The 68,303-nt window shown below is 52.9% G+C and overlaps 4 protein-coding genes across 4 annotated transcripts in view; all 4 read right to left on the bottom strand.

The window, feature by feature from the left end:
* Positions 1-11,247: 11,247 nt before the first annotated feature.
* Positions 11,248-15,664, bottom strand: LOC132004409 (keratin, type I cytoskeletal 13). The gene is made up of 8 exons (XM_059380820.1): positions 15,117-15,664; positions 13,766-13,848; positions 13,415-13,571; positions 13,073-13,234; positions 12,859-12,984; positions 12,549-12,769; positions 11,874-11,899; positions 11,248-11,519 (listed from the first exon to the last, which is right to left on the bottom strand). Exons 1-8 carry the CDS (start codon positions 15,621-15,623, stop codon positions 11,443-11,445), a joined length of 1,359 nt encoding a protein of 452 aa, XP_059236803.1. The 5' UTR covers positions 15,624-15,664; the 3' UTR covers positions 11,248-11,442.
* A 7,226-nt stretch (positions 15,665-22,890) lies between these two features.
* On the bottom strand, positions 22,891-27,218 carry KRT15 (keratin 15). Its single transcript, XM_059378880.1, is given in 9 exon segments — positions 22,891-23,250; positions 23,777-23,802; positions 24,095-24,315; positions 24,526-24,651; positions 24,738-24,899; positions 25,381-25,537; positions 25,660-25,742; positions 26,631-27,080; positions 27,082-27,218. Coding segments are annotated over 9 exon segments (1,374 nt in total). The 5' UTR covers positions 27,136-27,218; the 3' UTR covers positions 22,891-23,155.
* A 4,693-nt stretch (positions 27,219-31,911) lies between these two features.
* On the bottom strand, positions 31,912-36,229 carry KRT19 (keratin 19). The gene is made up of 6 exons (XM_059378881.1): positions 35,707-36,229; positions 33,512-33,594; positions 33,126-33,282; positions 32,660-32,821; positions 32,420-32,545; positions 31,912-32,288 (listed from the first exon to the last, which is right to left on the bottom strand). The coding sequence occupies exons 1-6, from the start codon at positions 36,136-36,138 to the stop codon at positions 32,034-32,036; spliced, it is 1,215 nt and encodes a 404-aa protein (XP_059234864.1). The 5' UTR covers positions 36,139-36,229; the 3' UTR covers positions 31,912-32,033.
* Positions 36,230-64,526: 28,297 nt separating this feature from the next.
* Positions 64,527-68,303, bottom strand: part of KRT9 (keratin 9) — a 6,876-nt gene continuing 3,099 nt past the window's right edge. Inside the window, exons 5-9 of the mRNA XM_059380223.1 lie at positions 68,131-68,292; positions 67,315-67,440; positions 66,967-67,190; positions 65,866-66,599; positions 64,527-64,546 (exon numbers count right to left, since the gene is read on the bottom strand). Of these exons, the coding sequence (XP_059236206.1) occupies positions 64,527-64,546; positions 65,866-66,599; positions 66,967-67,190; positions 67,315-67,440; positions 68,131-68,292 (1,266 nt within the window). The remainder of the gene's footprint in view (positions 64,547-65,865; positions 66,600-66,966; positions 67,191-67,314; positions 67,441-68,130; positions 68,293-68,303) is intronic.

Here is a 68,303-nt window from a genome sequence, read left to right as displayed (position 1 = left end):
GCCTACCCTGCCTGCCTTACACGGATACGAGGAACATCAACAGAACAGAAGTAAAAGTGTTTTTGAAAGCCACTGTGCCCTATAGAAATACTGCTTACACGGGACAGTCCTTGGTGATGGTTTATGGCTGTGGCCGGCCAAGGACCACAAGTGTGAGCCCTCTGAAGGGTTGCTTTGGAAGGCACTTTCCTTTGTGACCCACAGTTCTTTGAACCTAGAAGAGTAGAGACCTCGATCCTGGGGCAGTCTGCCCTGACCCCCTAGTCCCCAAGTCATGGGTCCGTACAGACTCTTTGGACAGGGGAGGAATAATAAGGACAAACAAAGAGCTGCCAAGGCGACCAGCGAGACGGGAGGGGCACTCGAGAAGTCACGGCCCCGGGGAAGTTCCTTCTTCCGCCTCACCAAGTGGGACTTCCCAAGGCTCCGGCAACCGGCTTGCTCTTCTCCCACACGGACTTGGTCTGCAAGGTTGGCGTTTATGGAAGCGTTTATGTGCTTCTGAAGCTGTAATTTAGCAACCTCTTAAAACGCTTTATAAGCTTCTCTCTGGAATTACTCAGGAGGGTTGGCTGTGGGGCACACGCCTCGCCCAGCACAGTGGGCACCTTGACGGGAGGCCTGAGAGCAGCCCCTCCTGGGAGTGAGAGCGAGGACCTTGGGCTCCTACAGCAGCTCCAGTGTCCCTGCTGTCCCAGCACGGCCTCAGGGTTTCTGAGCCTCGGCCCTGTTGACATCGTAGACTGCTGAATTCTTCGCGGTGGGCGCTTAGTTGTGATTCCACCACCTGATGCCAATAGCCACGTCCTCCCCCAGCTGTGACAACCCAGACTGTCTCCAGACATTGCCGGGTATCCCCTGGAGGCAAAACCACCCTTGTTTGAGAACCACTGGACCATCAGGACAGGAACGGGGGCTCTGACCAGACCTCCTACAGACACTGCCTTTTACTCCTAGGAAAACCGGTGCCGAGTCTGGCTGTCCCTGCGGGGCCCAGGCGGGCAAGTCCTTAAGGCTTCGATATATTTCATGGGCGACATGGCACTCACTCTCAGGGCAGCCCTCACCGAGCCCCGAAGCGGCTCTTCTCTGGGGTGTCTGACTGTCAGGCATCTAAAAGGGATGTTTTCATTTTCTGAGGTTTTTAAGCCCCTCTGCTGTGCCATCTGTATCTGAAGGTGACGCCAGGTTTCCTTCGGGGCAGCTGCTGCTCTGGCTTTTCCCATCACTCTCAGCTGCTGTGCCAGGAGGACCCCCGAGGGCCAGAGTCCAGGCAGGTGTCTTACAAGCTGTGAGGAAAGGCACATTCCCCTTCTGCAGAGAGGACCAGAGAAGGGCTTTTGGCCCCCCTAGGTCCCTTGCCTTTTTTCCATGTTGTAGGCCACAAGGCCACCTCTCGGAGGAAAGTGTGGAGGAGGCCTCCTGGGAGGAATTCCTCTGCTCTCTTCCACCCAGGAGCCAGGACCATCACATGGAACAGATGTTCTACCTGTGTCAGGGAAGAGAAGCCGGGACTCACAGAGCTGCTTATCTCCCAGCACAGGCCCGGAGATCTGCCCATTCCACTCCCCAACCTTGGAGAAAATCCACCTGTTTGGTGTGAAGTAAACCAGGAGTCCCACTCATCAGGTTTTATTTCAAAAGGAAGTCCCTATTCTGAGGCCATTCTTTCTAACGTTAATCTAAAATACACTGGGCTAAGAGTCAGGGCCTGGACTCCAGGCCAAGCTCAGCCCCAAACTCCTTGAGTGAGCCCCGTCCACTCTGGACCCCAGAGTCCCAGTCTGAACAGGAAGGGCCTAGACAAGGTAAGCTTGAGGCCCTTCCATCTCAGACATTATAGGCCTTTCCTGTGCAGGGGCCCAAACGTCACCAGATATGTTGGTGACTCTCACCACCCCTCACAACCACCATCCTTTTCTTTGCCGCTGACCTACAGCATAAAATAATAAAGAATAAAAGAATACAGCAAAAAGAGTAAAAGAATAAAGTTATGGATCATCAAGCTCATGACATAGAGTTTCATCTCTTATTGTTGTTCTGTTTCTGCACCCTCCCTTGGACCCCAGGTCACCCTTTGCCTCCAGCCTACACAGCACAAGACTATGGCACGAGCTTCCCCCTGTCCTTCCCTCATAGGCAGAAGCCACACTGAGCCACCTCCCAGGGCTGTTTCCCAGGAGCCCCCATTCGGAGGGACAGCGTCACCGGAATGACGTGTGGGCAGCCCAGCATGTCCAAGATGGAATGACATCTCTGGCCACCTGAGCCAGGACAGACTTGCAAAAAAAGGGGCTCCAATAGTGTCAGGCTGGACAGCAGGGGGGCCCTGGGCCTGAATGCAGCCAGACCTCGGCTTGAGCCACTCAGCCACTCTGAGCCTCGGGTTTCCCCAAGAAGCACCACATTCACGGGATTGTGAGAAGTCAATAGAGGGGCGCCTGGATGGCTCAGTGGGTTAAAGCCTCTGCCTTCATCTCAGGTCATGATCCGGGGTCCTAGGATCGAGCCCTACATTGGGCTCTCTGCTCAGCAGGGAGCCTGCTTCCTCCTCTTTTTCTGCCTGCCTCTCTGCCTACTTATGATCTCTCTCTCTCTCTGTCAAATAAATAAATAAAATCTTTAAAAAAAAAAAAAAAAAAGAAGTCAATAGAAACATGCATGACAAATAGGAACTGGAGTCATGGACTTAAGAGATCAAAACTGTTCTTAGGGGGAGCCTGGGTGGCTCAGTGGGTTAAAGCCTCTGCCTTCAGCTCAGGTCATGATCCCAGGGTCCTGGGATCGAGCCCTGCATCAGGCTCTCTCCTCAGCGGGGAACCTGCTTCCTCTTCTCTATCTCTTCCTGCCTCTCTGCCTACTTGTGATCTCTGTCAAATAAATAAATAAAATCTTTTTTTAAAACTTTATAAATAAATAAATAAATAAAATCTTTTTTTTTTTAAATTATAAAAAAAAAAAACCTGTGTCTAAATGTGGTCCATATACACTATGGAGTATTATGCCTCCATCAGAAAGGATGAATACCCAACTTTTGTAGCAACATGGATGGGACTGGAAGAGATTATGCTGAGTGAAATAAGTCAAGCAGAGAGAGTCAATTATCATATGGTTTCACTTATTTGTGGAGTATAACAAATAGCATGGAGGACAAGGGGAGTTAGAGAGGAAAAGGGAGTTGGGGGAAATTGGAAGGTGAGGTGAACCATGAGACACTATGGACTCTGAAAAACAATCTGAGGGGTTTGAAGTGGCGGGGGTGGGAGGTTGGGAGAACCAGGTGGTGGATATTATAGAGGGCACGGATTGCATGGAGCACTGGGTGTGGTGAAAAAATAATGAATACTGTTATGCTGAAAAGAAATAAATTTAATTTTTTAAAAAAAGGAAAAAATAAAATACTCTAAATCTTGAAAAAAAAAAAAAAAACCTGTTCTTAGAGCCCATCTAGTCTGAGTGTTATATCCATGCTATATCCAAGGGCACAAACCACTCACCCTGGCTTCATGGGATAGTGACCGAGCCCAGCTGTGCAAGGGAAGACTGTGGCTGGGACTGTGTCCAGAGCAGCAGGAACCCCTAGACTAGCCCTCTGACCCTTATTCTAGAAGCTTCCAAAGCCACCTCCACTTCCTGCTGGCACAAAGTGCTGGTTTTAGGGCTATGGAGCTGACAGGATGCTCTCTGCCCAGCGTAGCCCCAGCTTCAGGGTCAAGAGGCAAAAAGGAGATGCTGCTGCGGGAGCATGAAACACCCTAGCTTTTCCCAAGCCCACCTTGGAAGGCCATCAAGTTCAAAATCAACCACTGGATTTGTGGGTCCTCCTTTGGTAAAAAGAAGTTTCCCTTCCCAAATGAGCTTCCGTCTGAAAGCCAAGGTTCTCCGTGGGCAGCAACCCAAGAAATCAAGCCTGAGTCTCCCTCCCAGTGGATCAGTCCCTTCGACGTGGAAGGGACCAGGCACAACCTGTCAGTGTGCCTGAAGAAGAAATCAGCGTTCCTCTTTTCCTGCTTCTCAGGGCTGTGGTTAAAAGGTGCCAGTTGCCATCACCAAAGGCATCAGAGGAAGCAGACAATGGACCATGGGGCAAACAGGTCACCTACAAATGGGCACCCAAAGGAGTAAGATCATTGTAGAAGCACAATGTCTCTCTCTCTCTCTCTCAGAGTGGACTGCTGGCTTATGCTTGAGCTTCCCAGCTTTCTCCTGGTACTTATTTGATCTCTGACACCCATACACACAGGTTCTGCAGAATTTCCCACTCTAAGAAGCATCTAAGAAATACTGATCCCAGGAGCACCTGGCTTGGCTCAGTCAGAAAAGCATGTGACCCTTGACCTTGGGGTCGTGAGTTCAAAGCCCACGTTGGGTATAGAGATTACTTAAAGAAACAAAAACTTCAGAAAATATTTTTTTAATAAAAATAATTTTTAAGGGGTACCTGGGTGGCTCAGTGGGTTAAAGCCTCTGCCTTTGGTTCAGGTCATGGTCCCAGAATCCTGGGATCAAGCCCCGCATCAGGCTCTCTGCTCAGCAGGGAGCCTGCTTCCTCCTCTCTCCTCTCTGCCTGCCTCTCTGCCTACTTGTGATCTCTGTCTGTCAAATAAATAAATAAAATCTTTTTTAAAATCTTAAAAAATAATAATAATAATTTTTTTTAAAGCAGAAATGCTGATCCCAATTCTTCAACACTTTAGACCCTACCCAGCCCCCTCCCACCCAGAGACGGGGAGACCCACACTGATCTTCATTTCTTTCCCCCACACAACTTGCTTCTCCATTTCTCCAAGCAACAAAGTGCCTGGGGTTCCTGGCTCCTCCCTGAAAAGCACAGTTACTATATATTCTGTTTCTAATAACCACATCAAAAGCTCGTGCCAGATCTGCTGCCAGCTGTAGGGTTCTAGTGTAGACATGCAGTAACAGGTACACAAAGTTGAAGGAAGCATCATGGGAGGAAAAAAAAAAAAAAAACCTTCAATTAAGACATTCTGAACCACCAGTTTGATTTGTCCAAAGAATCAGAGAAAGGTCTTGCTTCTTTAGTCTTGATGATAGGAGACTCAGAGCTATTCCCAGACCTGCTAAGGATAGTGTTGCCAGATTCAGCAAATAGAAATGCATACAATATTGGGACATACTTGTACTACAAATTATTCTATTGTCTATCTGCAATTCTGAATTAACTGGGCAGGGCTGCCAACTTTGCCCTCACGGGCAACAGAGAGCTCGACTCAGATGTACCCCGCTGGGTTGTCCTCTCTCTCGTCCTGGCCACCTCAGTGGCATTCCACCCTCGGAGCAGCTGCCTTGAGCAAGGTGACTCAGATCTTCTTAGGCAAGATTTGGCAAGTCCGTCTCTGCTCATTTTCACTCTCCCGGTCTGAGCCCCAGACCTCCACCTACCCCTTGCTGCTGCCAGTCGGGACACATGCTAAGTGGCTGGCGTGATCTGTCCCTACCTCCTCCCTCCCCCTCTAAAGGGCTCAGAGCCCATGCTCAGGGACCTCAGGAGAGCTGAGGAGTAGACCTCGACCCTGAGTAGTGGCCCCTTTGGGGTCTCAAGAGCTCTACAGGGATTCTGGGGATGTGGCTTCCCAGCCTGCTGCTCCTTGCACAGTCCTGAATCAGTCCCCCACTGGGCCTGGACCTCACCCAGATTAGACCTTGAAACGCCCACTTCACCAGCCCTGGAACTCCCCCAGAACTCTCATTTCCCCCCAAAATACAAAGGTGCTTTCTGTCTCCCTGCGGTGTAATGTTGGCGATTGCCCAAGGCTTCAGGATCCAGCTCCAAACTTCTGTGGCCTTGGAGGAGGCCCAGAGAGCCACCCTGACCCCCATCTTCAGCCATACCTCTCCGGTTCTCTCTCGCTGGACTCCACCTGTGGCGTCCCAGGGCCCACGTCCCTCACCGACAGCCAGCTTTTCCTGCACAGCTGTGTCGGCTGACAGTTCCCATCTGGAAGAGCCCAGGGCCTCCTGCTCGGATCCACTCAGCCCCTAACTCCCCCCACCCAGCTTTTATGGAAAATTCCAGAGCTGTCACTGCTCTCCCCAGTGTGCCTAGAGAACCTGTGGTTTGTGGGAGACGCGCAGCCAAGCCCACTGGGAGAAAGAAACAGAACCTCAGTGTCCCGCGTCCCCTTGATTCAGGTACCACTTAACTGAACTACAAAGCCAATTTCCCAAACAGCCTCTTTAATTGGATTCCCCCGTCCACATTTACAGGACCTGGTGTGCCCTTGGTCTTAGAATCTCCTCCTCACAACAGCATGTCTGCAAACCAGGTTGTGGGCACCAGGTTGTAATTAACTACGCTTTATACTGTAGATTCCACTTTCAAACTAGTCTGAGATCCCTGGATGAAAGAAGCCGCAGAGTCGTTATAGCATTTCATAAAAATGGACCAGAAGAGTGAATACCAGCTCTTTGCCAACTGCTCCCTCTCCCCACCCCCCCGTGGGTACCTGTATGGGTCTCAGCACCCACCCACCAACCTGACCCCTCCCAGCCTCTGCAGAGGATGGAGTCTGATGCGTGCTCAGCTCCTGCAGAACCTCCCAGAGGAACGGCTCAAAGGGACACCACCCACATACCCTGCTCCACTCCAGCCACTAACAGCCCCAGGAACACCATCCACTAGGAGGCAGGTCCCCGGGCAGCCCTGAGATGTGCTGACCCAGGCAGAGAGACAAGACGCTCCAGCAGCTGACATGGGAAACATGGAACTGTGCAGAGTCACACGTCCTTCACCACAGCCTTCCTGTGATACCCCTTCCTCTTCTTCCCTCAAGTTTCCCTTGGGAAGGACCTGAGATTCCCCTTCCCAGAAAGCCCAAGGCATGCTTCGTCTCACACTCTGGGTCTTTTGTGGACCCTCGAAGGTTGCCACCCAAAACAGAGAGAAAAGAGGCACCCAAGGCTTCTTGGGGCTACAGTTCTAGCCTCCACCATGCCCTGTTCTCCAGAGCTGCCCAACACGAGGCTAGGGACTGGCCAGGCCCTTGTGTCGAGACCAAGCCCAGATAGGATAGGGTCTGGGGCTCTGTCCCTCCAGCCTGGGTCCCAGCAGGTGGCCCAAGAGGAGCTGATCTGCTTCCTGGGGTGAGCCTGCCCCCTGCAGGGCCCAGGCAGGACCTACAGCCCCATCACTGAGCGTCACAAGTTCACGGCCCGCATCCGTGGGGTGGAGCCTGAGGGACAGGGAGGCACCTTCTGCTGCTGGTGCAGGGCAAGGTGGCTGAAGCAGCCAGGAGCCAGAGGCAACACAGCAACTAGCCACCCTTGGGTGGCACCTACCATGTGGCAGCGCTCGCCTCCAGGGCCTGGCCAGCTCTGAGGCACTGGGAGGCCACAGGAACATTCCGAGGTTGATGCCCTTGTCCCCTGAGCACTGGCCTTAGAAGGGAGCCTCACTTCTTTCCCTAGATTCCCAGGGCTGATCACTTGACTCTGACAGAAGGCCAGCCACGGTCTTGGAAAGCGCCTTGGAACACCGATCCCCGCTCTCACGATAGGCCACTTCACCAGTCTGGTCCTCAGTCTTCAGATATGTGAAATGGGCACAATGGTGCCAGCTCATGGGCCTGTTATAAAGATGAAATAAAGAATGAAAAGGAGTTTTGTAAAGAGTCAAGTGCTAGACACATTGTTCTTCTCCCCTTTATTTTTACCCCCTCTGGGTTGGCATCTCTTGCCTTCATGTGTGCTCCATGGCAATCATGACGGAGTCTAGCCAGTCGCTCATAGCCGTAGCCCTGAGGAGCAGGGGTGTGAGTCCAGGGTGGGCAGGGGGCACCTAGACAACCGGGGAGGGAAATATGGACCCAGCAGCCCTGATGAAGCTGTCCCCTTCCAATGGCCACCACCTGCAGATGATGGGGAGAAAACGGAGTCCCGGTTGGGGACTGAGTCCCCTCAGCAGCACTACTGAGGTAACCTCCTCTTCCCAGTTTGGGAAGCCTCCTGGGTTGACGGGTACAGCCCCTCCTGGGCTTCCCTCCTGGCTTCCCTGGGACTCCCAATAGGGCCTCACTTTGGGGGAAGTCCAGATTCTCAGGGTCCTCCCTGGGGTCTGGGTGAGGAAAGGGTCCCAGACCAGAGCTCCTACCGGGCCCAGAGTCCAGCTCACTTCACTGCTCCACATGGACCACTAACCTCAAACCCCACCAGGCTCCTCAAAACAAGCTCAAAAAAGTGGGGCTGCCCCCGTAAAGAGCCTTGGCCTACGTCTCGGGGAGAGGGGCTGCTCCTGGCCCAGCAAGCCTGGGATATGGACCCCAGGGGCCTTGGATCAGCCATGGGGCTCAGCCCTGAGGAGCTCCTCTGGCCCAGGCCCCTCCCTCAGCCTGGGGGACACCCCTTCCCCGGGTGATCTCAGTGCAGTGCACCTCCTTACCTCTTTCATCCCCGGGGCTCGTCTTTAACCACTCTGTCATGGATCTGCTCTCCCATCCTCCATCCAGCAGGTTTACTGAGCTCCTAGAACATTCTGGGTATGAGGAGGAGGATGATCACAAAGAACTGCCCTGCAAGAACTCACGGTTAGGGAGGAGAGGGGGAAAGCTCTCATTTACTGAGCACCAGCTGTGTGCTGGGGACTAAGCACTTGACTTTGAGCCTCCAAGGGCAATAGCTCTGGGGGCGGGGGTGAGGAAAGTGAGCCCACAAGGTAAGTCTCTTGGCCAGGGTTAGGAACACAGCATGCAGCAGAGCTGGGACACACAGATGTTCTCCAGAACCTGTGATTCCAATAACTGCTGCGATCATCATCAACACAGGGGGGACAGATAGGGACCATGGGGAGGCTGTGGGGACAGATCGGAAATGCTGGGAGTGGTGCGGGGAAACCAGAGAAGATGAAGCATACGCTGAGCTTTGAAGGTTACAATCATTTATTTTGGGGGGTGTCTACTCCCTTTGTCCCGTCAGTCAGTCCATGAGCTCCTTGACGACAGACGCCACCTCTGTTCTTCTCTCCAGGTCCCCACACCGGACCTGTCACACAGCAGGCACTCAACAAACAGCAGCTGACGAAACTGAATCGCAGACAAGGTACAAAGCTGTGAGGAGTGGAGACCAGGTCCTGTTTCTCTTTGACACCCACCTCAGCTCGAGCACAGTTCTAGGCATGGGAGCTAGAACCCGGCCCTGCCTGTTCTGCTGGAGGTGGGATCTGAAACCATCTGACTTAGTCAGCTGGGGTGGGCCGTGTCTGAGGGACCCCTGCAGGACAAAGCCAGCCAGCTGAGCCCACAACAGTCTGGGGATTGGAGGAGGAGAAGAAGGGCAGAGAATGAGGGGAGTAAACTGGGCAGGAGGCCGGAGAGGGAAGAGAGAGAAAATGAGGAGGGGCAGGGAAAGGGGACAGCTGGCAGGGGTGGCAGAGCCCACCCACGTTCTGGCCTAAACCCCACAATGGAAACAGACACTGCCCAGTTCATTGTCTGTGCCTCCTGCTGGTTAGCGGGGCTGAACCCCGGCAGCAGAGCAGCCCTGAGACAGAGAGACAGCCGGGCCCTCCGAGCCCAGGGTCAACACTGTACAAGCGCAGGCTTGCACACACCTGAACACACCCCACGCTCTCCGGGGGCCACAGGGGAGGGGCTGTTCATCTCAGGCAGAATGTTGAATAAAAACCTGGTCATCTCCAATAACACTAAGATGGGGATCCAGAGAGAAAGAGTGCAGGAAGGTCAGACCGAGATCACTCACAGAACAAGGGCCCAAGGTTCCCAGCCACATGGCTGGGTCACCGAGAGCGGTTTGCCCTGACAGGACAGCAGGGAGTGGGGAGGCAATTATAGAATTCAGAGCTGGAGAGAGGCAGGAAGAGGCCCGGGGACCCTCTGCCAGGGAGGAGTTGGTGTTTTCCTCCGTGGCGGGGGTGGGGGGTAGCTACGGAAGCTTTGCTAGGCCAGGAGGAAGACTTTCCATTTCCAGCAATCGTCAGCACTGGAGTGTGGAGCAGAGATGCAGGAGAAGTTCAGACTGGAGACAGGGAGGCCAGGGAGGCTGTGAGGACATTATAGCTAACAGCAACCACAGGATGAACTTGGAAGGGATTGAAGAGGCCAAGGTGACTACTGGGCTCCTGGCTTGGGTTACCAGGTCCTCTGGAATGGGGGACCAGGAAGGCACAGATCTGGGAGGATGAGGGGTGCTCCTTCCGACAAGTAGATCTGAGGAGGCAACGGCCAGTGTAGTGGGCCTGAGAGTCTGGCACGGAGGAAAGGGGCCTCCCTCGCGTGTCATCAGAATGTTTTGACAATTGTGACCAAGAACATGTTCCAGATGGGCCAAGGGAAGAGTGAAAAGGAAAAAGTCTGCCTGTGCCAGAACTCAGAGGATCAGATTCCATGTAAGGAGTGAGCCAAGCAAGAGGAGGTTGCAAGTCTGAGCTGGGCCGAGAGAGGCAGGGGCACTGGGCTGTGGAGGGGAATTGGGGAGGGTCAGCTCAGATGGAGGCTGCTCATTGAGTCATGTGGCTGATGCATTGAGTGCTGGGGTAGGCCAGGAGCTAGGGGCAACTGAAGGTCTGGATGTCCCTCATCTTAAAAGAAAAAGGCTCTGGGGGAGCCTGGGTGGCTCAGTCAGTTGATCGTCTGTCTTCAGCTCAGGTCATGATCCCAGGGTCCATGAGGGTCCTTGCTCAAGCAGGAGTCTGCCTCTCCCACTGCCCCTACCCCCACTCATGTGTGTGCATGCTCTCTCTCTCTCTCTCAAATAAATAAATAATTTTAAAAAAAGAAAGAAAGAAAAGGAGGAAGGGCTCTGCAGAAAGCAAGGAGGCAGAATGCTGGGCCTGGGGTAATTGTCTTGGGTCTCCTGTCTCCTCCTTCAATCAGCCCTGCACTGGCTCCTTGAAGCTTGCCACAGAGCCCTCTGTGCCTCTTTCCCACATCTCCCCATCACCTGACAGAACCCGTTGCTGACGTATGTTCTACAAGGTGTAGAACTGGATCACGTGTTCCCCCATGTCTCCAGTTCACCCCATTTGTCTGTGTTTGCTGAGCACCATCATCGATGAGCCCCGATGGCTGGTCCGGGTGCCTTGTGTCCTTTCCAGCCAGGAGCTCCCTGGGCCAGACTTGTTGGGGGGGGGGGGGGCACCCAGCCAACGGCACCCATTCACCCACCGCCCCAGATCAGGACCTTGGCAGGTGCTACCCTCAGAGACCAGACCGGAATCAAAATACAGTTGCAAAAAAAAGCAGGAAACTTTATTGAATTATCTTTTCTTTTTAGTAGAGAAGCTGAGAAGCCTGAGGAACCAGGTAAGGGAGAAGAGGAAGCCCACGGGGAGAGAAGCAGGGAGCGCCCGCCCTCAGGAAAGTGCGGGGCCAGGGAGCATCCTGCGGTCTCCCCCTTTCTCCAGCGGGGACCCATCAGTTCTCTCCTCTGGATGCTGAAGACAGAGGGAGAAGATGCCGAGTGGATTTAAAGCCTACCGGTGCCTGAAGTGCGGCGACCGGAAGAGTTGCTGCTGGTGGTGGTGACTGTGACGCTGGAGTTCCCTGAGACATGGAGGAGGCAAGACATACTTAAGCTGGAGAAGACCCACCTCGGCAGGTCAGGGTCCCCCAGGAGAGCCCCAAGCCCCCTCATGGGTCAAGTTGAAGGTCAGTTGATAGGGATTCATGTTATTGTCCCCAAAGCTAGTTCCTTCCAAAATATGCCAGTGGGATATATCCCAGTGGGCAGACCTAGCTATTTTGCAAAGAAAAGAGACGAGCAAATGGCCACATCCCGCAGAGCCCTCTCCCTCCCTACACTGGGGAGTCCAGCACAGCCTATCTCCCAGCCCCCCAGGGCAGTGAACAGGAGCCCGACTCATCCCTCCCCACCCTCCCCTGGGGTTCTCTCCTTACCTCCTGAGGAGGTCAGGCCAGCCATCCTGGGAGAGAGAAGAGAGGTCATGTGAGCAGAAGGCACCAGAGGACAGTGGCTCACCTGTCCCCAGGGGAGCAACTCAGATCATCCTTCAGAGCCCCTGAGTTGGGCTTTTTTACCACTCTGCCCTTAGCCAAAGGGGCAGCAGCTGGTACCTGCCAGGCCTGTCCGCTGTCTGTCTCGGGCCCCAAATCCAGCACATTTGTTGGAAGTTTTGTCCTCCTTCTGGTCCATTTGGTACCACTCCCTTCCCACAATCCCTCTCCCTGGGCCTACAAGGTTGGCCTGGTCCGTATAAACAGTCTGAAGGGAATTAAATCACCATATTCATAGCTTTGTTCAGCTGACCTGAACCCAAAGTAATATTCTTCCAATATGAGATGTTCTGTCCGTGGTCCCTATTCCTGCCCATCTAATCCAAAGGCCCAAGCTACAGAGTTTAAAGGGGCAGACCCTGCGGCCTGCTGAGGAAATGCCCCCACAGCCTGATTCTAGAAAACAGGGAGCTCTGGTCCTGGATCTGCATCCAGTCTAAGCTCAGAAGGTCCACTTCTGGGAGGGTCATGAGGACCTGATCCCTAAGGCCCTGCCCGCTCGGCTGTCCAAGGGCCCTGTGGTCACATTCCCAAGAGGGAGACTTGAGAGGCCCCTACCTGGCATCCTGGCCCTCCAGCAGGCTGCGGTAGGTGGCAATCTCCTGCTCCAGCCGCGACTTGATGTCCAGCAGCGTCTTGTACTCCTGGTTCTGGCACTCCATCTCACTGCGGAGTTCGCTCAGCTGGGCCTCCAGGCTGCCAATGAGCCCCTGGATCTGCTGCAGCTGTGTGGCGTAGCGGCACTCCGTATCTGCTACGGTGCCCTCCAGCCCGGCTTTCTGGGGGGGCGACAAAGAAGCAATGAGGGGAGCCCGGCCAGGCTAAGTTTGAGAGGCGGTGGCTGCCGGACGGAGGGCCTCGGGTGTACCATGCTGAGCTGGGACTGCAGCTCGATCTCCAGGCCCTGGAGTGTGCGCCTCAGCTCCGTGATCTCTGTCTTGCTGGTCTGGATCATGGCAGTGCTAGAGGTCACCTCCTTGGTCAGCTCTGCACTCTGAAATTAGAGCAGGAAAAAGGTCATGGAGGAGCCCCGTGGAAGGCCCTGGCAGCCCCCGGCTCCGTGGGGTAAGAGGGCTGGGCACCTTGCTGTGGAACCATTCCTCGGCATCCCGCCGGTTCTTCTCCGCCATGGCCTCATACTGCTCCCTCATCTCGGCCAGCACGCGGGTCAGGTCAATGCCCGGGGTGGCGTCCATCTCCACGTTGACCTGGCCTACCACCTGACTGCTGAACTCCTTCATCTCCTACAGCGACAGAAGAGGAAGACACATGATGCTCCCCGCCTGTCCTCCTCCTCCTCAGCTCTGAGGGCTTCCAACATGTTCCGGGAAGTGCTTCCGGGTCACCCAGCAGAAGGCTAAGTCTGGCTGTTCCCCTTTCTCACTAGAGGTGATTCAGCCATGGCAGCCTCTGCCGACCCTCACCTCCTCGTGGTTCTTCTTCAGGTAGGCCAGCTCCTCGTTCAGGCTCTCAATCTGCATTTCCAGGTCGGCCTTGGACAGGGTCAGCTCATCCAGCACCCGCCGCAGGCCATTGGTGTCGGCCTCCACGCTCTGGCGCAGGGCCAGCTCATTCTCGTACCTAAAGGATTTTTGTTGTTGTTGTTGTTGTTGTTGTTGGAAAAGCTACACAGAAATGATATTAGACCCTCCCCTACTTCTGCACTGGAGTCTCCAAGACCTTCATGCCTGGGATGCTCCGATTTCAGTATTCAGATGAGCCTCTGTCTCAAATAAAAGACAGTTTGGAAAGACCAGTGGGGACGAGGAACTCACTTGAGCCTGAAGTCATCCGCCGCTAGCCGGGCATTGTCAATCTCCAGGATGACCCGGTTGTTGTCGATGGTAGCCGCCAGGATCTGCAAAATACAAAGGGTCATCACGGGAGGGTCCAAGAGCTGGAGGAGGAGAAAGAGAAAACACAGGCGGGGCTGTTGACCTCAGACACCTGGGTGCCTGATAAGGCACCAGGATAAGGCCCTGCTCTCTGAGCTCGGTGAAGTGAGGGGCAGAGCAGGTCCCTCCTCTGAGTCTGTCACTCTGACATTCTATCTATGCCTGCTCATGATGGGGAAGATCGGAATGTACATTTCAGGGGAATGACCCTGCCCAGGACTTCTTTGGTTAGTCATGTCTTGAAGGCCTCGGACTAGCGACCTCTCTAGCTCACCATTGGGACAGCCTTCTCCTTAAGGTCAGGAGGGGGTCAGCCTGGGTCCACACAGCTCATAATAAGCTCACTGGAGCTGGCCTCCCGGCTGAGCAGAAGAGAGAGCCAATAAACACTCCCGTCCATTTGAATTCCTTGTCTAAACTCTCATATACCGAAGCAGTTAAAACCCACCCCACATAGCTGGGACCCAGCCCAGGCTGGTGGATTTCTGTTCCAACAAGCTGGGACCCCAGCGTGACAGACAGTCCTTGATGAAGCAATCTCAGCTCAGCTTAGCACAGCATGGGCCTCTGCCTCCCCCTCCTGCTCCTCCTAGCCAGCTGAGAATAACAGTTTAAATGGGACCCCTACAAAATCAACTAGTATTCCCAGACCAGTATTCCTTTCTCTGCTGATTTGAGTCATTCTTCATGGTTTTTAAAACTGTCATGGTTTCCAAACATCTCCGTGGGTTGGAATTATAGGGATCAAGTCATTAATAATAACATAACTGTTTAGGAAGCAGTAAAAATGTTGACGTGAGTAATAACAGTAAAAGAACGCGTTTGCGGAGCAGTGGCCTAAGAAAGCTTATCAGGGGGCGCCTGGGTGGCTCAGTGGGTTAAGCCGCTGCCTTCGGCTCAGGTCATGATCTCAGGGTCCTGGGATCGAGTCCCGCATCGGGCTCTCTGCTCGGCGGGGAGCCTGCTTCCCTCTCTCTCTCTGCCTGCCTTTCTGTCTACTTGTGATTTCTCTCTGTCAAATAAATAAATAAAATCTTAAAAAAAGAAAGAAAGAAAGAAAGAAAGCTTATCAGGAGTAGAGACGCTTGGTAGTAAAAGACTAGAATTTTCCTCCAAAGGCGGGGTGAGGATTCCACCACACTCCATCTTCTGGTCCTTTGGGATGCCGTGTTCCCTGGCCTTTGCAGCTCTGCCCTGCAGGAAGAAAGCTCGCCAACACCCGAGGACTCACCTTGTCACGGAGCTCCTCAATGGTCTTGAAGTAGGGGCTGTAGTCCCGCTCCGGGCTGCTGGGGCTCTGCTTCTGGTGCCAGTCCCGGATCTTGACCTCCAGCTCTGTGTTGGCCTCCTCCAGGGCCCGCACCTTCTCCAGGTAGGAGGCCAGGCGGTCGTTGAGGTTCTGCATAGTGATCTTCTCGTTGCCAGAAAGGAGGCCTCCATCACCACCACCGTAGTCACCAAAGCCACCGCCAAAACCCCCACCAAAGCCACCGCCAAGGCCACCTCCAAAGCCACCTCCAAGGCCACCTCCAAGGCCACCTCCAAAGCCACCTCCAAAACCACTACCAGCCCCTCCACCAAAGCCACAGCTCATGCCGCCCCCATAGCCCCCAGCTGAGCCCCCAGAGACAAAGCGGGTTGAGCAGGCAGAGACACTGCGGCCTCCTCCTAGCTGGCAAGAGCCACCCCCAAAACCACCACCATAGCTGGCGGAAGAGCTCTGCAGGCGGCAGCTCATGGTGAGAGCAAAAGAAGCAGCAGGTGTGGACAGGAGCGGGGCTTGGCCTGGGCCGAAGACTGTGGCTCTTCCCCAGAGTGGGTGCCTTTTATACTGTCCTCCAGCAGGTTGAACAATTGCCCCATCTTCTCTCCTCCCTTCCCCACCCTCTGACTGCTGCCAGCTGCACTCTGTTTCCCACAAGCCCAGTTACCTCTGCTCTCCAAGGTGGGTTGTGCCTTTGGGGGTGGCTTTTTTTTTTTTTTTTAAATCCTTAACAAAAGGGATGATTCAGAGGGCACAGTGTTCTGCCTGAGACTACCCTTTTGACAGCTGAATTCCACTTCAGCTCTGCACTTAGGGAGCTCACTCCACAGGCTCTCAGCTCCACCCAGTACTAGAATGGGGACAGAGGGTTTGCTCTTCTGGCCCCTCTACCAGTCCTCCACTCAGCCTGGAAAGCGGGGAGGTGACGAGGGACATCTCTCCTACACTGGGCAGCCCTCAGCCCCCTTCTTTCTATTTCTAAACCCTCAGACTAAGATGTTCTACATCCTTCTTAGCATTTCTCCTACTCCGGTGCTCCCAGCGAATCTGTGGACAAACTTGGCTTGGTCCTGTAGAATTGACCCCCTTGTAGCTGTTTAGGCTGATGGCGGGCAACGGGGGAGCACCAAGACAATCCGATAAAGTCCCAGTGACAAGGGAACTTAGGGACCTTCTAACACAGCGGGGGAAACTGAGGCACAGAATACAGAAGCAAGCAGCCCGGCACATCATAACATGACAGAGAACACACTCAGACCCCTCACCATAAGCAGGCACAGAGCTACATATACTCGCTGTGTCATTCAATCTTTGTAGCAACCTGGTGAGGCAGGTCCTACAACTACCCCATTTTACACAGGGGGAAATCAAGGCTTAAGAGTAGTCAGGACTAAAACCCAAGTTGGGTTCACACTGACACAAAGACTCCTTTTCTAGGTATATGATTCATACGGTAAATTGTACAAACTATTAGTGTCCAACTCCATGCATGCTTACCTATGTAGGAAGCCTCAAACACGTGTACCCAGCACCCAGAACATTTGCAGCACTCCATAAAGCGCCCTGTACCCTTTCCCAGTCAATTACCTACACCCCCTGCCCCTAACGAGACCACGATTCCCACTTCTGCCCCCCTAGATTAATTCGAAGATCTCGGCTAAGAGCTCTTTTTCTCCCTAGAGAACGTTTGACATTTCAGTTGCAACAACAGGGGGATCCTACAGGTATCTAGAGGACAGAGACCAGGGATACTACTAAATATCCTACCATGCCCAGGACAGCCCCCAAAACAAAGAATTCCCCAGCCCAAAAGGTCAATGGTATGGAGTTGAGAAGGGCTGGATCAGACTGCCCCCAGGATTCAATCATACCCTTATATCAGCTGCTTTCGAGGCGTGGTTGAGCCCGGAAAGGAAGTCTTGGAATGCCTAACAGGGCTCCTTCTAGCCCCCCGGTCACGGAACACCTGTCCAGCTTGTGAGCGCTTGACCAAGAGCCACATGGGAGGATATAGTCTCTGCCGAGGAGCCTCAGATGTAGCTAAAACTCAAGGACTGCTTAATCTCCCTGCCAGAGAAGGCTTCAGGCCCGAATAAAAGGGCCTAGAGGTGGCCTCTCAGAGCCCAAGTTAAATGGAGAAGTTTCCAGGGCTAAGAATAGAGAACTCTGGACTCAGGCTCCAACTCCCACTCACCAAGGCGGCCAAACTTACCATGAATGGCCTCTCAGGGGCAGCCTGCTAGCCCACAGCAGCCAGGGGGTCTGCACCAGGCTAAGGACTAGGGTAGGGTGACCCAGGCTCGAAGTGATCCTGAGAACCCCTTTGCTGATTCAGCAAGCCAGGAAACAAGGCTCAGAGTCAGGGCTTTCCTGCCCTTCGTCTTCTGCAGGGAAGGAAGGAGGCCTGTGTTTCATCCAGCAGCTGTCAGCACCAGGGAGGGGGCCATGGCATGCTTGGGGTCTCACAGGGAAGCCAGGGTTTCAGGCTGACCTCTGACCCTGCCCAGCCCTCCTGCCCCAAACTGACAGCTCAGCGCTCCCTCTCTCTGAAAAGCTGTGTGATTCAGCCCAAAGCAGGAGCTCTCAGGCTCTCCCTCTCTTCTCGCTCTCAGTAGAGGATCAAAACTGACAAAAAGGTGATTAATAAAACCTGCCAGGCCTGGAGTGACGATCCTCCCCCCCAGGGCTGACAGTGGGCTGAGACCAACGCCTCTTAGAGGAACAATGCCCCAGATCCTCCAAAGTCCCAGTAGTACAAACACAGGGGGGTGGCGACATGCCTCCCTTGCAGGGTCAGGGCACGGTCTCTCCCCTCCCCTCCCGTCCCCTCCCTGAGCAGGCACTTACAGTGCATAACACAGGAATGTCTTCCTCTGACCCACGGTGAACCCCAGGGCCCTTCTGGAGGAAGCTGTGCAAGGACCCATCCTGGGGCCCCAGTTTCACCGCTCCTGGCCCTGCTCCTGATGGGGTAGGAAAAAAGTCCTGGGGCAGAGACCCCCTTCTTTGGTTTCTGACAAAATCACACCAACGTCGTAAGAGGAGGGGAAGCCACATGTGTGAGCAGCCCCACAAACAAGGCGGGCTTCTCACACTGTCACTGGGTCCTCACGACAGTGGGCAAGGGGTGTTCTTGGCCCCATCTTACAGCTGAGGTTCGGGGAGGCTGAGTTACTTGCTCAAGGTCACCATGAAGGCAAGGTTCAAAGCTCGTCTCTGGCTCTCTCTACCCCGACTAATGGTGCCTTGGAGCCTTGATGTGAACTCGGTAGATGATCTCTGAATGTTACATTCTGTATTTTTTAAAGATAATAAGATGACATTAGCTAATATTTCTTGAATGCTGTGTTAGACACTCTACCTGTGTAACCTCAAAAGAACCCTATGGCATTGGGCACAACCCCTTTTCACCTGAGGACGCTGAAACCCAGAAAAGTCTAAATTCCTTGCCCAAGATGCAAACCTCTGGCTCCAGGGTCTGCATCCTTCTTCCCGCCTGCCTGCTAACCCCCCTTCAGGCCAGCCTCAGCGCCACCCCACCCAAGCAGGAGTGTCCTCTGTCACCCACCATGCTCCCAGGTTTCCTGACACTGCAGGCCCAGCAGCTAGAGGGTCCTGTTTCCCACAGCAGCTGGGCCTGTGCAGCTGAAGGCCTGACGGAGCAGCCTGACTTCTATCTGTCCTACTGTGAGCTCCAAAGCTTGGGGGCTTGCGAGGTACTCAGTGCAGAATGTCAAAGACAGAGTTGTGCCAGACCCAGAATGCCAAGGCCCAAGGCAGTAGGAAGCAAGGAGAAAGATGCGGCTTTCCATCTCTACCACCAGCTCCCCGGGGGCCTTATGTTGAATGATTTCTAAGTCTTCCTGTGCAATGCCTTGCTGGGTCTCTGGTTCTCAAGGACTTGTCCAAAGTTGCCAGATTGTTCACCTGCACAGCTGAGGCTTCGATCCTGTCCCCCCAGCTCTGAATTCAGGGACCCTCGATTGGCTCTTGGATCGGGCTCCTCCCTCCCTCCTGTTTCCCTAGACCACATAGGGTCTAGAGCCCAGGATGGCTGACCCACCTCCCAAAATGTTTCGAGGCTCCCCCACGGAGAAAAGGAGCCACTCATGAAAATCCGACCTTCCCCAGACAGTGAAGCTGGGCCGTCTGGTCAGCCACCCTCACCCTCAGAAACACCTGCTTCCCATAGCAGTACTCAGCAGCCTTCTCCTGCCAAGTGTCAAGGCCCCCAGTCTTCACATACCTATAATCCCCAGCTTTCTAAAATCCTTTACACCACCCGGGGTTCCCAGGAACCCAGGGAGGTTGTCAGAGGCTTTGAATTAGGTGGAACTGAGTTTCAACCCTGTATCTGCCATCGACTGGCTATGTGACCCTGGGAAAGTTACTCAACCTTTCAGTGGTTTGGTGGCCATGGCTGAAAACCAGACATTAGATGAGTTAGCATTGGAGAAGCGCCTGACTTGTGGGAAAACTTGTCAGGCAGAAGGTTGCTAGCCAGGCTCTTCCTTTTACAAAGGAGGAATTTCAAATTCATCCTAGGGTCGTGACCTGTCCTGGGCCTCCGTTCTGGGCCAGTTTGCTGTGCTTCCCTCTCTGGTCCCTTCAGCCAGCAAGGTGCCCACAAGGACCAGACAAGTGACAGTTGGTGGCATTCGTATCTTATTTCCCCAACTCAGCTTTACATTCCCTGAGGAAAAGGTCTTTGAGTAGCAGCCCCTAATACTACTCCTGGCAGAGGGAAGCTATCAAATGCCTAAGAAGCAGGTTCAGGGAGACTTTGCTGGCTTTAGGGGAGAGGAGATGGGGACCCAGACAAGTATCCAGTGGGGTCATCCGCGCCGCAAATCTCATGGAAGAAGCTGCTAACCCCTGATTTCCCCCTATGCTGTCAGCTGCCTGTGCAGGGACAGGTGACCACCAGGCCCACACTCACCCAAATACAGGCCCACACTAGGAAATGTCCAGAGCCATGTCTAAGGCAGGAAAAAACAAAGGAGAAGCAAGGTCATGCATTAATTCAACAAATATTTATGAAGCTCCCACTCCGAGAGCTCAGAAGTGCAAGGAGGAGACACTGCCCCTGCTGTCACCGATCTCACAGGCCAGGTTCCCCTCGGAGGTCCCACGATACAGATGAACTCATAGAGAACCTTGAGTCTGGTCCAGCCAGCCTCCCCAGTTTAAAGCTGAGGACACTGAGACCTGGAGAGGGTCAGGGACCTGGCAAAATCCCCAGGGAGCTGCGTAGTCATGTCCCTGTGCCTGCTCTGGGAAGACTAGCCTCGCCTGAGACTAGCCTACGTCCCTAATGCCTGGCCCCAAAGCTAGCCTCTCTCTCAGGGGGAAGGGAGGCCTGCTGCCTGCTTCCCAGATTGGTTGGAAACCAAGCCTGACCTCAGCCCAGGGGCAGGCAGAAGGCGGGCCATCTCTGCCCAAAGACTATTTAAAGGGCTCAGCCAGGAACAAGCTATCTTGGGGTGTGAGCGTCTCTCTCCAGGGTCAGGCAGGAAACAGGATACAGCAAGTCCAAGGACCTCTCTCGGACCCCAGGATCCCTGGAGAGCAGGAATGGGCCCTCCAAGGAACAGAAGCAGCTTCCCCTCTCCAGCCCAGGGTCTGGCCTGAGAGAAAGCCCGCTGGATGAGGGGGGAAACCCCACCTTGCGTCTCTGCAGCTTTGCAGAGGTTATTTTGGCAAACTACGGGCTGAGGAAACCCTTGGTGGGTTGCTTTGAAGATCTGAGACTCCTCAAGAGAGCCCCGGAGGCCAGTGAAGCAGGAGCAGCAATCAGGCCGTTGGGCCTGGGAGACCCAGGAAGGGGTCTGGCCGTTTTCAGGATGTCAGGGACATGACAGCTTCAGCAGGAGCTTAAGCCCTGTCTGCGAGAGACTGAGAATGATCTTTTTAGCAGTAATGGCTGGATGACATTTGAACAGGCTTCCCAAGAGGTGAAGAAAGGGGCTTCAGATTAACACACCCTCCTAAGAAAGATGTTGCCAGAGCCACCTGGGTGGCTCAGTGGGTTAAAGCCTCCGCCTTTGGCTCAGGTCATGATCCTGGGGTTTTGGGATCCAGCCCCACATTGGGGTCTCTGCTCAGCAGGGGGCCTGCTTCCCCCCCCCCCCACCCTCCTCTCCACTTACTTGTGATCTCTGTCAAATAAATAAATAAAATCTTTAAAGGAAGGAAGGAAGGAAGGAGGAAGGAAAGAAAGAAGGAAAAGAAAGAAATATGTTGCCAGTTTCCGTGACCTGCACGACATCCAGGAAAAAGCAAAGGTTTGAACGCAGAGAGACCAGTCCCAGGCCTAGCCTCACGGATTCCTGGCTCATGCCCTCAATACCACACTTTTACAAAACCTCTGGGGGAGCAAATCAGATGCTATCCATTGAATGCTCTGCCCAGAGCCCTGCATAGTGTAGATGTTTAATAAGTTCTGTTTTGTTCCTCCAGCCCCAGAGAAGTCTGGCCTCAGAGTGTGTACTCAGGAGATGTATTCTAGATTAAATCTTCCCCAGAAAAAAAAACAGGTGCCCTGCCCTCTCCAAACAGGATTGCTGGACAAGGAGTTTCACCCAGCAAGACTCATGGAGGCCCTCTCAGAGGGCCTGAATCTCCCCCCGAAAATGATCTGACTCTCAGGAGAAGAGAGGAACCTCCAACCTCCTCTTCCCAGCAGGACTAAGAAACCGGTTTTCCCTCTCCCCTCAGTCCTCACCAGAGCCTAGCCCAGCCACAGCACCGAGAGTTCTCGGCTTCCTCATTCCTTGCCCTCTGTCTGGGGTTATGAATCCCTGAGGAACCAGTGTCAGACCTGAGGCAGCAAATTAAGTGTGTGTGAATGTGGCTGCTCCAGTGAGCCCAAGGTCAGAGATGCTGGGTATGGGGGATCAGGAGCAGGGTTTGGACTGAGGAGGACAATAGGGGTTGATGTTTCTTTGGACTTAAGCTTGGAAAAATCTTGGAGGGCTTCCTGGAGTTGGTGTCTTTCCCTCTGATTTCCCCTTAATTGCTTTATGGGAAGGAGATTGTGACTTCAGGGGGTGAGAGGGTGGATAAGGTCCCTCTTTGCAGAAGGCAGAGATGTTGGGTGGCTCAGTCACTCTGGAGGTCAGGTGTGCCTGGAGGGGAAAAAAAGGGAGGTTCTAGGAACACATGTGGGAGGGCCAGAAATAAGGAGGAAGGTCCTGGCAATGACCTGTGAAGGGCTAAGGCCTGGGCTCCCGGAACAAGCGGTGGACTTTGAGTCATGCAGATATGGGGCCAGTCCCAGCCCTGTTGTTCACTATAATCCATGAGGTCCCTGGCAAAGTCATTCACCTCTCTGACTTCCTCATCTCTCAGATGGGAATCATAAATCCTGACCACCCACAATCACATTAAACAAGACCCATGGGTGGGGTTGCCTAGCACAGTGCCAACCCACACAAGGGTGAACCAATACAATCTATACAGTCAATTGTTTGGTAAATAATTGTTCAAAGCGACAAGTACAGTGTTGGGTGCACCCAGATGTTCTGAGGACAACCCCAACTCCTGCTTCCATGATCACTGGTTGGAATAAGCCAGAACAGCAAGTCACCTGTGCAGCCTGAGTTGGTCCTAGGTGCCCTAGGCACCCCAAAGAGTGAATTAGGACCATACAGGGAAAAAGCCAAAGTAAAAAGAGATGTCAGCCTGTGAGTCCTAGACCCACAAGGTCCCCAACAAGAAAAACTGGACATACTACCAAAGATATTTGCAAAAGGAAAAGCAATTCTTTATTGCATGGACACATGGCACAAACAACCTTGTTACACAATCCAGCGGCTTCCTGCCGGTTGCTGCTCAAAAGCAGATGGGGAGAGCTGGAGGGGAGGGGGAGGGGGAGCACTCAACAAAGAGAGCTTCACCCTTTGAAAGCAGGGACTAGGGTTTGCTCTTCTGGCCCCTCTAGCCAGTCCTCCACTCAGCCTGGGAATCGGGGAGGTGACGAGGGACATCTCTGCTAGACCGGGCACTCAGACCTCTCTCTTGCGAGAAGAAACCACCTTCCCGTCCACTGTCTCCTCGACATTGAGGCGAACTTTGCCGCTGCCACTGCCTCCCAGGGATGCTGTAGGAAGAAGGAGCAAGCTTCAGAGTGGGGGACCCTCACTTTTCTCCCTCCCAAGGCAGCCAGGACCTTGGCTAAGCTCAGGGAGAACTGGACAGCACCCCGGAGAATGGCCACTGGCCGATCCTTCCAGAGTGGCCAGGAGGTCTGGTGTTGAGTCACTCATCATAGAGGCAGCTGGTAGCAAGTTATGCCCCGCAGTGAGCAAGAAAGCCAGGGATTTAACTGCAAGTGAACAGGAAGTGACTGGGGGCCTCTTAGCATTAAATGCAAGAAGGTGGGCCCTGAGTGGGCCCTGGGAAGCTATTCCTTTGACAAAGCCTGCTCAAGCTGAAAGGTTCTCAAGAAATCTTTAACCCCCACTCTGCTGGGGCTGATAGAGGGTCCCTGTGGAAGAGATGTAGATGGGCATGTCCCTGCCCAACTGGCATGTTGGGTGTCTTTCTCCTTCCAGCCCATTCCAGAGGGAACGGTGGCTTCAACAGCCCCCTTGCCACCCCACTCAGGAAGCCTGAAGCCTTCTTACCTTCTCTGGCGCCAATGCCAGCCATCCTGAAAGAGAGGGGAAGCTGATGTAAGAGAAGGGCGTGAGCCCGGGTCTCCGGAAGGGAGTCCCCGGTGGCTGGCCAAGCAATCCACTCCAGCGGCCCCCACCACCAGCCGCACATGTGACTTCTCTAGAGGCTGGGACATCCTGAAAGCCTGTCCACACCTGCCACCCTCAAGCAGATAGATTCCGAATCACACTAACACCCCATCCGCTTCCTTTTCGCTGTCCCACTGCTGTCCGGGGAAGACCAGCCGGCCCCTCCCTCATCCCTCCCCCCTGCACTCTCGCCCCCACCTGGCGTCCTGGCCCTCCAGCAGGCTGCGGTAGGTGGCGATCTCCTGCTCCAGCCGCGACTTGATGTCCAGCAGCGTCTTGTACTCCTGGTTCTGGCACTCCATCTCATTGCGGAGCTCGCTCAGCTGGGCCTCCAGGCTGCTGATGAGCCCCTGGATCTGCTGCAGTTGTGTGGCGTAGCGGCACTCCGTCTCAGCCAGTGAGCCCTCCAGCCCGGTTTTCTGGGGGCGGGCAGCAGATCAACAGACTTATCAGGCCAGGAAAGAAGCTGCCGCAGCATGTGAACCAGCATTGAATGGAGGACAGGGGAGCCCCTCGGCCGGGGCTTGGGAACCCAAGACTTAACCAGCCCTGGATGATGGGAAAGGCCAGGTGGCACTGGGGCAGGCTGGGGCAGGCTGCAGGTGAGCTGGGGGGGCAGGTGGCCCTACCATGCTGAGCTGGGACTGCAGCTCGATCTCCAGCCCCTGCATCGTGCGCCTCAGGTCTGTGATCTCCGTCTTGCTGGTCTGGATCATCTCTGTGTTGGAGGCCACCTCCTTGTTCAGCTCCTCTGTCTGTGGGTCACACACAAGACTAGTGAAGCCCACAGGCATCCTAGGAGACCTGGGGAGCTGGGGCAGGGCTGCGAGGTCAGGCCCACCTTGCTGAAGAACCAGGCCTCGGCGTCCCGTCGGTTCTTCTCCGCCATGGCCTCATACTGCTCCCTCATCTCGGCCAGCACGCGGGTCAAGTCCACGCCTGGTGCCGCGTCCATCTCCACGTTGACCTGGCCGGCCAGCTGGCTGCCGTACTCCTTCATTTCCTGCAGGGTGGACAGGGCCCGTTTAGGGACAGCGGGCTGACGGGAGAGCTGGGAGCCTAGGTTCCCACAGGCCCATCCTGGCTTTGTCCCTAACTCACTGCACACCCTTCGCATTCCTGTGTACCCACCCCAGCCTCTGTTTCCTGCTGAAGGTGAAGAGGTTCAATCACGTGGGCCCCTTGGCTCTGAGGGCCTCTCTTCCTTGCCAGATGCTACAGGAGGACCTCAAGACAGTGTAACCCCCTGTCTGAGCTCATGACACAAATCAAGACAGCAGGTCACACTGGCCCCCTGACCCAGCTATGGATCTGAGAAGGAAAGGGGTCCTGGGTCCCCAAAGGATAATACCCTTTGTTCTCCATGGGGATCCCTGTTTTGCTAGAGGGGAGCATATCTGAATCACTAAGCCCTTCTGCTAACTAGAAGGAGGTGCCGGGGCCCCACTCTGCCTCCCACCTCCAGCAGCCCTGCCAACCCTCACCTCCTCGTGGTTCTTCTTCAGGTAGGCCAGCTCCTCGTTCAGACCCTCAATCTGCATCTCCAGGTCGGCCTTGGCCAAGGTCAGCTCGTCCAGCACCCGGCGCAGACCGTTGATGTCGGCCTCCACGCTCTGGCGCAGGGCCAGCTCGTTCTCGTACCTGGGAAGAGAGAGGGAGCCCAGAGGAAGGAAGGGGCTGTTGGAGCTGCAGGAAGGAAAGAAGGCCGAGAAGGGAGGCGGGGAGGCGGGGTATCCAGGAGGGGAAAGGAGGCAGGAGCGCACTTGAGCCTAAAGTCATCCGCCGCCAGCCGGGCGTTGTCGATCTCCAGGATGACCCGGTTGTTGTCAATGGTGGCCGCCAGGATCTGCAGGAGACAGGGAGTCGGCCCCTGGAGCAGTGTTCTGTCTTGCCTGGTGTCTCCCCACCCTGTGCCCCAGGTCAGACCCCTGGCCGACAGTCTCCCCACTGACACCAGACCCAGAAGCCTGTAGGCTCCCCAAGACAGAGTTCAGACGCCCCTCAAGTACCCACATGAGGTCTTCCTGCACGCCACCCTTCCTTGGCCGTGAAAGACCAAGGAATCCAGAGTGCCCAGACTCCCCTGTGGGAACTGTCTGGCCAGGAGGGGTTGTGGTGGGGTTCAGGGGGCTCTAACAATAGCCCTCTCAGGGATAGTCCACCAGCCTGCCCCGGTCACTGGACTCCAGCACACCTGGACACAGCCATGGACCCACAGAACATCCCCACAGCCAGGAGAACCCCAGAGGGCAGGTCAGAAAGGCATGCTGCAGCTGAGGAAACTGGTCCAAGTGGGCTGGAAGGGTGAGTAAGTGACAGGCAGAGCACATCATGAGTTCGAGGTATTCTAAGCCCGAATACTGCTTTGGGCACCAAAGATATCCTCAAAGGGTGAGGCAGGTGGTCCTGACCTTCTGGGCTCCTGAGGCAACACTTAACCATTCTTGCAAAAGAAGCAAAGAGGGACTGGATGCAGAGCCCTGCTGGCGTGTGTCACTGCCCCCACCTCGGACCCCCTGGTCCTGACCAGTCTTGGGATCTTCCCACACCACCAGATGGAGCGGATGTGTGCCAGCATCCCCACCGGGAAAGCGCTCCCTGCTCTCCAAGCTATACACCGACACTCACTGCCCAGGCAGGAAAGCATTTCCTTGAGGCAACTGGAGCGCTGATGTTACAGACCTGGGCACGCACCAGCCACCTGCTCCCGTCTCCCTGCCACCTGAGGACTCACCTTGTCACGGAGCTCCTCAATGGTCTTGAAGTAGGGGCTGTAGTCCCGCTCCGGGCTGCTGGGGCTCTGCTTCTGGTACCAGTCCCGGATCTTGACCTCCAGCTCTGTGTTGGCCTCCTCCAGGGCCCGCACCTTCTCCAGGTAGGAGGCCAGGCGGTCGTTGAGGTTCTGCATAGTGATCTTCTCATTGCCAGAAAGGAGGCCTCCATCACCACCACCGTAGTCACCGAAGCCACCGCCAAAACTCCCACCAAAGCCACCTCCAAGGCCACCCCCAAAACCACTACAAGCCCCTCCACCGAAGCCGCAGCTCATGCCGCCCCCATAGCCCCCTCCTGACCCCGAGGAGACGAACCTAGCAGAAGAAGCCGAAATAGTGCGGCTTCCACCGCCCCCACAGAGACTCCCCCCACCAAAGCCACCTCCCCCAACCCGGAGGGGGCCCCCCCTTGGTAGAGCCACCCCCAAAGGTGGAGGAAGAGGTCTGCAGAAATGTGGTGCTCATGGCTGGGTGGCTGGGGAGTTCTCAGCAAGCACAGAGGCGCTGGCGAGGAGGAGGCTGGGCTGAGAGCGGAGCGCTGCCCTGTCACCCCCCAGCCTGGGGCTCCTTATATACCCCTCCGAGGGGGTTGTGGGACCGTGTCTCCTCCCCCAAAGGGAGGCCAACTCCCTTGTTCAAACGGGACTGCCTGCACACTTCTTCAAGGCTGAAGTGGAGTCTCTCTTTCTTTTTTTTTCAATGCAACAAAAGAGATGATTCAGAATGAATGGTGTTTTGCCCCCAGGGCCATGGTTTTAACACTTCGCTGGCAGGTTATCTCCACACTCTGGGAGAACCTGGAGAGTAGCGAGTAGTGGGGAGAGTAGCGGGGAGCAAAGCCGTGTCACCCTACAGCTCCCAGGGGTGGAGCAGCTCAGGCCCCATCTGTCCTCACCAGACTTCTCTGCTGCCACCAGGCCAGGACCCTCCCCCCAAGGCGGCTAGCTCCCCTCTCTCAGTTTGAGGAGAGTGCTCTGTGTTGTCCCACTCTCAGACTCCAGGGAAAGCAGTGGCCTGGGGGTGGGGGGATGAGTGGGGGGAAGCTTTGCAGGGCTTCTGGGGACAGGCTGGGTGGGAGGTCATGGGTCAATTTCCAACTAAGGTGATCAGAGAGGCCTACACATGTCACTTCCCTGACAGATCAGGACTCTCCTCCGCCAAGCCTCTTCCCCTTCCCCCCCCCCCACCCCCAGCCCCCAGCCCCGTTGGCCTGGCACTCTCACAAAGGCCAGGAGGCTCAGGGCTGACAAGGCGCTGATTGATAATCCCGCCACCTGCCAACCGCACATGTCCCTGAACCTTTGCTTGCTCCCGGGACGCGTCGGGGCAAACCTCTGCAGATAAGACTGAAGCACAGTCCAGAAAACCCCTGCCTTCTCCAGAGGGAGGCATGTTCCTGCAGAGCAGGGCCACATGAACTCCTTTTGTCCCATCAAGCGCTTTGGGGCTGGGGAGGGACCTGACTCCGAGGGCTCTATGTGCCTGAGTGTTGGGAGGGAGGATTCAGGGACGCCTGGCAGGCAGATTGGAAGACACCTCTTCTCAGAAAAGGACGCTGAGGCCAGAGAGGGAAGCTGAATGACCAGGGGCCTGTTTCAGGGATACATAATATACAAATCCTGGCCAGCCAGCACCGGCTCCAGGGCTCCAGGGGAGCGGGGGTGCTAGGGAGGGAAGCAAAGCTGATCTGAAGAATCAGAAGGATACTTGGTCGAGAGCTGACGTGCAGTGAGCTCTGGAGTCCCTCCAGCGGTTCAAATCCTGGCTCCATCAGTTACTACCTGTGAAACCCGTGGCATGTTCCGGGGGCAAGGGGCACTCTCAGCTTCCACCAGAGGCCTGAGAGCCCCCAGCCTGCCTCCTCCTGCCTCCCTATCTTCTAAAGAAGCAGACAGTGGGGCTCAGGACCTGCGGTTCCCCTGCGAGCTGGGGTGGTACAAGGAGCTCAGGCCGAGGTGAGTGGGGGTGGATGAGCCGGCCTCTGAGCACTGAGCGCAGACAGGGCGGTATTGTCTCGTGAGTGGGTGGGTATTGTCTTTTCCTCCGAAAGAAAAATAATCAAACTCAGATCAGCCTCAGCTCATTAAAGCCTCTGCAGACATCACGGCCCCAGCAATTAACAAGGGAACGATTACACGCCATCGCCCCAGGCTGCGCAAGGGCTGGGCCCCAGCCAGCCCCTCTTCTGCACCCTGACTCCCCTCTAGCACCCCTCGAGAGATGGCTCTCACACGCTATCTGGCGTGGCAGCTGCCCCAGTCACAGATCCCTGTTTTCAATGCAAACAGCTCCTGTGAGCTCAAGGTCTTGGGCTCATTAGCCCCAGGTGGGGAGGCTGGGCAAGGGTGGGGACCCAGCTCTGTTTGGCTCCAGCCCAGGCTGCAGCCCAGGGCCCTGCCCCAGGCAGCACGCCCAGGATGCTGTACCAGTTTCTGTCCTTGGCCCACTGCAGACGTGCCGTCCCCGGGGCCTTCTCTCCTGGGGATGGCATGTACAGCCCAGTGGAAAAGCCTGGGCTGGACTCCACCTCTGGGTGTGACTACCTCTCTGAGCCAGGTTCCCAACTTAACGTTGGGCCATCTTTCCACATATATGAGGAACTCAGGATAGTCCGAACGACAGAAGGAGTTAACTGTTTAACAGATTTAGAGTTTTGGTTTTACAAAATGGAAACCGTCCTGAGCACGCACGGCGATGCTGGTGGCACCATACGTGAACGGACTTCAGGCCACAGAACTGCCCGCTTAACCATGGCTGAGATGGTCAATTACAGTGTGTGTATTGCCGGAATACACAAAAAGACAATGGAGCCATTAACACTCAGTTTTACTGGGGAGTGCCACTGAGCATCCAGTGACACACAGCAGCAGCTCGGTCCTCGACATCCAACCTCACTCCCCACTCCCCAGGGCCTGGATAATTCCTCCTCTATTAGGTATGTGGCTTACTTAGTAATCCAGCTGCTGCTCTCAGCCTCAGTCTACCAATCTGGAAAATGGGAATAACCCCCCGCCCTGTCTGCCCCCAAGGGGTAGAGCGATGCCTGTGACTGACAGGAAACGCTCCGCAAACTGAAGCGGTCACAAGGACCAGCAAGGAGGGAAAGACCCGCCCCCTGAATCCTCTCCCCTCCTCTCTCCTTCCCTCCCTCTCCCTCTTCTCCATCCCAGCCTCTCTGTCAACAGGGCACCCCTGGTTTCAGCTCCGTAACTGAGACAGACAAGTGTCCCAGCTCTTGCCTCCCCCCACCCCCCCCCCCCCCACACACACACACAAAGGAAGGCTTCATTCCTGACACCCAGACCCGCTACCCGGTCACCTGTCCCACCTGTGTGGGGCCCAGAGCCCGCCCCACAGCCACATTCCAGGGGCCTCTGGGGTATAGGGAAGGGTTTCAGCTGTGACAACAGAGACTTTCATGAACAGGGGACAAGTATCTCTGGGCAGTCCCAGCCTGGGGGTGAGCCAGACCTCTAACATTAAGCAGGGGCAGGGTGTGGCTGTGGTTGCCGGAGGCCACAGCAGAATAGCTAGGGAGGGGCCGAAGGAGCTCCTGGCCCAAGGAGGGAAGGAAGAGCTGGGCTCTGGGGTCCCCAGTTCTGTGACCAGAAGCGAGTTAAGGAACGTCTCTAAGACCCATAGGAAACTGGCAACAAGAGCGCCTCCTTCAGGGTCCTCAGCACAGGGTACGACTGGATCTCAGCCTCCTTGGTACAGCGCTGGGCACTCCCGGCGGCCACGTGTGCCCCTCCAAGAGACCTTCCGGGGGCACAGGGTGCAGTGTCCCCCCCCCCCCAGCCTCCTCCAGCACAGGATCAGACAGATCCATGGGGCCTAACAGACCCACTCAGCCTGAACCTCTCAGCCAAGGGGAAGTGGGACTACTTATTCACCTTTAATTGGCCTCAGTTCTTGGCAGCTGAACTGTAAACCACAGAGGCAAGACCATACCCACACAAGGGCAGAGTTAGACAGAGAAGCTGGGACTTAGGTTCCTTTGCTGGCCTGGGACCAACTTCAGGCAAGCCAGGTTGGGGGTCTGTACGGGAGGTCTGGGTCACAGCTGGGTCCCGTTCCGGGCTCTGGGCCCAGGTATGAGCTGGTGGTGGGCGTAAGGGGCTTCTGTGGGGCTGCCCAGGGATGGATGAATGTGTTAGTGCATGCACACACACACACACACACACACACACACACACATACCAACAGGTATACCCTCTTTGGCTTTCTAAGTGGGAGGCCTGCCCCCATCACTCAGGCTCTGACCCACAAAACCCCAGGCTCTCCTTCGGTTAGGTGGAGGAATGGATCGATAGGACCTGGCCCAGGGGACTGCAGTCCCAGACCCTCACATGGAGCAAAATTGACAGGTACTAAGGACCTGGCATAAGGTGCATCAATCCCAGGAGACTGGGGTATAGGGTGGCACCATCAGGAAACTTTGTTTCTGGTCCTGGCTCTGCCATTAAGTCACTGTGTGACCTCTGACAAGTTACTTACCCTCTCTGAACCTGTTTCTTGCTCTATAAGATGTTACTCATCTGAACTGCCTTTTAGGGTTGTTTGATCAAATGGTTATATACTAGGTGCTCAATTAAGCATTACTTTCAGACACACAAATATTTACCAACCCATGAGGAAGTGAAGTGGAGAGAAAACTGAATCTGAAGAGAAAAAAAAAAACCCAGTTTCAAATCCCACCTTTGCCATGTTAGAAGAGTCACATATATAACAAAACACTTAATCGCTGACCCTTACTTTACCCATCCATAAATGGGGCCGATGTGGGGTGCCTGGGTGGCTCAGCCTGTTGAGCTTCTGATTCTTGGTTTCGCCTCAGGTCCTGGGTCCTGGGACCTGGCCCTGCGCTGGGCTCCGTGCTCAGCAGGGAGTCTGCCTAGGGATTGGATTCTCTCCCTCTGCCACCCCCACCCCAGTCATGCACACTACACTTGTTCTCGCGCTCTCCCTCTCTCTTTCTCAAATAAATAAATCTTTCAAAAATGGGCGGGAGCCGGGGGAGCAATGCTTGTTTCACAAGCCTGTTTTAAAGAACAGGTTAGATAGACAAAGAGTTCCGCAAACAGGAATTACCCTACAGTAGCTGCTGATGAGCACCCTCCCACCGGCCCCTGGGACAGGCAGGGTGCACTCTGATCTAAATAAAACCAAAACAGGCTCAAGAAGTTCTGGCCCATCTCTAACGGTCAAAAAAAAAAACAAAAACCAAACCCAACAACCATCCTCAAGCCATAAAACTTTATTGGCAGGTCAGGGGAAAGAGTCAGGGGTAAGGTCCCTCCCTTCCCATGGCCCTACCCAGGGGTCCCCTCTGCAGGAGAGCGGGAAGCCAGGAGGTGCTGGACTCAGAGTGCCTTGGGGGTGGGCAAGTTGTTGTATTGGGCGTCCTGGCCCTCCAGCAGGCTGCGGTAGGTGGCGATCTCCTGCTCCAGCCGAGACTTGACGTCCATGAGCTGCTGGTACTCCTGGTTCTGGCGCTCAGTGTCCGCACGCACCTCACTCAGCTGGGCCTCCAGGGTGCTGATCAGAGTCTGGATCTGGGCCAGCTGGACTCCAAAGCGGGCCTCTGTTTCTGCCAGCGTGCTTTCCAGAGCAGCTTTCTGAGGGCAGGGAGAGGGAAAGAGACTCAGGGGAGACTAGTTCCCGGAGAGGGCATGGGCACAGCCACAGCCCAGGCCATGCAAGGCTTCGTGGGCTCCATTATGCATCCCACTGGGCTGGGCATACGGACCATGCTTAGCTGAGACTGCAGCTCGATCTCCAGACCCTGGAGGGTGCGCCGCAGATCCGTGACCTCCGACTTGCTTATCTGCAGCTGCTCTGTGTTGCCAGCCACCTCCCGATTCAGCTCCTCGGTCTGCAAGAAGAGAAGAGGCAGAAGGAATGAACACTGAGGCAGAACTCTGCCTGAAAGCATGAAGCTTTCTCTCCCTGCCACCTCCCCCAAGGACACCTGCTACCCACTGCGTACCCGGCTGATAAACCAGGCTTCAGCATCTTTTCGGTTCTTCTCAGCCATGACCTCATACTGGCTTCTCATGTCACCCAGGATCTTGGCAAGGTCGATGCCTGGAGCGGAATCCACCTCCACGCTGACCTGGCCCCCGACCTGGCCCCTCAGGACACTGATTTCCTGGAAAGACACAGCAGAGATGGGCATGTTAGAGCCCAGAGCCTGCTGGGCCTGGGCCAGATCACTCCCCCATTCCCCAGATGGAAGGCGCTGGTTCAGGGGCAGACCTCAGAGCCAGCACCACCGACAAGACAAACTAGTGGACCGTCCATCCACTGCTGGAGCCCTGGGAGCCCCACTCCACACCCGGGGCCATACTGAGGGTGCAGCAGGTACGGCCAAGGTCAAGAAGATACAGGATAAAAATGTCTTCAGCCCTGGGAAGTTGGGGTGGGATGGAGAGATGACCCAACCTGAAACCCACCTCCTCATGGTTCTTCTTCAAGTAGGCCAGCTCCTCCTTCAGGCTCTCGATCTGTATCTCCAGGTCACTCTTGGCCAGGGTCAGCTCGTCCAGCACCCGCCGCAGGCCGTTGATGTCAGCCTCCACACTCATGCGCATGGCCTGCTCCGTCTCAAACCTTTCAAAGGAAATAGATACGGTCAGAGCAGCATTTCCTCTGAACCCCTGAAGACTTCCCCGCATCTCCCGCAGGGTTCAGGAGTCCATGGGGGGCAGTTGCTTCATGCCACCTAGGGGGAGTGAGGACAGAGTCTGGTCCCCCCACTGCACTAAGCCCCCAAAGGGCCTGGGATCGCCCCTCCTTCTCTGCCCCGGCTTCAGCAACCCACCAAGGCAAACATACTCACTTGGTTCGGAAGTCATCTGCAGCCAGACGGGCATTGTCAATCTGCAGGACAATCTTGGAGTTCTCGATGGTGGCACCAAGAATCTGGAAGATAAGAGGCAGGAAGTTGGCACCAGTTTAGTGTACTGGCACTGCCCACCCCCTTTCTTCCTAGGAAAGAGAGGAGAGCAAATGAGTATGCCTCTAACCCCTAGAGACCAAAGCCCAGCCATGTCTCAGCCGTCCGTTGGCCAGCTCTCTGGGAGGTCTCGAAATCAGTCCAGGCCCGGGAGCTGCAGCAGGAGAAACCATCATCAGGGACGCTGAGACGACAGTAGAGCACGGGTGCAGGAGGACAGGGAGGTAAGTCTGGGAGGAAAGTGTCTGAGAACTGTACCCAGGGAAACTCTAAATGGTCTTATGGGAGGCAGTGTCTAGCGATCTGCCGACCAGATGCAGTGTTGGGGTCTTTTTGTCCATAGCCCCATTCAAAGCACATTCTGCCTCAGGAAAGTCCCATTTCTTGGGCATCAGTTATGTGCCAAGCACTGTGCCCCTCATCTTTCACGCCAGGTCAGTGGGTATGCCTATTTTATAGAGGCAAGAAATGAAGCTCAGGATTCCTTGTCCAAGTTCACCCCGGCCTGAAGTCCCTCTGCTGTGATGGACATATTTACGCCATTGATTAAGGTACTTGGGTTTATGTTTTTCAAAGAGCAAATCATGACTCATTAGTCATTGTACTGGGAGGTAATTTGCATAGTTTATTTAATGAACTTGAACAGAATATAAAATATGAGATCACCCACAGTACAGTAAGTATTGTTTCAAGAAAGTTTCGCTAGGGCACCTGGGCTTTGCTCAGGTCATGATTTCAGGGTCCTGGGATGGAACCCTGCACAGGGCTTCACACTCAGAGGGGAATCTGCTTGAGGAAACTCTCTCCCTCTCCCTCTGTCCCTACCCACACCTCTCTCTCTCTCTCAAATAAATAAATCAATGAAAGAAAGAAAGAAAGAAAAGAAAAGAAAAAAAAAAAGAAAAGTAGGGGGAGCCAGGCTTTCTCAGTCGTTGAACTTCCCAGGGTCCTGGCTCCCTGCACCAGGCAGGGAAGCCTGCTGCTCGCCCTCCCACTACCCCTGCTTGTGTTCTCTCTCTCACTGTGTCTGTCAAATAAATAAATAAAATCTTAAAAAAAAAAAAAAGGAAATTTGCTTCCATTTTGGGTGTGTGTAGGACAGAGAATGGGTGAAGAAGATACATGGTAAAATGTATTATTGTCAGGTTACAATTTAAAGTGTGTAAGCAGTATTCTATTTTGTTGTTTACCACTCTAGCTGTCCCTCCTTGTCCACACGTCTGGTTAACCTGCTCCATGCTCGAGGCACCCAGCACCTGGCCAGCACTGGGCGACATCGTGGGGAGCCGCATGTTTGGAGCCCCAGCACGTGGGATCATTACATGTCCCGAGGGTTACTGATATATTTCTTCCAGTCACCCTGCATGCCTTTAGGGGCTCCCTGTTAGACCTATGGCTCCAGCACCCCCAACCCCGAAAAGGACGGGGCTGAGGGGGGGGGGGGTGGCTCTGCGTGTGTTATCTCGCCTTTACCAGATCCTTAGGCCATTAGCATATGTCCCCTCCCATTCTTTTCTGAAGTTTCTAACTATGCGGTGCCCTCCTGCCCCCAGCCCGGGCGGGGCAGGAGGGGCTTCAGCCTGAGCCTGATGGAAACCAGAGCTGCCCCACCAGAGAAAAGGAATGCAGACGGGCCCATACCGGGGGCAGCAGAGGGTAGGTTCGGCCCGGGGTGGACTGCATTCCTCTCAGGCCAAATTCCTGCTTGTCCCTGCTGCAACTGCGCCCCCAGCCAAGGCCCCTGGGCAGCCTACAGCCTGGTCCCACCTCCTCCCACTCCTCCGGACCCCATCTCCCAGGCCTCCCCACCCACCAGCCCCGCCCCCGCCGCCTCGGCACACCCCACCCACTAACCCGCCCCCTTCCCGATACCTAGACCTCCACTTCCTGCCCCATTGTCCAACCCCTCCTTACCTGCCCCTGCTCTCGGCCCCACCCTGCGGCCCTCCCACCTTCTAACGGGCTAGCTCCCGCCCGGCCGGGTGGTGGCGCGGGTCCCTCCTCCGGCCTCGCCCGGCCCGCGGGGCTGGCCAGGTTTGCGCTACAGGTGCACCTCCCGCAGCTGGGCCGCCGCCCACCTTCTCCCGCAGCTCCTCGATGGTTTTGAAGTAGTGGCTGTAGTCGTGGGCCGGCCCGGGCCCCTGCTTCTGGTACCAATCCCGGATCTTCACCTCCAGGTCGCCGTTGGCCTCCTCCAGGGCGCGCACTTTGTCCAGGTAGGAGGCCAGGCGGTCGTTGAGGTTCTGCATGGTGAGCTTCTCATTGCCCGCCAGCAGCCCGTCGGACCGGGCCCCAAAGCTGCTGCCGAAGGTCCCGCCGTAGCCCCCGCCGTAGCCCCCGGAGGACGAGGACACGAAGCGGGCGGAGGACACAGACACGCCGCGGCCGCCCGAGCCCCCGTGGATGCTGGGCGCGCGGAAGGCACTTCCCGCCCCGAGGCGCAGGGAGCCGCCGCCCAGGCCCCCGAAGGACGAGGTGGCGGACGACTGGCGATAGCTGTAGGAAGTCATGGCGAAGGAGGACTCGGCCGACACTGGTCAGAGGAGCAGCGGTAGGCGAGAGGAATGGCGAGGGCCTCACCTGGCGCCTTTTATGCCCGGGGCGGGCGGGGAAAGGGGGAGGGAGAAGGGGCGGATATCTGAGCCCCGAGGAATTTGCAGGCTCCTGGGTACAAATATGGGCTTTCTTCCAATTGGTCAGTTCCTGGCGGCTCTACCTCCAGCTCTTCCTTCCCGCGGCCCTGCGGGGAACTGCCCCACCCCAACTCCTCCGGAGCCCCGACTGCACTGCTCCTCACCTCCCAGCGCACTCATTCCTTTCTTCGCCCCCATCACACACAGAGACGCCCTCGTTCACATTCTGACCCTCCCCAGGCTTGAAACCCCCCAGGAATTAAGTGCCCCAGAGAGTAGACTCCTAAACCCTGTCCTCCCTCTAAACCCGCGTCACTCAGAGACCCCCCCCCCCCTCTGGAATTGTGTTCTGAAGCCCCTTTCTGGGGATTGGAGTTAAACACTTTCCTTCAATACATTCAGGAGATTCCTAAACCCCACTTGGAATTACACCTCTCAGAGCCTGCCCCTTGGGGATTCACCCACATCCTGACTTCCTCTCAGTCCTCCAGAGGAGGGTGCCCTGGCCGCTGGCCTCCAGAGACAAAGCTGCCCCACCCTGCTGGAGCCAGACAAAGCCCAGGGGCCACCAGAGGCTCCTGGGGACAGCTGCAGGGAGGCTTCTGTCCCTGGACTGTAAGGGACTTCCTGGCAACCCCAAGCTCAAGCCTGCCCCCACCTACCCCCACTGGGGGCCTCTTACCTCCCACCCCTCCAGAACAACCCCAACCTCCAGCTCCAAAATCATGCATTCATTCATCACAGATTTCCTGAAATCATGATGGGGGGATCTGAGCCTAAAGGAGGCAAATAACTTGCCCATGAGACATGTAGCACCTGCCACCCAGAGAGGGAAAACGGGTTGGGATCCCTCCCTCCTTGTGAGCATCTGGAAGGAGTGTGTCAGGCTCAGTCCTGGATCTAGTCCCTGGATCAGTGAGTGGGCTGCTAGGCCCTGCAGGGTGCTCCCAGACAAAGCAAACAGCTTTGATAATAAGAGGAAGGAGCCCTCCTCTCCATGATCCCCGCTCTTCACCCTGCTCAATAATTCTACCCATCCTTTCTGATCACTTGAAAGGGCCGGGCCCCCGACCAGACACTGCCTGCGCCTCACCCCAGTTCCTGTCCCCAAGGACCTCACCCCTCCTCAGAACTGCTCCAGTGGTTCCTTAGGTCAGAGCAGTCACATAGTTGCAAGATGGGGGCCCCAAGCCCTTTGGAGACGCTGTTAGGGAGGTGGGCCAGCAACAGGCCTCAGTTTCCCCCAGTGAAATCTCAGCCCTCCTTTTACACATCATCACCTGGATCACCTGTGGCTAAAGGAAGACTTGTCCTAGCCTCACCATTCCCCAATAAACTGCCTTCCAGCCACCCACTTATCCAGGAACAGGGGCAGGAAACTGCCTACACACCCCATAATCCATCGGAGCAGCCCTGACCCACTCAGGAAGGCCAGCCTGAGGCTGTTTAAACTAGTGAATCAGACCTACAAGTGGGTCCGAGGTGCCCGAAAGGGAAAGGAGACGGGCGTGATCCAAGCTGGCCATGAAAGTAGGGTGCGGCTGGGCCTTCACAAAGGTTGTAGCCGCCAGGGCTGGTCTGAGGTGAGTAACCCTTTATTTGACCCTGAGAAGGAGGCCTGTTCCTCATGGGCCAGATAGTTGCTACGCACACCAAGCCCCAGTTGGGATCTCTGGTTTTCTGGCCTGATAGGAAGGACTTTGTGTTAAGAAACAAAATAACAGAACCAACAATCCCCACCCCCAGATATTAAGGGGTTGTGAGTTCCTTAAACTCCAGAGGAGCTTCGGGTCCCAGTGCCCACCCCAGGGCCATAGTCCTAAGAACAACTGACTGGGGGTGTCCAGGTTACAGTCTCCGTAGGTCTCATCGGATCCTCTGGTAGCCCCGCCCATTTCACACAAGAGAAAACAGAGGCTTCAAGAGGAGCAGTGACCTGCTGGGTCCCCAGCCAGGTGTGTCAGAGTCCAGCTTCCAGCCTCTCAACCCTCAGCCCTGTGGCCTGGGTTCCTGAATGTGACAGAGGCTCTGCTTTCCCCTCCAAAGAGGTCCCAGTTCTAGAACCACTCCTTTGGGTCCCATTTCCAAAGTCGTATACCAGTTGCCAGGGCAGGAAGCCCCAGACTGAAATGCAGGTGGAGTCAGCAGGAATCCCCCATTCCCAGTCTCTTCCCAGCAGAGTCCCCAGCATCTTCCACCATGACCTGTGGCTTCTGACCAGTTCTCTGATTCATCAAGAACTCAGGAGAACAATCTCTACAGGCTGCCTTCCCCAGAGATGGAACTGAGGGCGTCAGTAATGGACTGCCCACCACCAGGAGTCTCAGATCTGCTCCTGGCTGTTTGAAGGCAAAACCTGACCAGAGACACTCCCTTCCCAAGCTCTGGTCCCTGAGCCAGGATTCTGTCTTCTCCATGGCAGGTGCACACAGGGTCAGGAGGGGGAAGGGAATATAAAAGCATGAAGGGACCCCACAGTGGATCCTTCCCAGCTGCCCCCAACCTGCTGCCCCAGGAATTTGAAATCATGAGGTCCCTTCAGGAAAGTGGGGCTCCATCCAATAAGATCAGAAACACTGCTCATTAGAGAGTATCAGTGCATGGTACCCAAGTCTCTGATGCTCTGAGTCACTTATAAAATAGAGATAAAAGTAATAATAGTAACAACCTGGTTCATGGGGTTGTTTTGAGGGTTAAATGAGATGGTGCTTGTAAGGGTGCCTGACACATACTGAGCACCAAAAAATGTTATTATATAATCTGAAATAGTAATATCACGATATTTCATAATATTATATAATAAATACTTACATGTATTTGTTTATTATCATTATAAGTATTCAAGCCCAGACCTTTAATACCCTAAAGCCACAGCACCAAAGGAAAGCTGTGTTCCTCTCACAGGATGGAGGTCGGGTCCTTCATCCACTGGCCTGGAGCAAGAGCCATCAAGCCGGGAAAGACATAGGGTCACCTGTTAAGATCCTAACCTGTCCTTCCTATTCCAATATGCAATTATTTATTTAGTCAGTGAGTCATTCAAGCGAAGCTCTAAGATCAGCCCCACAGAGGAGGTGGGCTCGTGCACATGAACAGAATTCATAAGCTGGAGGAAAGAAAGAAAGTGGAGATCTCATGAACTTGCTTGTTGTGTAAATTGGCAACCCTTCCCTAGACACCATCCCCTTCTCCAGGGACGGTGAGCACGGATGCTAAAGGTACTTTCTGACCTGTGCCTCCATTCATCGACCCTGTATCTGTCCCCTGTCTGCCAGGCATAGTACTAGGTGCTGAGATACAGAAGGATATACAAGCTTTTGCTGCCTCTCAGAAGCTAACAATCCCCACAGGGGATTATAGAGATGGATTAGTTTTGATGAAATGTGTTAGACTGAATACTCACATTAATTTCCACTCCTTCCTGAAACCGTGTTAAGCTGACAGTTAAGGAATATTGGAGAGAATAAAACAAGAGGCAAGAGAGGATGATTAACTCCTACAAAACGTTGAAACCCCCAAAATGATAACTCACAAGAGACAGGAGAAAGCTGAGACCAGAGCTTGGGAGCATAGGGAGAGGAGGGCGGGGCAGGAAGCTCAGAGCTCAGGAACTGGGGTGCCAGGTCCCCTGAGTGGGGCCGTGGAGGCTCGGATTGAACAGTCTGGCTGTAAGTTTCCATAAACAGCACCAGGCTCCCTTCCCAGACTCCCTCCCCAACCAAGGGCAGCCAGGAGAAGACAGCAGCTTCACTCTTTCCCATCAGCCAAGGCAGAGTTACAAAGTCCTATCATGGAAGGTGTTGGGGAAGCTGGGGGGCCAATGAACTCCCTTAAACATGGCAGGAGGGGGCCTGTTGTGGCCACTTTGCGGGCTGACTGGGCAGGTTCTTCCCACAAAAGTCCACCAGTGCCACACTTTCTCATTTACCCCAAAGAACCGCTCTACCCTGTGTTCAGGGAGGCGTATGAAAGGATGCTCTCGGAAGCGCCGTTTGTCAGGGTGGAAAGACGAACCGCTGGTGACAGTTGAGTCAACTGGGTAACATAAACAGAATGAGTAATGTCAATATACAGTGACACAGAAATCCCTAAAGAATGAAGTCGTAGATAAAAGCGGCAAGAGAGCAACACACATGATAAATTAATGCTGGCATTAATGTGCATATGATTATGCACATATGTGTGTGATGCACATATGATTATGCACTCAGTGACATATGATGTACATATGATTATGCATGTAAGCATATATGATGTGATTGTGCATGTAAGTACATATGATGTAATATGATTGTGAATGTAAGCATATGTAGTATACATACGGTTGCGTGTGAGCACATATGGATGTACATATTATGCACATATGCACATGTGTACATATGATTATGCACGTGAGCACACATTACATGTGGTTGTGCATGTAAGCATATGTGATGTACATATGACTGCATGTGAGCACGTATGGATATACATATCACATGTGTACATATGACTAGACACATAAGCACATATGATTATATATGGTTGTGCATGTAAGCATGTATGATGTGCCTATGTGCCCATAAGTACATATGGTGTACATATGATTGTGCGTGTAAGCATATGTGATATACATATGACTGTGTGTGAGCACATATAGATGTACATATTATGCACATATGCACAGTATGATTATGCACATAAGCACATATGGTTGCTTGTGATAATGCATGTAAGCATATGATGTGCCTATGTGCCCATAAGTACATGTGGTGTACATATGATTGTGCTCATAAACATATATGATATACATATGATTATGCATGTAAGCATATAGATGTGGGAGGAGATGCACCAGCCTGAAAACAAGGGATTCCTTTGAGAGAAGCCGAATGAAGGCTCATAGTCAAGGGGAGGCTTGTGTCAAGGGGAACCCACACTTATCTCTGCTGTTCTTATTTTTATAAGGATGTATTCATGTGGAACCTGTTTCATGTTATGTATGAACAGGTAATAATATCTTAAGAAACATTATACGATTGACATTGAGAACCAACCTCATTTGACTCCTCTCCATCGGTGCACCACTGACATCCTCGTCTCATACACTAGGGAGGAAGTTTTGGAAAGGGCAGCAGCAGATGTGGGGAAAAGAGAGACCACCCCCCCACCCAGGGGTGGAGGAACTCAAGACCTTGCTCCAGCTAGGTGCCTGGTGCTATAGGGCCCCAAGGCCAGCAACCCAGGTCTGGCTGCCTCCGTGGTAGCTCATCTCAGTCACTCCCCGCACCATGGGAAGCCAGGGAAGGTGAGGCAGGGCAGGCCAGGTCAGGTCAGGATGGCCCCTGGTGTTCCTCTTCAAGCCCCAGGGGAGGAAAAACCAGCCTGACAGGAACCAGAGCCAATCCTGGCGGAAGGGAAGAAGCTCTCTGAGTCCTAGGGAACTGCCCCTTGTCCAGGCAGTGGGGGAAGGGAGAGGGTCAGCTTCCCCCCCCCCAGGTGCCACATTCCACACTCTGGGAAGACCGGCTGCCTCTCCCTTCCACCCCACCCCTCCTGAGGGGCTCAGAGTACGTGACCAGCCTCAGGCTCCTCCGCACACAAGGAGGGACTAGGCGTCCTGTTGGCCAGGGGTGCGTCTCTCTGCATCTGTCCTGGCCGTGGGCTCTCTGGGCCCCATCTGGAGCTCTGTGCCAAACCTCAGCCCATCCCACCTGGGCTGGGACACCAAGAGGGCCAGACGCGAGACTGACAGAGAGAAAGAAGAGTGTCTAGAAAGAAGAGTGTCTGGTGTCTGCCCTGATTCTGTCCGAATGGTCCTCCCTTTCCAGCCAGCTAGTCCTTCCCACCAGGGAAGCTGCGCTGCCTCCCTCCAGGACAGAGACTCTCAGACCTGGGGCACTGTCCATTTCAAAGCTCACCGGATCCCGTTAAGTAAGAGCTCTACAGAGCCCTTGCTAGCCACACCCCCACAGGACTCCCATCCGGCAGCTGACATGGTCTTCCTCAAGATCAGGTGTGGCTCCATCACACTGGCTGCCTCAGCTGCTTCTGGGAACACCTACTGTGAGCCAGAGGCCAACATGTGGCCATGAGGGCCACATCCCTGCCCTCCAGGAGGGACCAGGCCCTTCCTCAGGCCTGGAGAATCCTTGCTCCTCACCTGCCTCTTCCCCTTCCCTCCATGTCAGGAACTCCAGCTCCTCTTCCGAGCCCAGCCTGGGCATCACCTCCTCCAGGACGTCCTTCTTGATGCACTCAGGCCAGGCCAATTTTTCCCACTACTGCCCCCCTCCCCCAACAAACCCTGAACTCTCCACATTAGAGGCACAGCCCTGTCTCCCCAACTAGATGACCTCGGAGCTTACCCCACCTCTGGCCCAGGGGCTGACTCCAGCCCTAGCGAATGATTAATGAAGATTTGCTGAGAAGGAGGACACGGAGAAATCCTTTTTTTTCATTCAACCAATAATTATGGACCACCCTCTCTGTGCCACACACCTTTCAGATTCTGGGCATCGGGAACAAAATGGTCAAAAACTCCCTGCCCTCCTGAGCTTTCAATCTGGGTGGGGCGAACATACAAGGGTGCATGGGGAGGAGTTGATCGGGGAAGGGGTGAAGAGCCACTAACGGAGAGTGGCCATCGAATTCGGGAGGGCCAGAACAGAGGAAGTGGCACATGGACAGAGAAACCTCAATAAGGCAAAGGAGCCTGCAGGCCCCTGGGGGAGCAAGGCAGGGGCAAGGTCCTGGAGGAAGAAGGAGCAGGGTGTGTCCCAGGAACTGCCATCACCCCCTGCCTGGGAGGGGTACCCTGTCGGAGGGGCGTGCAGGAGAGGAGGCCAAGCCAGAGCACAGAGCAGGGGCTGCAGTCCTGTTCTCAAGGGCTGGACTTTGTCCTGAGAGCTTTGTTCAGAGCAGCACTGGGACCGCTGGGGCTGCTCTCTGGAGCTAGGTGGGGGGCAAGGGTTGAAGCTGGAAATCTAATAAGAGACTCTTATAAAATTAGAGATGCTGAGAGCTTATTCTGGAGCCATGGGGGAAACCGTGCATGGGTACATGTGAGAGGTGGTTTGGGGGCATTCTGAACAGGGGGAACGGGTGCGTTCCCTTGCAGCAGAGGGAAGAAGAGGCATCCAGGTGACTCCGAACTTGAGGTCTGAGGCTGGCCTTTGCATTGTAGTCAGAGGACAGGTCGGCAGGGGCCACGGTTTCTCTGATGCCCCTCCAGATAGACAGTGGTCACCCCAGGGTCATCCCCAGAGCTGGGTCCTCAAGCAGCCTTAGGTTCTCATTGGGTTCCTCTCACCAAGCACCAAGCCCTCACTGTGCCCAAGCCTGGCAACGCTGACACCCCCCGAAGGAGAGGAAGGACGAAGGCTGCACCCACCCAGGAAGCCCACAGATCGGGGAAAGAGTAGGGAGGTGATCTCTGACCTAGGGTTTTCTCCATTGTCAACAAAGCTACAATGAACGGGTATCACCTCTATAATCCGAGATGAGGGGCATTTATATATTCTCAATTCTGACTTGCCCCACGTTCCACTGGCTTCAAGTTGGCAAGTGGGGCCCCACAGCCTTGGGGTAGGGATGGTCAGGTTAGCTGAGTTTCTGGAAAAGCTGCTTCTTCCTCCGAAAGGAAGACAGGCGGGGGTGGGGGGGCGCGGGGGCATTCTTGAGAGCAGCTGGAATTTAGAGCTGCTCTAGAGACAAAATGCTGAGCCCCCCTCTCCTGGCCTCGCCTGGCCCCTCCTGGCTCCAGCCGGCTGCAGCATAAACATTTGTTAGCAGACACCGCAAAGAATCCCATGGCAAGGTGGGCTGCCAGAAGCTGGGAACACTAGGAGTGCCCAGGTCTGGGGTCTGATGGGTGAGATGCCCTTTATTCAGAGAAAGAACAGCTGAGGCCCCACCCTCTGCCAGGCGCCTGGTATCAGTGGATAGTGGATTGGGAGAGAAAGGGTATCTATACCCCAGCCAAGGCGCACACACACACACACACACACACACCATTACCAGAGGACAAAGCCTCATTGGCTCCCATGGGCACCTCACGGCTAGTCGAGGCAGGACCTATCCAGCCCGGCCCTCACCAAGGTGCCTGAGCACCAGCCTGAGGCCTTCCGACCAGGCCAACACTGAAAAGGCATCGGGAAGCAGCTAGGAAGCCCTCCAGTCCTACCTGAGACCCAGCTCCCCACCCTTGGAATGTGCTAGAGTTGGGGAGGGGATACTTCCTCTGCAGACCTCATCTGGGATTAGGGCAGGGGCCTGCGGAGACCAGAACATCCAGCAAAGACATCAGCCCTAGCTCAGTAAACACACAGCGAGGGCCCCCGGCGCACAGAAACCAAACAGACGCCTTCACACACACAGATCGGTATCTGCGGTTTCTGAAGGAAGGGTTTGAGCTCAGGAAGGGGAGGGGGAGGCTTCAGGAACATAGAACTTGCCAGCTTTGCCAGGCCTGTTTTCCCTTGTCCTTCTCCTCCTCCTGACCACTGAGAAGCATTAAGCTTCCACTAGGAGGGGCGCCTGGGTGGCTCAGTGGGTTAAGCCTCTGCCTTCAGCTCAAGTCGTGATCTCAGGGTCCTGGGATCGGGCCCCACATCGGGCTCTCTGCTCAGCAGGGAGCCTGCTTCCCCCTCTCTCTTTGCCTGCCTCTCTGCCTACTTGTGATCTCTCTCTGTGTGTCAAATAAATAAATAAAATCTTTTAAAAAAAAAAAATCTACTAGGAGCCTAGCGAGATGAATCAGACAAACTCCTACCCTTGTAAGATGGGAGTGTCGGAACCTCCTCACCCAGAGGTTTCCAAGCGTGGCCCGCAAAGCCCACAGCAGAGAGCAGCTGCTGACCAGCCACACTCACACACACGTGTAGTCACGTATACACACACACTCGCCCACACTCTACTCACTCATGCACACACGCTCGCACACCCTTGCCTACCCTCCACACTCACTGTTATGTGTTCACATGCTCACACGCTCACTCACAACCTCAACGCTCATACACACGTGTGCACACTCACCCCAGGGCAGCTCAGCCCTCCCTTGAGCTACATACATACATACATACAAACTGCTTCCCATAGGATTTTGCTTAAGCAGAAGGTCTCCCTCTTTGAAACTCCCGTAGCTGGTGCATCAGCCCAACTCCCTCTGTCTGCAGATCAGAAAACTGATGCAGCAGCTGATATTCCACCTGGCCCTGCTCACACAGCTGGTTTCCCGCTGAACTTGGGCCCCACAGGCAGGTGTCCCAGATCCGGACTGTCTGCCCCTAAGGGAAGATCCGTGCTCACAGAAGAGTAAGGTAAACACCACAGGTTCCGGACAAGGGTTAGAGAAGGGATGCAAATCAGAGGGCTCCTGGGGCTCAGGGAAGGACAACGCCCCAAGGGAGGCCTAGGGTGAGCAGGGAGGGCCTCCTAGAGGAGGAGGGCTCTGAGTAGAGCCCTGGGCGAACCACCATAAACAGTGAAGGGAGTGAGCTCACGGAGGTGGCAGATGGGCGGAAAGTCCCAGGAACAAAGGATCCAAATCTATCAAGTCCTTACTACGGGCCTGACTCTCTAAGTGCACGACATACACTGACTTGTTTAAATCATCAGGGCTCCTATGCTGTCGACACTGTGGCCAATAGCAACCTCCCCCTTTCACTGACTAGGAAACTGAGGCCAACTGGCTTAAGCTTAGAGTTTGGTAAGTGGCAGAGCTGGGGTTTGAACCCAGGAGGCCTGGCCCTATGATTCATGGTCTAACCTCTGTGCCAAAAAAGGATGAGCACAGTGGAGGCTGCAGAGCTGACTCAGACAAGGAAGGACCTTGCAGACCAGACTACCGGATTTCTTTCCTTCTTTCTTTTTTTTTTTTTTTTTTTTTGGAATGCAGAAGCAAGGTGACACATGCAAAGTGTCAGATGATTCAGACAGCCACTGCAGGATGCCCTGAAGCTGGGACCCCAGGGCCATGATCCCAGCTAAGCATCCCCATACCCCCCTTCATTCCTTCCCTCTGTCGCCCCCCCCAGTCCAAGCCTTATCACCTCAAGAGCCAGCAACAGCGGTGCCTCCCTCAGGGCTGATCCCCCGTGCCTCTCCCAGTACCAGGCTCCTCTGTCTCCAGCCAGCTTCCTTCAAGTCACTCTGCGCACAAACTGCAGTGGCCGCCAGCTCACAGCAGTGACTCCCCGCCTGGGGTCCTTAGACTCCCCCTGCGGGAGCATCACCAGAAGAGCTTGTTTAAAACGCTGATGCCTGGGTGCCCCCCACCCCGCCCCAGGGTTACTGAATCAAATCCCTGGCAGTGAACCTACATTTTCAATAAGTACCCATCTTCTTTTCTTTTTAAGACTTTATTTATTTACTCGACAGGGAGAGAGACACAGCAAGAAAGGGAACACAAGCAGGGGGAGTGGGAGAGGGACCAGCAGGCCTCCTGCCGAGCAGGGAGCCCAATTGCAGGACCCCGGGATCACGACCTGAGCCGAAGGTAGACGTTTAATGACGAAGCCCCCCCCCCAGGCGCCCCCAGTCCACAGCTTCTATATGCCCATGGCTCTGAGGCTCACTGCAGCTTGAGAACCACTAGCGTCAGAATGAGATTCATCGAACCGCCATGCTGGAACCATGCAGGAGGCATAGGAAAGACACGAAGATAAATCTGCCTCAAGAGCCTAGATGTAGCCAGCTTCCCTGCCAGCGAGGGAAGGCTATGCATAGCCAAAGCTCAGAAGGAAGAGACCTAATTCCAGCTTTGCTGCGTTCTATCTGGGTGACCTTGGGCTCAGGTGAACAAAGCCTCACCTTGTCCAGCTGCCGAACTGTCAACAACCGTAAGGGTCTGAGATTTACTCTTTCGGCAACCTGACAAGTTAGCCTGCCACAGTTTTCTGGGTGCTGACAGACCAGAGATTCCTGGGTCAGAGACAAAGGATCTGATTGCTCAAGGCATAGCAAGCAGCTGCAGTGTGGTGTTTGCGCTGCTGACGCCCCTCACCCTGTCCGTCAGGGACCATGGGGTGATGCAAAGCTTGACCCAGCTGGGTGCTCTATATTGCCATGGGTTTTGATTCACAGGTGAGAAACCCCAAGCTTTGGGAAACCAGATCTTTTTTAAGGAGCAGCAAGCAGACCTGGGAGGTTTTCGCTCCAGCGGGAAGCATTGTCATTATTACGCGGAACAGTGGAAGGTGCTCTCTCTACCCTCCAAGGCAGTCAGCTCCTAAAACATTCTGGAGAAGACAGACCACATCGAAAGCCATTCAGTGCCCCTGGTCGCGAGGTGTACAGAATACATGGGACAGATCTGTGGATAATTGTCTCCCAACATAAATGGGAATTCTTAGTGCATGGAGCTTAGAAGCTGTAAACCAGGTCTCACAAGAGGAAGACACCCAGCCCAGGAGACATAATTACGGAAGAGATTAAGGCAGGGAGGCAAGGCACCAGAGTCAAAGGTGGAAAGTGATAAGCAGCTAGCCTTTCACAACAGACTTTGCGGAAATGACAATAGGGAAGGTATTTGCAACCTTCATCATAGGCCAAGGTCCAATATCCTTAACGCATATAAAGACTTCCTACAAAGAACTGAATAAGAGATCCATAACCCAGGAGGGAAAGAGCATAAAATAAAATCAAACAGTTCCTAGGAGAGAATATACGAACGGCATTTAGATACATGAAAGCATCCGGCCTCAGAGTAAGAGAAATGCAAATTTAGACCATCCTAAAATCTCATTTTTTACAGGTGTCAGATCAGCAAAGAGGAAAAGGGTTGATATCTTACTGTATGTTGAGAACAGGGGGAGCCAGATACCCACACGTTGTCAGTAGAGGTAAAATCAGGAGAACCTGCATGAACAGTGATTGGCAATATCTATCAAGATTTTAAATCTCACTCTTTGTCCTGTCAACCATTCTTACAGGTGTTTTATCTTTCAGGTGTAGTTTTGCACACGTGCAAAATGACACCACGTACCAGGATATTCATCGACACATTATTTGTAGTTGCGAGAGTGAAAACACCGGTATATTCATCATAGGATACCTCCTGTACAATAAGATATTGTGCAACCTCCAGAAAGAATGTGTCCAGCAGACTGATAGGAAAGATTTTTTCAAAATATTTTATTAAATGAAAAAGTAAGACCGCAGAGCCATGTGCATCAATGGCCACCCCTTGTATGCGTGCTCCTGGGGAGAACATAGCCGCAAACAGGTTTTTAAGTGCAGGGATATGTTTAGAAAGACACATAAGAAAGTGACAGCACAGACTGCTGCTTGTAGCTGGGGCTGGAACACAGGATTCACAGGAGGCAGGGAGATGACCCTTTCATTGTATATCCTTTTTGTCCTTTTACAATTTTATATTCTACTGAGCGTGTATTACCTCTTCCCAGAACTATGCATAAAACATATTTGTAAATTTTTTTTAAAAAAGCAGACTTGAATGTTTGAATCTGCCAAGAAATGTGGAGGGGCCAGAACCCTGGGTCTGTACCTCGCACAGCCTCAAGCCTGCAGCCCCTCCGGATCTCAGTGGCTGCTGGTGGCCTCTGCCCAGAGCCGTGACCAGGGAAGCATCATTTACTTCTCCATTCACTCATCTGACCAGGCTTTTGCTCTGAGCCAGACTTGTGCTGGGTATGGAACACAGAGCTGAGAGACCCAGGCCCAGCACCCAACCAGCTGCGCAGATAGTCGCCAAGGGGAAAGTGGGGTAGGAGAGATCTGTACAAACAACAAGGCAGAGGCTAAGTGGCATTGTGTGGCCATTAAGATTAATGAGTGACCACATAGTGAGACAGCGACAAGCGTGGCCTTCGAAACGAGCCACACCTTGGTTTCCTTAGGCTAGCCCAGTTATTAAATCTCCCCTATAAAATGAGGCCTGGATTTAATTCATGGATCCACTATTTATTTTAAAGCCACTCAGCAGGCACGGGCTATCATATAAGCCATTTTATAGGGGAGATTTAATAACTGGGCCAGTTACAGCCAATAAGATCAGTCTCAGAGGGTTTGTTGGGGAGAAGTCAAAACGGTGCGTCAAGAACAGTGCCCGGGGAGACACCCAGGTAGCTCAGTTGGTTAAGCAGCTGCCTTGGCTCAGGTCATGATCTCAGGGTCCTGGGATCGAGCCCTGCATCAGGCTCCTTGTTCAGCAGGGGCCCTGCTTCTCCCTCTGCCTGCTCTGCCTGCCGCTCCCCTGCTTGTGCTCTCTCTTTCTCTGACAAGTAAATAAATAAAATCTTTAAAAAAAGAAGAAGAAGAAGAGGAGGACGACGAAGAAGAAGAACAGTGCCCAGCACACAGTAAGCCTTCAAGAGTCAACAGTGCTCACCCCTGGCAGGAAGACTGAAGGTGATGTGTCCATCATCCAGGCACTGGACGGCCACTCAGCAGGCACGGGCTATCATATAAGATCCCTTGGAAGCCGCTCACAGCTTCCACGCTTGGTGGAGAGGAGGTAAGGGCGAGGCAGCCTTCCCAAGAGCTGAGGCTTCGAGGCTGAATAGTGGGGAAGGGGGAGAGGGGCTGTTAGAATGGTCTGGGCCTAACCAGTGAGCCGAAGGGGGTTGTTCAGGAGCAGGGAACCGTTCAGGGTGGCTGGGGAGTCAAGCTGGAAGAAATAATCCGAACTTGGAGGCTGGCGCAGGCCACAAAGGGGAAACAGGCTTCAGATCCACCATTTGGAGCAGGAAAGAAAGATGAGAGGGAAGGAGTGGATGGTGCGGATTCTGAGGAAGTCTGCTGTGGGACTCACATGGGTAGGAGGGGGCAGGGCTAAATGGAGGGCACCCCTGGGAAACAATTACCAGGGTATTCTGGGCACCGTACCCGAAAAAAGCAGTGCTAAGTCCTGGAGGAACAGTCCTGCCCCAGCCCCACCACCCTTCAGGGGCCAGTCGGCCTTGTCGCCTCGGAGGCAGGCTGGGTTTATTTAGACATGGAGTGGGCCCTGGCCTTTCAGCTTCCCCAGGGCTGTTCCCCCAAAACACAGCTTCCTACAGCCACACACCAGGAGCTGGTTGGTGCTGCTTCCGTCCTCAGGTCCCGGTCGGCCCCTCCCTCAGCCCTCACACGGCTAAGCCCCACCCTGCCTCCAGCGCCACCTGCAGTCGGCAGAATAATGGCCCTCCAGAGACACATGTCCCTAGAACACCTGAACCCGCACCTTCTGTGGCAAAAAGGGACTTTGTCGATGCAATGAAGTTAAGGGTCTTGCACTGGAGAGAATATCCTGGATTATCGGATTATCCCACTGCCGGGCAGCCACCCTCCCTGCCTGGTATCCTGGTGCCTGGTGCTGCCAGGCCTGGCCAGCCCCCACACTCCTTCCCCTTCACTCTGCAGCATCTGGGCTGGTGAGTGACTCACCCTGCATCCCTCACACCCTGCCCTGTCCCTGACCCCAGCCAACCTGGCCCCTCTCAGCTCCACTGCTGCGTGGCTCCAGCAATCTGAGCAATGCCTGCCCCACGCTCTGCACCCCAGAGTCCAGACCAGCACACCCCTGCCTCAGAGAGGCACAGCAGGGCTCTGCCATTCCCAGCCTGGATCCCTAGGGAGAAGGTTATACAGAGGACAGGGCCTAGTGGCTCCAGCATTTACAACACTGGCCATCCTAGACCAGGTACCCGGCTGCCTCTTTCCATCATTATGTCCATTTCTTACTACCACCTCCCAAGGGAAATGATGACCACCCATTCTACAGATGAGAAGAGGAGGTACAGAAAGGCTGAGTGACTTGCCCAAGGCCCCCTCAGCAGGTAGTAGTGGAGGGGACTTCAAAGCCCCCTCTCCCATCGCAGCACACCTTCCCATTAACCCCGAGCCAAACTCACAGCAACCTGAGAGTGTAGAAAACAGGACTGGATTTCGAGTCTGAAGCTCTGGTTGGAAGCCAGCCTCCCCCTTATCAGCTGGGAGGACCTGGCCAAGACCTCTGCCTCTCTGAAACTGTTTGCCATCCTAGTAACAGGGACAGTGGTCCTGCCTGCCCACCTCCCTAGATGTGGGGAAACTCAACAAGAAGAGGTAGCTTCTGGAAAGGGCAGTTTCGAGGAGGGGGTCCCAAGGTGGATTAGAGGTCTGGCATCTTGAGCCACGGAAAGACGTGTTGGTGTCCACTGTGGAGCCAGACACAGCATTGCACAGGGCAGGCTGCCGCCTGCGCGGGCTCCCCCACGCTCCTCAGGCCGGCTGCCCGCCCTCTGTCCTCCCCGTGCCGAGCTTGCTCCGCCCCTGCAGCGGGAGCCCAGGGGCAGCCAACTCGGTGCCACAGCGGCCCCTAGAGGCCGCTCGGAGAAGCTGCCCTGCCACCAGGCGCGCTCCCCCCTGCCACCTGACCCCTCTTTGCGGACCCTTGATCCTGCTCATTTCTGAAGCGAGAAGAAGGACCAGAGGGGACCTATGTGGGCAAGGGCAGACCCCACACTTCAGGCTACTCCCCGGCCTTCCTACGCACAACGAAAGGTCATTGAGCTGAGAGAGACAACAGAAGGAGTTCGGGGACTGCTGGAAGTCCAAGGATCTGGATTCCAGCTGTGCGACCCCGGGCATGCGTCCTTCCATCTCTGGGCAACAAACGAGCGCAGGAGGCCATCTCTCTAAGGGAAGGTACTTCCCCTTATCTAACACTCAGTTTCCCCGTGTGTAAAATGGCCACAAGGGGCCGCTGCAGCCACAGCCGTGAAGGAAGCTGGCACCCGCGTCTCCCCAGCCCAACTCCCTGCCCTTAGTGCCCCTGTGGCTTCAGCTCAGCCTCCTGCCTCCCAGTACCAGACCTGCCGGAATCACAGTGTGACCCGAATGGTTAAGCACTTCCAGGAATAGGACAATCTTCCTAATCCAGTTCTATTGGGAGTGGAATTGATTACGACTCTTGGAGATCAACCCAAGGAAAGCAGGGCAGATAGGAGCCTATATCCAAGGAGACCTAGAAACAGCCCTAAATCTTTTGCAAAGGGCTGAGACAGGATGCCAAAAGAAAAGCCACTAGTCACGGAATCCCATGTACTCGGGTTCAAATCCAGGAGGATCGTGAGTTTCTCCATAGCTCTTGGTCTAAGACAAGTCACTGAACCTCCCAGAACCGCCCAATGGGAGTAGACATTCTGCGGGAGAGGTGGTGGGTCTGTGTTTGGAACAGGGGACCCTCCACCAAGATCTCCTATCCCCCAGCATTTTCCCCACACAGTAAGAAATGTGGGCAATGGAGAAGCCTTCGAGTAATTTGACATTGGGAGATTGCACAGCCTGAACACAGGACCTTCAGTGGTCCCACTTCCCTTGCATGGTTTTCTAAACCTTTCCCGATCCCTGAATCCTGCAAGCTTGACTCCATCTCATAGGGTTACATCCGCTCTGAATACTCGTTGCTTTTTAGTAAGCCTTCCCTGGGTTGCCAAACTTTCGTCTGAAAATTCCAAAGCATCTCAGACATCAGCAAGAAGAGAAAGGAAGGGAACCAAGGTAAGAAAAAAGAGTATTTTGCTTTCCTGGTGTTCGGACCCAAGAGAAAACTAGAGCAGCGTTTCCCTGTGACAGAGGAGAGCTATGACATTGGAGAGAGAGGTGAGGCCCCGCAGGAAGGAGAAAGCTTGGGAAATGCGAGTTTTCTGTGAAATTGATGAGTTTCAGGGACACCTAGGTGGCTCAGATTAAGCATCTGCCTTCGGTTCAGGTCATGATCCCAGGGTCCTGGGATCATTTCCCGCGTCCTCATGCTCCTTGCAGTGGGGAGTCTGCCTCTGCCTCTGCCTACTGCTCCCCCTGCTTGTATACTTGCTCTCTCTCTGTCAAATAAATAAAATCCTAAAAAAAAGAAAGAAAGAAAGAAAGAAAAAGAAATTGATGAGTTTCAGAATCACTAATCAATAGAGCCAGGGGTTCCTGCATCTGTCACACTTGAGCACATGTGTTGAACAAGCCCAGACTTCAGCGTCCCCACCAATCCCCCTTGTCTCTCAGCAGCCCCTCCTCACACTCTGCCTTGGGAAGCATGGTCTGGGTCCTCTCTTGTGCCACACTCAGTGCCATTTCCAGGCCTTGACAGGTGCAGGTCCCCCAGCCTAAAATATACCCTTCCACCCCAGCAAGCCCAGCACAACCTGGATAAACCCAATCATGCGTTGGGTCCTAGACCAGTACTTCCTCCACGGAATGTTCCAAGACTAGGTCAGGCACTCCCGCTATGTCCCAGAGCCCCCACAGACTTCCCCCGGCAGGTTCTCAGCACGCTGCACGATGGCTGCTGGTCCTCACTGGTCTCCTTGACAAGACCCCACAGGGCAGAGCCTGTGTCTGCATGGGGCACTCCCGTGGCCCCAGCAACGAGTAGCGTGCCAGGCACAGAGCAGTCCTTCAATAAGCACCTGCTGAATGAAAGGGACAATGACTTGATCAAAGTCGATCAGGGCTCCACTTGGGGCTCTCCGTGAGCAGGGAGCCCGGAGGCGCCAACTTATTCTCCACCCCCACCTCACCTTTGGGTCTGTCGCAAACTTGACACTCTCCTATGGGGTTTTTGTTTTCGTGCTTCCCTGCTCTGAGGTCCCCAACACATCTCAGCCATGCTGAGGGGAACCCACGAAAGGGATCATGTTCTGCTCGGTTTGGTCTGAGTCCAAGTAAAAATGGCATGTCCTTGATGCTGAGGGTGCTGGTGGCAGCAAAGATGGGTTCAGAGATTACTGGGGGAGAGATTCTAGGAAGTTCAGGAAGATCAAAGCCACCCGGCAATGTATGAAGGTCAAAAGCAGGTACCATTGGGGCAGAGGGATTTTTAGGCACCAACTGTTCCAGTGGCTTCATCCCCTCACTCATTCCTTTAACAAGTTCAGACAAAATGCCCTCAGGGGGAAACTGAGACCAGAAACTACAGATCTCACTCTTGGTTGTTTGCACGGTTGTCTCAAAACATCGGAAGCCTATCACTGACCTAAGAAAGTTCCAAAAATTGTTAGAGTCCTGGTGGGCAATGCCTTGGTATATGTGACTTGGGCATGTGACTCCCCTTCTCTGAGCCTGTCTGCTCATTAACAAATGGAAGCAACAGTATCTCCTTCCCATGGCTGTTGTGAGAAATGAGGTGTTCTGAGAAACGGTGACACACGGAACGTCCCTGTCCTGCTCCTGCCACAGGATGCTCCCCAGCTGCCTTGGCCAGGCTCGACCCTCCATGGACCAAGCTCACAGCACCTTTCTGCAATTTCCGACCCTCACGTCTGCCTCCAGCATGAGATGGAGAGCCCCACGGGAAAAGACACTGTATCCCTTTTCCCCCCAGTTTTGTTTCTTTCTGGCCCCAATGCAGAAAAGTCACCAGAAAGATTTGTGGAATGAAGGAATAGATGAATGAAATTATTTGAAGAGGAGATGAAAATAGAAGCTCTAATGAGAGTCTCCTAAAGAGGCTGCTTTGAGACTCCCACCCCCGCCTTGCCTTTCCTAACTTTATTTTAATATTTATTTATTTATTATTTTTTATTTTTTATTAGATTTATTTATTTGAGAGAGAGAGCAAGCATAGTGGGGAAGGGCAGAGGGAGGAGAGAGAATCCCAAGCCAACAGTCCACTGAGCAAAGGGCCCGACACGGGGTTCAATCTCACGACCCTGCGATCGTGACCTGAGCCGAAATCATGAATCCAACGCTTAACCGCCTGAGCCGCCCAGACAGCCCTTTCCTCACCAACGTCTAACCTCACGCTGTACCATGCGTCTTGGCTTGTACTTGGTGGACGTGTCCATCTCCTTGAACTTCCCCTTGGTTTCATGAGACTCCCTCCTCAGTCCCAGTGGTCCCCAGCCTAGTAAGAGGAGCAGAGAAGGAAACATTGCTCCTGCCTGGACCTGAGGTGGGGAGAGAGCACCAGAGCCCCAAGCCATGAGGCCAGCAGCAGCCTCTACCCGCAGGAGAGACTCGCAGGGGCAGGGGCCTCAGTGAGATCAAAGCTCCGGAGAGTTACGAGTCTTGGAACAAGAACCGTTGGAGCCCAGAGGGTTTTCCAGGCCATCCAGCTGTCACTCCTCATTCCTCCACCATCCACTCATACCCTTTCTTCCCTTTGGCAGGCACAGACCTAGGGCCTTCTTGGCAGGGGGGAAACTGAGGTCCCAGGAAAGAGCCCACATGTGCGAGGCTGCCCATCTTCTCAGTTCTTTGTGCCGTCACTGCTTCCCACACAGGACATCTCTGACAAGCTTCTGCTTACCGGCGTTGCTTGCCTCTGTGTTCACAGAGGCTCAATAATTATTTGAGGTGGGACAGGGTGGGAAGAGCAGCAGCTTTGGAGATAGGCCAAGCTGGATTTGAGGCTCAGTCTCTTAGAAGCGGTGCCACCTCAGATGAGTTACCTGAGCTCCCTGAGCTAGAGTGTCTTCTTCTGTAAAATGGGCATAATCATCTCCGCTTTGCTGGAACAGAGTTCTAGATTCACATCTTGGCTCCACCCCTTACAGGCTGCGCAATCTTCTTGGCAAGTCATTGACTCCCTTGAAACATGTTTCCTCCTGCATGAAACGAAAACACGAACGGCATCATGAGGTCGCTCGGAGGACTGAGGAAGGTCATATATAGGAAACGCTTAGCACGGCGCCTTGCTGATGGCTAAGAGCTTGATAAATATTTCTCCCTGCCCCTTTCTCTTGCTCTTGGTCTTTGTCACCCAGCTCCTTTGCAAAGGGAATCTCCACGTGGTGGCTGTACCTCCCTAGTGTAGAAGCCAGAATTAGCCTTCCAGGCTCCCTGGCAGCTGGAACAAAGATGCATGACTCAAATCCATGGGTTGGGGGGGGGGGGTCCACATTGACCCCAGCTCCCAACCTAAACCTCTGGCCTAAGCCTGCAAACTAAGAGCTAATAATCTGAGGAAGGAGGTGTCCATGGCATCCGTTCTGGCAGGAGCGGCCACAGAGACACCCAGAGCAGTAATGCCCAAGCCTTAGCGGTAGCACGGAGGAGAACATGCCACTGAACCTGGGCCCACAGATGATGGCAAGCATGGGACTTCCTCCAGCTGCATGACCTGCCAGCCTCCTTCTTTGGGAGTTCTTCCAGGGGATTCTCTGACATACCGACCATCCCTTAACAAACTGGCTTCAGAGTGTGGCTTCCAATCTATGCAGGTAAAAACCCTGACTGATTCAGAATTTAACTAAAGGCTCCTAAGAAATCTCTGCTTGGGTGTCCGACTCACTTAGCGTGCTCAGGCTATCATACAGAAATACCACAGACTGGGCAGCCTCCACAACAGGAATTTATTTTTGCACAGTTCTGGAAGCTAGACATTCGAAATTACGGTGTTGTAGGTTTAGTTTGTTCTGAGGCCTCTCTCCTTGCTTGCACATGGCCGCCTTTGCACTGTGTTCTCCTGTGGTCTTTTCCTCTGTAAGAGCACAACCCTGCCATCCCCCTGGTGTCCAGATTTCCTCTTCATATAAGCACACCAGTGAGAGTGGATTAGGGCCCACCATAATGGTTTCGCTTTAACTTAATCACCACTTTAAAGGCTCCATCTCCAAGTTCAGTCACCTCCTGAGGTAACAGGGGACAAGGCTTCAACATACAGATTTAAGGAGATACAACTCAGCTCATAATGGTGTCAACAGACCTTGTAATTCAGCGTGCCCCCAAATGACTCATCTTCCACCCCAGCTGGCCTCCAGTCAGAGACTTCCCATCTCAGCGGGGAAAAATTCCTCTAGTCTAGTTGCTCAGACCAAAGATTCAGAGACATTCTGGACTCCCTTCTTTTAAACCAGCATCAGTCATTCAAAAATCCTGTGGAAGCCACCTTCAAATTATATCCAGAACCAACTGACCTGACCATCTCTGCTGTGAGTGCCACAGTCTCTCGCCTGCATTACCTCCCTCCAGACTGGTCTCTCTGCTTCCACCCCTGGTTCCTTGACCACTTACCCAGCAACAGCCAAGGAGATCCTTTTAAGCCATCATTTAGATGGTGCCACACCTCTGCTGAGACCCCTGTGTGTTAGTCGTGCTCACTACGACTAACTGTAAGGACCTCAAAAACCTCACTGGCTTAACATGATGAACGTTTGTCACTTGCTCACATAAGGAACAACCAGGTTGGGCAGCTCTCCTGAAATCTTCCCTCCAAACGATGAAATCAGGCATTCAGGCTCCTTCTATCCTCTGCCATCTACCATCTTGGAGTCCTTTTCTGTCGTTTTTTTTTTTTTTTTAAAGATTTTATTTATTTATTTGACAGAGAGAAATCACAGGTAGTCGGAGAGGCAGGCAGAGAGAGAGGGAAGCAGGCTCCCCGCTGAGCAGAGAGCCCGATGCGGGACTCGATCCCAGGACCCTGAGATCATGACCCGAGCCGAAGGCAGCGGCCTAACCCACTGAGCCACCCAGGCGCCCCATTTTTTTTTTAATATTTTATTTATTTGAGAGGGAGAGAAGGGGGAGGGGCAGAGGGAGAAACACACTCCCCCCCTGAGCAGGGAGACCAATCCGGGGCGTGATCCCAGGACCCTGGGATCATGACCTGCACCGAAGGCAGACAGACACTCAAACGACTGAGTGACTGAGGTGCCCCTGGACTCCTTTGCTTTCAACTGGGCCTTCAGTTGAAAGCTGAACACGCTGAATTACAAGGTCTGTTGACACCATTATGAGCTGAGTTGTATCTCCTCCTTATCTTCCCATTTCACTGAGCATCAAAGCCAAGTTGTTCAGAGTGACCCCACAAAGCCCTCTATGATATTGCCATGCCTTCCCTCTCTGACCCCCATCTTCCACTGCTGATTTCCTCACTTGCTCTTTTCCAACTACACTGGCCTCCTTACTCATCTAATATTATTAAAATATGGAGCTCTGGAAGCCCAAAAGAGGCAGTGATGCGATAGGAGTTGTCTAGTTTCTTCTAACAATACTGGAGAGATTAAAGAAAGAGTAATGTGCTCCGATTCCTAAGTCTGGACTTTATGGGCAGTCAGAAGACCAGGAACTTTCCATGGCTACACTAAAAAGGTCTCTTATTCCCTGTAATTACCAGGCTGGAGTAGGTAAGAATTCATCTCAAAGGAATTCCCCAAGTTGCTAAGTCACAGCACCAGTTGAAATCACAACCTTGCCAAGTCTCCTACATAAAAATTAGACTGTTGATCTGGAAACAGGGGCACTCACAAAATTGGAATGGGCTTATATGAAAGGATTTCATTGACTTACAATAGCCCAAACTCCAAGTTATCCTCATACTCCATGTTACCACTCTTTACTCCCTCCAAAATTATAAATAAGCCAGAGCTCTGGAAAAGAAGGTACATTATAAAATCAAAGCTTAGAGAGAAAGGGTTACCCACCAAGAGAATTTCAAGATGTTGCCAATCTGTATCAGCAGAAATGAGAAGACTTGGGTTTGAGAATTAATTTTCATTTTTAATCAGGCTGAGTTGCCCAGTATGGAGGCATTGACCAGAGATTCACAGCTCAACTACTAGCTTGAGTATCTGGGAGTGGGTCTAAATATTTGCTCAGTTGAGTGGCAGACACTGAACTCAGTGTTGGCCTATACAAAATAAAATTGAGTTTCCAGGGACACCGGGGTGGCTCAGTGGGTTAAAGCCTCTGCCTTTGGCTCCGGTCATGATCCCAGGGTCCTGGGATCGAGCCCCATGTCAGGCTGTCTGCTCAGCAGGTAACCTGCTTCCTCTCTCTCTCTCTGCCTGCCTCTCAGCCTACTTGTGATCTCTCTCTGTCAAGTAAATAAGTATAATCTTTAAAAAAAAAATTGAGTTTCCAGAAAATTCCTGTTTTAATAAAGAAGAAAAAAATGCAACCAGTTAGGGAAACAGGAATGTTGGAGTGGAGTTATCATGTGGAACCCATTTAACAATTCTCCAACTACAAGAGCCCAGAAGACACTGTGTAGACTCTGGCAATTAAGAAATACCTAGACAAGGGGCGCCTGGGTGGCTCACTGGATTAAGTCTCTGCCTTCGGCTCAGGTCAAGGTCTCAGGGTCCTGGGATCGAGCCCCACATAGGGCTCTCTGCTCAACAGGAGCCTGTTTCCCCTTCTCTCTCTCTGCCTGCTTCTCTGCCTGCTTCTCTGCCTACTTGTGATTTCTGTCTGTCAAATAAATAAATAAAATCTTTTAAAAAAAATAAAATAAAGAAATACCTAGACAAGAGGGAACACAGAATCTCTAAAAAGCACAGTAGCAGTGTTCTCCGAGGATGTGGGTGAGAGATACTCCCACTGAATGAAGATCCCTATTTTGATAACAATGGAATTCTAAGTGTCAGAGGACAAGTAGGGGAATTTTAATGCTGGAGGGTTAGAATAGTAGGTAGGATGATAAAAATCTGTAGGGATCTATAATTACGGTCAGTTGGTCAAGGGTGTCTAAGACCAAAATATATGAGCAGCCCACCAGGGTCCTGATTCAGCCAGGATTCCATTTTAAGTAACATAAACAAACCTCACTTTTTTTTAACAGAAAGGAATTTAATACAGAACATTAGTTGCTTACAAAATCATAAGAAGACTGGAGAAGCAGACTCTAGATTGGGCCTCAAGGAATAGCTCCCAGGTTAACATCACAGAACCAGCACCCAAGGGAACTCCTGGTCTGTCACAATCAGAAAGCCTGGGGATCTGTAAGCCAAAACTGGATCTGTTGACCCCAGAACCATATAGTACCTAGTAGATATATACCAGCAAAAACATTGCCCACTCTAGACCTCTCCCCACTCGACTCATGTCCCACTGAAGCATACGTGATTGGGAAAATCTAAATTACACCTACAGCCATAGCTATAAGGGAGTCTGGGAAAGCCAGGTCTAAGATTACCAGGCTTTAGAGTACAGAAATGTGCCTGGAAGCATGTGTGACCAATATAAACTAGTGGGTCTTCCATATGTGCCCCCAATTCCCTATCCCACACTCCAAAAAAAAAAACTTTGGGTCAAAAAGAGGCCTGTATTAACCCCATGATAGAGAATGACAGACTCATCTAATTCCAAAACCAGAACTAGCTCAGGGATGCAGAGGACTTTGAATAAAGGGAAGTCCAGGTATCCTTGAGGAAGGTCTTTGCAATAACATCATAAGCACATAGTGTATGTCTACCTCCAATCTTCCCCACAGGAACCAGTGGGCATTTTACAAGAGTAGCCATATATTGGGGGAAGAGAAATGCCCAGACCTTTGTGGATTATTGGACACTAACTCCACACTAACTCTCATTTCTGAAAATTGGAGGTTGGCATAACAACTCTGTGGTTTACCAGTTAGACTGGAAGCTAATGTGGGAATATGTTATATCATTTTGATTACTGTTCTTTCCCAGGTACATCCAAAAACTACATTTCCCAGCCTCCTTTGCCACTAAACTGAGGTTCTGTACCATGTGAGCCTAAACTTAGAAGGGAGTTATCTGAGCAAATGGGCTCCACTTGGGGCAGCCAGTTTGCTGGCATGATGACAGAGAAAACATGGTTCTGAGGTCTTAGCTTGGATGCTGTTTCTTAATTCAGCTGGCCATATCCTGACTTGGAAACTTCCTACTCATAGAGAGGCAGCAACTCCCTTGGCAGACCCATTCTGATGTGTCATTTGGGGAGATGTTAGAAATTCAGTATCGATTTTTTTTCTCCAGCCCTCCTAATGATTTTTCAAGTTATCTAGAAATCTTACAAATCCCTTACTTCTTAAAATAAGAAGAGGGAGAGTAGCTTTTGTTGGTTGCAAATGAGAATCTGACCTGTACAAAAGATCAGATAGCAAATGGAGTTTTGATTTAAGTCTGCTTCTTGTGAACCCAATAGTACACTGGACCTATCCTGTTGTTATTTCCTAGTGTCTGAAGCAGAATCGATATAGTCAGTAAATGGCTCCCTGATTCATACAGTAAGGATTATTGTGGTAAGAAGAGCCAATAACACTACACTACACCGCTAGGAGAATGACAGAGATTAGTGCCACTGATTTGATAAATTCAGCATTGCAGACTCTGATCACTTCCCAACTAACTTGCCATTTTCCCTGTGTAGAATATAGACAGTTATTAGGGAATGATTACTTTATAATTTAACACATAGGTATTCCAATAGCAATCATTGATCCAGATTTGGTCTACTTACCAGAACAGACCACCATCATCCCTGGACTCTGATGTGGAAAACTCTTTTTTCTTTACCCTAATAAGCAAAGAATAACAGAATGTGTTTGCTTTCAGTTACAGAGAAAGCAGTACTTCATTCCCAGGATATTCAGAGAATCAGACTTGGGGTATAGGCAACCAGAAACATTGCTCAAATCACTCTAAAGGATTGTGCCAAGAAAACACTACTGCCATTGTTACTGGGCACAGAATTGCAGCTCAAACAGTTGATGTTGGGCACTGAATATCCCTGCAGAGCCACCATTTCTGTTGCCCCAATAAACCATGTGTCTCTGCATCAGCTCTGTTCCTGCCATATTAGATTCTACCCAGCGCTTCCTTCACATTCAAGTCAGTCTTGTGTGGGAGCACCTGACTGGCAGAGCTGTGTCACATGCTCATGCCCTTGCTGCAAGGGAGTTTGGGAAAACAAGTTTCTGGCTTTTCCCTTGGGTAACCTCAGACTCAAGATGGGCAATTCTCCAAGTAGAGGTAGAGAAAAGATATAAAGTGGTAGGAGAGAAAGACAACTAGGAGCAGGAAGAGAACCAGGAAACAGAGTAACCAGCTGCACAGTAAGGGGTGGAGTACTAGCAAAAGAATCACAAACTCTCACTGCTCCAGCATCCAGCTAGAGCCATCTTGGACCCAGAGATACCACTCAGCTTCCATCTTCATAAACCCCAGGATCTTGACTTTTCCTGAGCTTCTGTGCCATTGGTGTCCTATGTTTACCTTTATTTAACCTCTCCCCCAATAATTTGGCCAATCGTGGCAAATTGTGTTTTCCAAAGATCAATATATCCCCATTCACACGCTGATCTTCAGTGTGATACTGACACTCCTCCATCTTGAGATGGAGTTTATATTTGTTTTCTGTTTCTGCTTAACAAATTACTGCAAATGCAGAAGCTTAAAGCAGCACCCATATATTAGCTCACAGCTCTGCAGGTGTGGCTGGTTCTCTACAAAGAGTATCACCAGGTTGAAATCAAGGTATCGACCAGTCTGAGTTCTCATTTGGAGAATCCGATGAGAAATCCGCTTCCAAAGTCTTTCTTGTTCTTGGAAAAATTCAGTTCTTTGCAACTGGAGGGCAGAGATCCCCTTTTTCTTGGTGGCTTTCAGCTCCTAGAGGCCATCCACATTTCTTGCCACATGCACATTTTATCTTCACGCCACCAGTGACATGTCAAAACCTTGTGCTTCAAATCTCAGACTTTCTCTTCTATGACAAGCCAGAGAAAACTCTTTCCTTTTAAAAAGCTTATGTGGAGGATGCCTGGGTGGCTCAGTTGGTTGAGCGTCTGCTTTCGGCTCAGGTCATGATCCCAAGGTCTTGGGATCGAGTCCTGCAGAGTGTTCTTTGCTTGGTGGGGATCCTGCTTCTCCCTCTGCCTGCTACTCCTCCTGCTTGTGCTCTCTCTCTCTCTCTCTCTCTCTCTGAAAAATGAATAAATAAGTCTTTAAAAAATAAAAAAAAATTAAAATTAAAAAAAATTAAAAGCTTATGTGACTATGTCAGGCCCACCAGGTAATCTGTCTTAAGGTCAACACATTAGAAACATTAATTACTTTTCCAAAATCCGTTCGCAGCAGTACCTAGATCGGTGTTTGTTTGAATAACTGGGGTCATCTTAGAATCCTTCCCACAGCAAGGTCTATGCTTCCTCTCTTGGATCTGAGCAGGTCCATGACTACAGCAGAAGGGACACAACATGACTTCCGAGTCTAGAGAATAAAACAAAATAGCTTCTTCCCGGCTCTAGCATAGAAGAAATCTGGCTACCCCAAAGCTGCCCTGCTGGAGGGATCACACTGAGAATCTCCATATAGAGCTGCTAAGGAGCCCCTGTGGGGCCAGCCCCACATCTGAGTCTTTCTAGCCCAGGGGCCAGACATATGAGCAAGACTTCAAATGACTCCAGTCCTTAGCCTGTGAGCCACAGTGACAAGTGGAGACGAGGTGAGCTGTCCCCACCAAGCCCTCAAACAAATGTAATTCTTTTAAGCCTCCAAACTTTGGGAAGGTTTGATAAGCAGTTGTAATTTCTGAAACATAGGCTGAGGGGCCATCTGTCCCTAGTTAGAACAAGGAGTTTTGTATCAGGCCTGGTAAGAATCCCTGGAGAACATTGTTGGCTGTTGTCTTGTGGAATATTCCTTACTGTGCCTTGGAGCACTTTATTTGCACTGTATTTGTTACCATCTGTGAAATCTTCCAAAGCAAAATCACATTGGTTTTTTCCTGTTTCCCTCTGTACCTAACACATGACCTGCTAATAGACTATGGCACACCATTTGCACAAACTGCCCTCAGTTATGGCCCTTCCTATATACATGCCCTTGCCATGTGACTTTGTAGCTCCCACTATCAAGAAGAGTCTATTTCCCCTGCTCTTGAATCTGGCCAAGGTTGAGACTTGCTTTGGACAGTAAGATGCGGCCAGAGTGATTACTCTGAGCCTAAGCCTCAAGAGGTCTTGCATATTCTACTCACTTTCTTGGGACACTTGCTTGGGGTAGCCAGCTGGAGGATGAGAGTCATGTGCCTCACTCATCCCCCAACGCCCCAACAACACATAGCCAAGCCCCAGAGGCAGAGCCACTAGCCAACTTATAGCTGACCATAGATGCATGAAGGAAAATAGAACTGCGAGTCTACACTGCCAACTGCAAAATCATGAGCTAAATAAATGGTTGTCATCTGAATTCACTAAATGTTGGGTTGTTTTGTTACAAGCAAAGGTCAACTTACAGAAAACCTAACTAACACTTTTCAAAGTGGATTCAGTGGGCTCTCCCTTCACCTCCTTTCTGGTCTTTTTTAATCCCAAAGAACAAATCAGTCAAAGCCCAAGTTTTATTTGCAGTAGGAATGCTTTATTAGGAACTTGAAATCAGGCAAGGAGTGGGATCACCCCCAGACCAGACAGTGGAAGAGAGGTCTCCCCAACCCTCCCAAGGGAGGGAGTCAATGGGCAGAGAGAGACCCACTCAAGGCAGTCCCAAATGAGCTCTGGAGCTCGTTGCCAGCTGTCCCTGATGCCAGAAGACAATGAGCAGGCTTCATAGGGAGGCCGCCTGTCTGGAGGACACTCAGCTGGGGCAGGGCCAGGAACATTTACAGGAGCTCTAATATTGATTCTGGTAGCCTGTGGAGAGAGGAAGAGAGGCAAGAGTGTGAAGAGAGAACTTAGAAGAGGAGAAAGAGAGAATGAGACTTAAAGAAAGAAGGGCACACTGGGAGCAAGGAGACTGGAGCTCAAAGAGCTGGAAGAACCCTGGGGTCCCAGTGGCCCCCATCTAATTCCTAAACCTCTCTTGCAGCGGCCCTAACATATACTCTCTCATTTCTTTTTTTTTTTTTTTTTTTTTTTTTTTTTTTAAGATTCTACTTATTTGATAGATAGAGAAAGCACAAGCAGAGGGAGCAGCAGATGGAGAGGAAGAAATAGGCTCCCCACTGAGCAGGGAGCTGGATGTGGGGCTCAATCTCAGGACCCAGAGATCATGAACTGAGCCAAAGGAAGATGCTTAACTGACTGAGCCACCCAGTCTCAGCCCCAATACCCTTCCATTTCTGAGGATGAAGGTTCATGAGCCTGGCCCTTCCTCTACTCAACAGCAACATTAGTAAATTTCTTATATACTGAGGCAAGGCCTCAAACACATCCATGGCCCTGCAGTGCCACTTAACATACAAAAACCACATCAGACACCCTAGAGAAGGAGAGCTCCCACACACCTCAAGGCTTCTCTGAGCTAAACATTCCCAGTTGTGTTACCCAGGCTTTTACTACAATTTCATATTAAATTTTTATTTTATAAAATTCAACATACAAGAGGGGAAACTTTCTCTGACCTGGAGACCACTTGACTGTGTGACTCTTCTACATTTAGATTATTATGTTCAGTATCTGTTTTAGATGGTTGCACCATATAACAGACTTGTATGAGCCAACCATTGGCTACAACACCTGAACCTCTTTTCTACCTGAACTAATGCTGATCCAGGTCTCCCCACCCTCATGATGATTAAAAGTACTGGCTGTAGAGACCCACAGAGCTGAGTCCCTCAATTGTTAGTTTTAGGACCTTGAATAAGCTACACATCTTCTCTGAACCTCATTTTCCTTATCTCTAAAATAGGTAAAACAATACCCACCTCATAGTGTGGTGGGAAATATATAAGATAATGCACACTTTCCAACCCATCTCCTATGCTATTGAGACTCAGAACATGTGTAGATTTGGTCCTAGCCTCACCCAAAACTCTGTCAAAATTAATGAATGATAATTCAGAAATAAATAAATATATTACACCTCACTAGAGTGTACACACCTCCCTAAAATCTAGATCTGTTCAGAATATTCATTTCCCAGAAAGCTCAAAGATACTCAAAAAGGGGTGGTAACTTGACAGCTTAAAACCCATGTCCCCCTGACCTCACAAGCTAGAGTTGTCCCTTACCTTGTTTGTCATCACATTCACCAGATTTGGAGGAAGAGGACTGGGACTGAGATGATCTTCCACTTCCTTTGAATCCACTGCCTTCTTCATAGCCACTACCACTTCCTCCTCCAGAGCTACTGCCTCCACCATAGCTGCTTCCACTTCCTCCTCCAGTACTACTTCCTCCACCATAGCTGCCTCCACTTCCTCCCCTGCCTCCACTTCCTCCTCCAGAACTACTTCCTCCACCATAGCTGCCTCTACTTCCTCCTCCAGAGCTAATTCCTCCACCATAGCTGCCTCCACTTCCTCTCCTGCCTCCACTTCCTCCTCCAGAGCTGCTGCCTCCACCATAGCTGCCTCCACTTCCTCCTCCAGAACTACTTCCTCCACCATAGCTGCCTCCACTTCCTCCCTTGCCTCCACTTCCTCCACCAGAACTACTCCCTCCACCATAGTTGCCTCCACTCCCTCCTCCAGAGCTGCTGCCTCCACCATAGCTGCCTCCACTTCCTCCTCCAGAACTACTTCCTCCACCATAGCTGCCTCCACTTCCTCCCTTGCCTCCACTTCCTCCTCCAGAACTACTCCCTCCACCATAGTTGCCTCCACTCCCTCCTCCAGAACTGCTTCCTCCACCATAGCTGCCACCACTTCCTCCCCAGGATCCTCTTCCATGACTGCCTCCACTTCCACCTTGATATCTATTTCTGCCACCTCCAAAGTGGCTTCGTCCAGATTCATGAGATTCACTGAGAAGGAAAGATAACACAGAGAGAAAAATTAGTGACCCCACATACATATTCAAGGATGGACCTAGACAGAGTCAAGACCCAAATATGAGTCTTCCTAAGGTTTCCTTCTGCAAAGCAGAGGACAGGCCGGGCTGGCATCACAACTTGAAGAGAGAGCCTCCCTCTCCCTGGAGCAAAGACTAGTCCCTTCTCTCATCTTTACCAACCTCCTTTCCCAAAACCCAAATGCCTTGAGGTTCCTTTACATCAACCCATCAGACCCTTGTGTACAGGAACTTCCCCAGATGCCTCTATCTAGAGAGACAGATGTAGTGTCAGGAGCATAGAAATTCTTAGGGATTCCACAGAGTCCCAGGGAACTTACAAGTCCTCCTGGCCACCCTCAAGGAGGTTGCGGTAGGTCTTAATTTCCTGTTCCAGCCGTGTCTTAATGCTGAGCAGAAGGCTGTATTCTTGATTCTGGCATTCAATCTCTTGCCGGATCTCCGTGAGCTGGCCCTCCAGGTTACTGATCTGCCCTTGCAACTGCTGCAGCTGGCCACAATAGCGGTTCTTGGTGTCTTCCAAGGACTTCTCCAGGGCTGATTTCTAGGAGGCAGAAGGAGGCTGTAAGAGGGATGCTACATCATAGCCCCTCCCCTTCCCACTCCAGGGATCATGCCAAGCCTTCGGTGCTTCACCCTGACAGAGGGTCTAGAGCAGAACTACCAACCTTGCTGAGCTGAGACTGCAGCTCAATGTCCATCTCCTGAATGCTGCGCTGGAGCTGGGTCACCTCCTTGTGGTTGGACTCCATCTCCTGGCCACTGGTCATCACTTCCTGCTCCATCTGGCTCATCTGAAAATCCAAGAGCTCAATGAGAATCAGGCTGCACCAGAGACTTCCATGGGCAAAGTTCTGCACCCAACCCCCAGACCTTTACCTCTGGGGCCAAGAGTGAACCAAAAACAAAGACAAGTAATCCTGAGTTCTGGGTCTGCTAGCCAGCCAGGGTAATCAAATTCCCCCAACTGAACATTCCCTCTCAGCAAGGCTTCAAGACTCTTCATACTTGTCCCCAAACCACCTTTCTAACCTTATTTCAAACTGACCCCCAAACACATACACACTATAGACCATGCTCTCGTGTGCCAGGGTCTATGCTAAGCACTGGAGGCCCAAGGAGGAAGGGAGTCATCAGAGAGCTCAGTGTGGCATGAGAAGCATACTATGTACCTCTACTAGATTCTGAGGGCACATAGCCTTACATGAGTTGTTCATGCTCTGCCTGGTTCACATATGTAATAATCCATAAGCTTCTTGAGGGCAGCAGTCTTATCTGGCTCATCTCTGAGACATCAGGACTTCACATAAAACCTGCTACCGACAGGCTACCCAATAATTATGTTTGTGGTTTAATGAATGAAGATGGATAGGTGACAGCTGTACTAAGAGATGGAGGGGTGGGCGAATAGAGAGATGGGGTGGAAGAGTGGAGGGATCCGTGGAAGAGAGAGAGAGGTTGAATGGACAGCCCACTCTGCTCACCTGAGTCTCATATTGCACCTCAATGTCCTTGCGGTTCTTAGCACTGATCCGCTCATACTCTTCACGCATGTCATTGAGGATCTTGGTGAGATCTTTGCCAGGAGCAGCATTTATCTCCACACTAACATCTCCAGAGTTCTGCCCAGTCAGCTGATTCATCTCCTGCCAGGAAC

This window comes from Mustela nigripes, chromosome 16 (assembly GCF_022355385.1).
Source record: "Mustela nigripes isolate SB6536 chromosome 16, MUSNIG.SB6536, whole genome shotgun sequence".
Lineage (NCBI taxonomy): Eukaryota > Metazoa > Chordata > Mammalia > Carnivora > Mustelidae > Mustela > Mustela nigripes.
The sequence above is the reverse complement of the archived record's forward strand: the minus strand, read 5'-3'. Positions and strand labels throughout refer to the sequence as shown.

Bases quoted from the DNA above. Each gene is read 5' to 3' on its own strand.
- LOC132004409 (XM_059380820.1), bottom strand. From the start codon at position 15,623: ATGAGCTGCCGCCTGCAGAGCTCTTCCGCCAGCTATGGTGGTGGTTTT. The intron at 11,900-12,548 runs GTAGGGGCCTCT...TCTCTCTCCCAG, and splicing joins CTGGAGGGCCAGGATGCCAG to GATGGCTGGCCTGACCTCCT. The intron at 11,520-11,873 runs GTAAGGAGAGAA...TCCATGTCTCAG, and splicing joins TGGCCTGACCTCCTCAGGAG to GGAACTCCAGCGTCACAGTC.
- KRT19 (XM_059378881.1), bottom strand. From the start codon at position 36,138: ATGACTTCCTACAGCTATCGCCAGTCGTCCGCCACCTCGTCCTTCGGG. The intron at 33,595-35,706 runs GTGGGCGGCGGC...CTTATCTTCCAG, and splicing joins TCGAGGAGCTGCGGGAGAAG to ATTCTTGGTGCCACCATCGA. The intron at 33,283-33,511 runs GTGAGTATGTTT...TTCCTTTGAAAG, and splicing joins GCAGATGACTTCCGAACCAA to GTTTGAGACGGAGCAGGCCA.